We start from the raw sequence: 72,089 nt of genomic DNA on the forward strand, positions 1-72,089 counted from the left end.
CAAGCGCCTACTCATGACCCTCGGAGTGCATGGAGTGTCAATTAACTGGAATGTCAAGTATTTAAACGGCATTTGGTAACTGCTGCAGACTAGAGTGTTTCTCTAGTACAACACAGTGGGGGCCATATTTGTCAATGTTTTGTATCACCGTTGCGCCATGCAAGGAGACGCAGGATAATGCAAAACCGAGATTCAGACTTTGCCAAGCCATGCAAGGCCATCCTGTATGGCACTACGTGGCTTGGTAAATCTGGTGTAAAGCTGGGAAGCGCAAGTCACTGCCTTGCATTACACTGTCTGGCAGGGAGTTACATGGGTGTAGTATGGGTGTCCCCACACTTTCACACATATACTGAAATATTTCCCATATTTGCCAACACTGTTAGACCTGGGAATGTGTCCGAATTGTTCGCCTTCCCACCAGGGGCACCACAAGAAGAAATATTTTTTTTGTTTCTTGCAGCCAGAATGCTTTGTAATCTTCCGGCAAGAACATCTGCTTCAGCCGCATTACGGGATCTCCATTGGCTGAAGATTGAGAATCGGGTTACGTTTAAAACTTTATGCCATATACACAGGATCAATGGCAGAGCCGCGCCACACTATCTTCAGGCCTTAGTGCATCAATATAATCCTATGCGCTCCCTTCGATCCGCAAATCAGCATAATTTTCAAATTCCAAGGATTAAAAGAACCAGAATGGGGGGACGCTCCTTTTCTCATCTGGCTCCAGCACTCTGGAACTCTATGCCTTTTCTGCTGCGCATTGAGCCACAGTACCAGAAGTTCCGCAAGGACTTAAAAACCTGTCTTTTTAATAAATAGATTCTCCACTGGCAGTGAGTTAGCTGTTCTCTTTCGTTTCATCTCATCTTGCGTTCCCAGCGCCGGGAAACCTTCGGGTAGCTGTCGCGCTCTATAAAATGAATTAATAATAATAATAATTGCTATTTTCTCTTTCTAAGTGTACTGCATTTTGTAGCACAATTAGAAAGAGAAAAATGCCCGTGAGGATTGCTTTTGTGCAGGAAAATGCCTACAACGCAGGCACCCTTGAAACACATTCAAATGTGCCTTTGTTGGCTCAATGCAGCACATTGTGAGCCAGTGCAAATATTTTACAATATTTTGTTATGTATCTGCTGTGTAATTATTCTTTAGCACACACTGCTTCTCCTGCTTTATGGACTAATTTACGTCATTTGACTATTTGTTTTTTTTATTTATTTAGTGCGATTTGTTGGTTTTGCCTACAAAAGAAACATATTAAGCCAACAAGTGCTCTAGATCTATATAATTTTGAAAATGTGTGTGATTATCTTGCTTGACTTTTGTCTTTCTAGTTTATTCCAAACTAACAACATGTTTTTATTTCACTGTGAAAGTGGTGATGTTAGTTTCATTAAAATGCATGATGTTACACCACCCCCATTCTTTTTACCCAATCCTGTTCAGCCGAATTTGGAATGGGCTAAACGGAAAAAATGTTTTTGGGAACTATGCACAGATTTTATGGAACTAACCTTCATGCTGAAAGGAAACTTGCATTGTTAACTTATTGTTTAGGTGCTTCAGGGCAGGATGTTTTAGAGAACTTACCTGTGCTGGAAGATGACCAAGTGCAAGATCTTAATACATTTGAAATTGTTTTAAAGTGGTTAGATGAGTGTCATCTAGGCAGGCTAAGAACTACACTAGAAATATTTAATTTTGGTAGGACATAAAAGAAGGATACAAAAGAAAGAATATATCACAGCTTTGCACAAATTAGTAGTTGCATCTAAATTTTGAGCTTTTAGGGAAGAAATAGCAAATGACCAATTTGTTTTGCATTTTAAGTCTCACAAAATTGAGAGAAGAGTTGTTTTTGAAGGATGAACCACATATTTGTGATGTAATTGCTATGGCAAAAAGAGTAAAACATATGCTGAATTGAGTGGATGAGTTAAAAAAAGTGGCTAAACAAAAAGAAGTTGCTTGTGTTGTTAGGTGAAAGGAAGATGTAAGTCACAAATGGTACCTTCTGTTTTAATGGTTGTTGTTTTCATTGTGGCATGCATTGACATATGGCTAATTCAAAGGAATTTCCTGCGTTGAAAACTGCTTGCAACAAATGTGGTTAAAATAGCCATTATAGTAAATGTTGTAGAAGTTGTAAAAAACCTAAAGATGAAGTCAAATTTGTAAACGAAGACATAGATTCACAAGTTGGAATGCATACACCAGGAAATCCCACCATCATTATTCTAATTGAAGGTGGGCAAGTTATTGTGATATTTGATTAATGTTCATGTAAACATATAATCCCCAATGAGCCATATGAGAAATCATTTAAAGGGCAAAGAAAGTTGTAGTATGGACATTAAGCCAGGTGTTAATGGTGTTGGCCATCTCATACAGATGCTGGGTTTCTTTGAAGCGGTACAAAAGGGGGTGGTGATGGACAGAGCATCTGAACCAATCAAACACTCCCACCCAGTAAACAGATCTGGGTAATCCATCACCGTTCTTTAGCCCAGTCTGCCACCCCAGTTCAGACATGGCCATATGCAAATCAGTTTGACCCTGTGCCTCATGGGAACAGTCCAGCCTGAACTGCCAAGCCATGCCTTCCCTGTACTGGAAACAAGCTTTATAGGACCGGTTTGTGGCATTTCAGCCGTCTTCAGCCAGGCTCGCTTGAATCCAGTGGCAAAGTGCGCAAGGGACTCACGTCTGAGCATACCCTGCCAACTTATGGCGAACAAAGCGGTACAAAAGGGGGTGGTGATGGACGGAGCATCTGAACCAATCAAACACTCACACCCAGTCAACAGATCTGGGTAATCCATCACCGTTCTTTAGCCCACTCTGCCACCCCAGTTCAGACATGGACATATGCAAATCAGTCTGACCCTGTGCCTCATGGGATCAATCCAGCCCGAACTGCCAAGCCATGCCTTTCCTGGACTGGAAACAAGTTTCCCAGGACTGGTTTCTGGCATTTCAGCCGTCTTCAGCCAGGCTTGCTTGAATCCAGTGGCAAAGTGAGCAAGGGACTCACGTCTTCTACGAAGGGCAAATTAAATACAAAGGAAGGGTATCTCAAGGTAAGGTTCATTTTGGATGTGAAGGTGATAATATCTGGGGATGGCACAACTACAAGAGTTGGGACTCTATCTGACCCATGTACAAGCAACAATTTTGAGTGCACCAGGGGATGGATGGCTGTAGGGATTTTTTTAATAAATCTCCTGGTGTATTTAGTTCTGATTTGTGATGTTTGAAGGGGTACACACATCTCATTAAGGTCAAGGAGGGTGCCATGCCAGGTGTAGCCAAACTGAGGTGGATACTTTAAAATCTGCACCCTGATGTTACAAAGGAGTTAGATAGTCTGTGTAAACAACATAGCATTATCCTGTAGAGGCCATGGAGTAGTTTGCCTCGGTTGTAGTGGCACCCAATTCCAGTGGTGCGATAAGACTGTATGTTGACCTTAGGGAACTGAATAAAGTTGTAACAGCTCATACGTTTCCAATTCCCAAACTTGTTGAAATGGTTCCAGAGTTGATGGTGCCAGGTAATTTACCACATTGGATTTGGTGTCTGTCTAACATCAAGGTAAATTTGCATGAATCAACACAAGACCTCAAAGCTTTGGTTACCACAATGGATTCATATAATTTTGTTAGAATGCCATTTGTTTTAGTGTAAGCTGCTTATGTCTTCCAAAGAGTAATAGTGAACTTGCTTGGTGGTCTTGATGACACCGTTTTCAAGATGATATTTTAATCCATGGAAGCATAAATTTGAGTTGAGGGGTGCGAAAGCACACATGGCAGTTGGAATTCCTGGCAAACAAACTCAACACCACGGAAAACAAATCCTGCATCTGGAAGGGTGGAATTTCATATGACACAATGTAATAATTTTAAAAATGCCTGCATACAAAGTAGATTTATTTATCAGGCCTTGGTACCAACATGTTCACCCTGAATATCTTAGGGAGCTCTGGAGCTGGCATGATGTTCATGATAAAGAATTTGAAAATGGGGATGCCTATGATGGAGCAGTCGGAAAATCATGGAAACCAATTAGTAATGTGGCAGTAACAGAGGAGGGCAGCTCATCCTGCGCAATGCCCAAGTCAGGTCCAAGTCTGAGGACAACCAGATGAATGGGTATCTCCTACTGCTTATCTTTGCAATGCTGAGGGGGACTGTAAGTTGGTTGTTGGTGGACAGTGTGTGGACATCACTTGCTGCCTAAAAGTGCATGAGAGCTTGCAGAAAAACTGTTGCGAGGGCAGCAAGTTGAACCAAAAACATAGCAGAAGGTCACCCCAAGGAAGCAAAACTAACTAGGCAGAAACTACATAAACAGCACCACAGCCTTTTCTAATGAGAGTTTAAACAAATGATTTGAGCAATGCCTTTTTACATATTGATAACCAAACTGAAAAGGCACGCTGATAAAAAATAATCTGTGTCGGTTCTTTATCAATAGGGGCTGGATGGGAGTTGATCAAGTGCATGGGTTAGAGTCAGGGTCCCAAGCCAGAGAAGGAGGCCTTGAAAGACGGCAACATTAACCAGGGCAGAGATTCCAGCCATTCCCCTTGGGGTTATCATTTTTGCCTTTCCCCACTTGTAGTGTCTCTTGGAAAGACAACGTGAATACGAGAAGTAGCCTCTTAAAATCCCAAAGTGCCTCAGGGTACAAACAAATGGACAGAAGCCATAGCCAATGGTTAACCAACATTATTTTAATTGGTCTCGGGGTTTACTGCAGGGTGAGATTAAAAGTAAGGAGTGGAATGAATTTGACCCACCCATACCGGAAATTAGTAGGCAATTTGGCCATATGTTGCAGGTACCAATCTTAAAGCCACTTGGGAGCCAAAGAGGAGAATGGTAGCAATGGCCATTAGTGGTATGGTAGTAACAGGGCTTGTCAGACACCATCCTCATAATTGGTAAAGTTCATGACCAGATAAGAGGTCGTCCCCTACCGTGAACCTTGGTATGCCAAAGAACAGGGTCACCAGAGAAGACCAGAAAGCTCGTAAGCGGATGGCCATAGAGTGGATATGGCACCTGTGGCCCAAAAGCTCTAAGAGAGCTAGAGAAAGAACAGTTGCAAAAGTAGCAAGTTAAATCACAAACACCCTGAGGAAACAAAACTAAGTAGAAATGACATCAGTGGGATCACAGCCTTTGCTAAAGATTGCGTAAATAAATTTTTTGAGTAATAAATTTTTTGAGTAATGAATTGTTGTATGACAATACTCCACCTGTGAGTGTGCAAACTCAAATATAATAACCTGCAGCGTTTCTAACTCTGTGAGCAATGTTTTTTATGGATGGGGTGGGGGGAGTGGCTCTTGTGTTGGATTACTAGTCCCTTTCAGTTGTATACATATTTGGTTGTTTGCTTGCCTGCATTTCCACTTTTCTTTTATGCAGCTGTCTATTCATACATTGACTCATTGATCAAGAGACCCATCCATTTGTATGCTCAGTTTTTCTTCGCATGATATAAATTCAGTGGCCTCTGTGTTCTTGACGGAGAGTCTTGGTGCAGGATAATGCGCCAAGAGGACAAGACCTTGACAGACATGCTGCAATTGCTTAGCGGTAATTGCATTACTTCTAGTCCTACTCCCTCATTATAATTCAGAATGAATGAGGCTTTCCTACTTCTATTAGACACCAAACACAAGCACTCACGTCAATCAAAAACTCCTTGCTCCAATGCATCCTTGTGTATGTACACACGCTCAGTATCAAGAATCAACTCAGTTGCTCCATATTGGGAGGTCAGAAGGGACTCTGATTTAAAGCGAGGGAGTAGAATTAGGAATAATGCAATCACCAGTAAATAATTGAAGTATCCAGGTCCCTCCCTTGTTTGAATTAAAAACAAATGAGATATAGCAAGCAAGAGAACAGGACAACTGAGTTCCAAGCTCAACAAAAATCCAATTTATTCATAACTATAACACCTTCTCCCTTACGCCATAGAGGAGAGAACTTTATGACCAAGGACATTATCAATTACATCACTCTCTGCAATTATGTAATGCGTCACAAAGGTTGATGTATTAGCCCACATAGCCACCCTACAAATCTCCAGGATTGAGGCTCCCTGTAATCCAGCAATTGTAGCAGCCATTGTACATGTAGCAGTATACTGAGTATACCAGGAAGTGGAATCTCACCTAGAGCTTCATATGCCATGCAAATTAACCGCCCGATCCATCTACCTAGTGTACAGGTAGTTGTTTTTTCCCCTTTCCCTGCTGGCCCAAAGTTAATGAACAAGGACTCTCCCTTTTTAAAGGTCCTATCCTCTACAAATAAATAAGAAGATCTCTCCTTACATCCAAACAATGCAACCTACACTCTTCCTCCATTGAGGGAGAAGGTAACCTCCTGTTGACAGTGAAAAATCAAATTAATCTTAGGAGTGAAGAATGGAATTGGAATCAAGCCATCCCTATCATGATAGATCCAACAAAAGGGATGTCTACAAGATAATGCTCCTAGCTCTCCCAACCATCTAGCCGATGTAATGGCTATAAGAAAACACATTGTAAGAACTAGAATCTTAAAATCAACATTCTATCGGGGTTCAAAGCCATGCTTTATCATAGCATCCAACACTAAAAACTCAGAAACTGTTCTGATGGCTGAGGACACAGATTTATCAAGCCCTTAAAAAGTCTAGGCATTAACTTATCTTCATCCCTTAAGTTTTTCCAAGAACCCTTGGAGGTTCTCACTGCAGCCCATTGAACCTTAAGGGTCGCTATTGTCAAACCTGTTCATTCCCCATCCTGTAGAAATTCTATAACCAAAATTAAACTGAAGTAGAAGTTACCTCATTTTCTTCACACCAACATTAGAATGACCTCCAATGTCTACTGAAAAAGTGAAGGGTAGAGGGTATTTGTGATGCCTGAACCATACTAGGAAAGTTTCTCCTGCAATCCCTGCTCCCTTAACCCTCTCTGTTCAACCTCCAAGCTGTCTGCTACAACTGAGTCAATGTCCCCTGAGACAGGACAGAGAACGCAAGAGGAGAGGGTACTATGGGCAATTTCCACTTCTGACACTTCTTCATGACTTCTACCATAGGAACCCATTTGCCCCAGGCTAATGTGGTGCAATCAACACCCTGTGTTCCCCCTCCCTCCTTACCCTCACTAGGAATATTCTTATCAATGGAAAAGGAGGAAATGCATATATTAAACCCAGAGGTCAAACACACATCAGACCATCTATCACCAATATCGAAGACTCTTCCCGCTCGAACAAAATCTCAAAAACTTGGCATTACCCAGTGAGGCAAATAGATCCAACACTGGCTGCCCCCAAAAAGGAACAAGAAGATCGAACAGGGTGGGATGAAGGGAAAATTACAAGGATGAAATAATCTCCCTGCTGAGGACATCTGTTCTCATGTTGGACACCCGCTGGATGAAAACAGCTGTCAAAGATATCAGAGATGTCTGAGACCAACTGGAAATGTCCTGAGTGATGACGTTCAATGCACTGGGACCTGGTTCTCCCCTCCTGGTTCCTGGTTGATGTAGGCTTCTATTACCATATTGTCCTTTTGCACCAAAATCACCTTCCCAGAATTCAGATAATGGAATGGCAAGAGAGACAAATTAATATCATCATTATACTTTATACTTTATTCAATATAAATATCATTAAAGTACAAACATACACATATATTATGACAAATTAACCACTTTCAGTTTCCTCCAGCTGTACCTCCGCAAGAGACCAAAAGCTGTGAACCTGATAATGTTCCAGTCAAGCACCTCATCCTGAGAGACTGGAATCCATGGTCACAAACATTGGAGAAGTGGTAGCAAGAAGCACTCCATTCAAATGGCCCTGAACTTCAAAAGACTATGAGGCTTTTGGTCTTTTGGGTCTTAAAAGGCCCATAACATGAGCCTGAAGATCGCAAAGTCATCTCGCTGGTAACAAAAGAAGCCCCAGTTGTGTTTGAAATTGACACCCTATGACCACCAAATCCTGGGACGGAACCTGAGAAGACTTCTCTCTATATATGAGGAACATTTGTTCATGGAGAACTGTTTAGACCTTTTGATGTGAGCCAATACCTGAATCTTTCCTGAAAACAGAAATGCAAATAGTCAAGGTAGGGGTAAATGAAAAGTCCTATGGAATTGAGGTTTGCTACTAGACATGCTAACACCTTTGTAAAGACCCTCGTGAAGACCTTATACTGAAGAGAAGGACGCAAAATTCGAAACGCTTGCCTGCCACCACAAACTAAAGAAAGATCTGATGGGAAGGCCTGACGGGTACATGAAGATAGGTGTTTTGAAGATCCACAGATGCCCAAAAGTCTTCTAGGTGAATCATAGAAATTATCGATTGTAGTGTCACCATGCGGAATCGGGTTGACCTGATCCAAGAACTCACCCATAACAAATCTAGCACCATGTGGGAAGCACCTGATGCCTTTTGTAACAGAAACAGTATGAAATATTTACTCTTTTCCCTATTTACTCATCTGGCACTATGAATATTACCCCATTTAAGGCCAAAGACTCAACTCTTTCGAACAATGCTGTCTGTTTTGAGCCATCTGAGGGCACATGAGTTTGCATGACTCCAGTTTCTGGTGGCCATTCCACAAAATATATTGTCTAACCTTTTCCCAGTATGTTTAAGACTCAATGATCTGCAACATCTTTTGTCTAGACCTGCTGAACATGCTTGGATACTGCCCCCCCTGGAGGACAATCAAATGCTCTGCAATTGTCAAGATCTCTTTTAAAGGCTGATCCTTTCTGTTTGGTAAGATCCTTTTTTTGTTAGAACGATCTCGGTTGAAATTTTCTTCTCCTGAAAGATGGCAGTCATGCTTTGGAGATGCTTTAACTGATCTCTTCCCACATTTCTACCAATTGACTCTCCTTTGTAAGGTAGAGTTTGTTTGCAGTCCTTGAACGCCTTGGAGATAATCACATTCAGTTGGTCTCCAAAAAGCATCTGCCCCTCAAAAGGGATCTTAATTAAGTGTTGATTTCTCTAAAGCATCTGATTTCCATTGCTTTATTTCCTGGGCGCAATCAATGTCCCTGATGACATAGCATAGGCCCTGATAATATACAGAGAGATGTTAGCTATTAATCTAGCATGCTACTTCAAGGCACCCAACAAGTCCAAACATTCTAGCCCCTCCTGGATAGCAACTGCTAACTTAACAAAGTCTTGAACCATAGTGTGATATGCTGCATCAACACTTGCCTTTAAGGCCAGATTCTGAGCCGGAAAAAGCATTCATCATGACCAGGGTGTTGAAATGATTTCCAATGGTGACAAATATAGACGTTAGCCACGGTTCACATCGTTGAATCCACCTTTTTATCTGTAGAATCAGTTGGTGTGCAATTCTCAAGATTAATTGCAGTCTTTCCAATCAAAGTGGCCAGAATTGTATCAATTTTAACAGAATGGGGCAACCCCTCCCCCCTTACAGCAAATATAGTTTCTGTAGGAAGCGAGGAGCCTCAACCTCATCCATCACTGTTCCTAATCTGTCCATGAAACACCATTGAAAACATCAACTGCTTCACACGCTGCAGAAAAGGGCACCGCTTTCCCCTTCTGACTGGAATGGAAGGAAACCCAAATTATTTTATCGATGAGAAAGGGTCTCCCACATCTCCTCTCTCCTCAAATATGTGCCTGAAGAAGTTAAAGGAGCATCCAGATCTGATTCAGAGGAATTACCACTAATCCCCAATGCTGAAGGCTTTTTGCTCCTTGCACCCTGAGTAGACTGCAACCCTATAGCTTTGGAAACAATTGCCTCAATTATCTCCTGAATCTCAACCTTAAACATGAGAGGTGGGATCCCTTGTGATGAATCTCTATTCCTCTTCATATTGGGTCTTTGTCTAGAACAGAAACCTCCTCATCTGAGGAAGAAGAGGAAGGCAGAAAATGCTTCATTGTAATTGCTCTCTCGCCTTGCATCATAACAAATTACCAAATAACACATTAAAAGGTCCCTTAAATAAAGCGGACATGGTTCGGTGCACATCAATCACACCACACTACAGACCTAATTCACTGTCTGTTAGAAAACTCATTCACTTAAACAAATCAAATGTATGGAAAATAATGCAAATTATTAAAAATATGGCCAAACACAGCTACTTACCCCTTAGAATCAGCAGGACATAAAGGATGATTTTTGCACTCTGACCCCGGTACCAGCAACCCCATGCCAGGAGGGCAGTCCCAAAAGCTGAGGTACTCCGGACACCATCAGGACATACTCTGTTGCCTTCGGTTCAACTACCTCACGGCGAAAACCAGAGAGAGTGACACGGTTTCCAGGAACAGCAAAGGAGCCCCCTCCTCCCTGACCTGATTACAAAGAGAAGGAACACTGAAACATAATTACACCTTAGGTGAGATACACAGCACTGTTCCTGCCTCTCTCATGGGGATTCTGCCTGCCTCCTTAGCATGTCAGCCATTCCACATGCAGTGCCATTCGGGCAGTCCCTGGTGTTTACAGTCTGTCCACTGAAGGCAGGACCTGGTCTGAAGAAGGTAGAAATGGCAAGCAGCTGTGATGTTGAGACTTGGGCGTTGAAAGCTTGAAGGCTGGGCTTGACGAGGTTAGCAAGGACACATGCCATGTCACACTGCTGTTGCCATTTGCAGCAGCTGGCACCCATTCTCCTACTTTATGCCTATCAGCCCTTTCTGTCTTTATATCCCCTGATGCAGCTCCTGTTTTGTTTGTCCTCTGTTTCACTCTCACTTCTGCTCTCTCAGCATTCCCTTGCACCATGCACCAACAGAGTTACCTCTCGCTCTCACCCCTTCCAAACACATCCTTATTACTTTGATATGTTTCCTGCTTTATTGTCCATTCATCATTCTACTGCTTATTTTCACAGTTTTGTTCTTTCTCTAATCACATCCCTTTTTAATTAAACTTTTTTTTATTAGGATTCGTAATTTTTCACTGCGCCCTCCTTGCGACACCAATGATACGCCATATTTACAGTATGACGCATCATGGCGCAAGGAGTTACAGATAGGTCAGTATTTCTGACGTATCTGTATGGCGCAAAAGTGACGCATTGCTAGAGTGTGTCACAAAAGTGACGCAACTCCAGCAATGTGTCCTTTCACATAGGGCAAGCCACATGTGAAAGGGCATGCGTCAGTCTTACGCCTGCTGTGAGGCAGGCATAAGATATTGAGGCATTTGTGTCCTAGAAGTGGCGCAGTGAATTCTCAGAACGCCCCCCCTGCATACATTATACCTGGCGTAGGTATAATGTAGCGCAGGGGTTTACAAAGTGACGCATCTACCTAGATGCGTCACTTTGTAAATAGGCTGCAACAAGGCACATTTTTTACGCTGCTGGTGCGTCACAAAAAGTGACGTACCGGCAGCGTAAAAGTGACGCACAGCCTCATAAATGAGGCCCTAGGTATACACATTCATAGGCAATTTCCAAAGACAGCAATCATTGGAGTGTGTTTATCCTGTTACGAACAAGTTCATGTGCATCTGTACATTATCAGGAACAGTAACGGAATAGGGGTGGTAGGGAAGAACAGACCTAGGGTTCAACAGTGCCCTTCTGCCGACTGGTGCCATTACTCCCGGAAGGCTATCAGCTAATCTGGCGTCCTTTCTTTATAAACTGAAAAAGAATATATCATAAGGGATACCAAGCCATGGTTATTACATACATATTTCATATGATACACACTGATCAATGAGAACATATGATGAATGTCAAACACCATAAAAACCAATTGTGAGCATCAGCTGCAGTTCACAAATGGATCCCAGATTTTGTTTGTGTCTACAGCACCTGTTACTCTATATATGATTTTTTCACCTGAAGCCAGCCTAAAAACCCCTGTCAACCATTTATCATGACCAGGGTGTTGGAATGATTTCCAATGGTAAAGAATACAGACCTTAGCCCCTGTTCACGGTGTTGACACCCAACTGATCCAGGAGGATGGGACCACAGGTAAATAAGTAAGGTTGTGAATGAGTGCTAATTTCATTGATGGTTGAAACGAAATCGCACTATGAGTAGGTAAAATAGATTATACTTCTGCCCAGTAGGAGGTAATGGCTGGGCAGGACTCATAGTATTCGATATAGAGTACCAACCGATCGCCCACATCTCCTACACAATCTATCAGGCCCAAACCTGCTAGGACCAGGCAGGATGGGGACCAATACCACTCATGTAGTATTTGGTATGTGGTAAACTTAATTTGTACATTGTACCTCGCCAACGGATTCTTTTGGCATTTATCTTTGAGCGTGGAGCTTTGAAATACATTTCATTGGTACTAGTATTGAAACGGTTCTCCAGGTCACCACATAATCATATATGAATATCTTAGAGGGGTTTCATGTACCGGAATGGCAGTGTTTTAGTTGTTAAAAGTGCCCTCTTTGACCCCTCTTAAACCCATATTGCTGTACTAGCTCTTCATAGGTAAGTAGCATTATGTCTGCAAGCAGATGCAGAATTGTCTGTATTCCTTTGTCTCCAGGAGATGGAGTGGCCACCAAGTTTGATACATTGTTGTGCCAGATTAGTGCTTTTGCATTAAGCAATGGATGGAGTTTCAGTTGTTTATATACAGCTGATCAGGCCAGTATCAGTGACCCGGTGACCAAGTCTATGTGACATATTTCATGATTAATTGCATAAATAATGGCTACCCCTAACCGAGTTGTACACACTGCCAGTTCCAATCTGTCTCAGTACTTGGAACAATCTTCACCATCCCACAGTAATAATGCCAGGTGAGATAACTGTAGGGCCCTACCAAAATATTCTATTTCAAGCCTAGGCAGTGCTCATGCGTTGTCTGGGAGACCTGCTGCAATCACTATACGGAGTGCGATCCCCCCTGTTACTTGACTTCGATTCACTCCTGCGTCACTCTTGTTTGCTGGCTCCTCATTGGTTGGCATTCCCAATACAGCACTTCTGTGTTTCAGTCAGGAGCACTGCCCACCTACAGTTTCATTACGCTGTAAGTGTTTATATGTTTCTTTGGGACTACTTGTTCATAATTGTTGCAGTACAGCATAGCAAGGTGTATTTTCAAGTATTGTGGCCACACTTTTCTTTTGTTCTGCACGATGCGTCTCGGCCACCTCCATGTTTGTAATTACTTTCAACATACTTCAACTCTCAGCATGGCACCCGTTTTACGAGTGACACGCTTTATATTTTAGTTGCAGCTTTGGAACTGCATCTCCCTGTTCCTTTCCATCACCAGCGGCATGTAACATCAGCCTGGGAGCCCCACAGTAACCATGGTATTCCTGCTTACATTTCACATGCTTTGCGTGATCTTGCATTCCCTATCACTGTTTGCTTTTTCCAGGATGTTGTTGACTTTCAACATACTTAAACTCTTAGCGGGGTGCCTATTTTACAAGCATGTACAAAAGGGGTTGGTGATGGACGGAGCATCTAAACCAATCAAACACTCACACCCAGTCAAAAGATCTGGGTTTAATCCATCACCGTTCTTTAGCCCACTCTGCCACCCCAGTTCAGACATGGCCATATGCAAATCAGTCTGACCCTGTGCCTCATGGGAACAGTCCAGCCCGAACTGCCAAGCCATGCCTTCCCTGGATCGGAAGCAAGATTCCTAGGACCGGTTTCTGGCATTTCAGCCGTCTTCAGTCAGGCTTGCTTGAATCCAGTGGCAAAGTGAGGAAAATTGAATTTTGCCTTGTCATATGTGCCTACGTGTTCCCCATCCTATGTTATCTGTGCATGATCGATATGCATATATCCCCCTATGATCGATTAAAGACGCAATTATAGTTGTGTCCAACTCTAGTATGCCAGTTTCCAGTTCTCGTGAAAGCAACGAGTATTAGGCCTATGTTGCCAACGTTTTACATTGTGCACGTTATATTCCCCGCATTGTCCCCGTTTCTAGGCCTCAAAGGGCCCGGACACCAGATTCAAGCTCCAGTCTCCTGAACCCACTCCGAGGAGCGATGCAGCCCCCACCTGCATCCCTGACCCTTCACTTACTTCCTGCCGCGCCGCGCGGTGCCCGGCCTGGCTCTGCCTGCCTGTCTGCCAAGAATATGTTATGCCTCTAGTTATCAGTTCAGCTCTCCGTCTTCACATTCCTAAGCTAACGAACCGCATAAACAGTTTCAGCTATAGTCTAGTCTTTCTGTCTCCATGCAAGAGAATTACTGTATTAATATTCATGGAAGATTCACAGCACACGCAATACATGTAGAATATATGCATGCACCAGCCTTAGTGTCAGGTAGCCTTTGCCCTGATAACTTTTAGATTCTATCAACATGTACTCCAAACACCAGATACCAGATATGCTATAGGTACATGTCGTCCTGACACCGCAGACTTTAGTCTCCTCTTCTAGTGCAGAAGTCATAGCCCCAGCTCTCCCCGGTAACACGTCATTGTCCGTTTGCGCGCACCACTAGGTTGAAGGTTCCAGCTACCCAGGTAGCCTCCTCTATGTATCCACCCATTTATGACACTTCTGTGACGTTCTCATCACATGTCTACGTGCACGCCCTGTGCACGCCTTCTTTTCATGCCCATGTGTTCTTATCTTACGCTTGTCACTTGTTACGCCTACTGTATGTAATGTAATAGTGATGTTTTACTATATATACCTTGTACTGTTAATGAGACGTTGCAGCTGCCTTCTATGCCATTCTATTTCAGGCTGTTCCGATCCTGTCCCTTCCCTTGTGCCTGATTAAAGCCTGTTAGACTCAGATTCCCCGGATCCTGCCTCTTATTTATTGAGCTATCTGTTATTATTAATGTATTCAAAAATAGTACCGGTAATTAATTATTTATTTACCACATAATGGTGCCCGAATAGGGACTAGCCCCTTCCCCACGCGCCGGCGATGTAACGCAGGCCCCCTGACCCTTCTACAGCCGTGACGGAACCTCTACTGCGCACCGGCAGATATTTCTGCTCAAGTCTCCCTCAGGCCCACGGAGGAGACGGAGACTGCGGTCCGGCATCCAGACGAGGCGGTGAGGAATGCGGTTCGTCCCGACCAGAGCCCAAGCCGAGAGAGCAAGGTCCGAGGTATCCGGCGGGCCCACCTGTTTCTGAAGTCCGAAGTTCGTAGTCCGACGTCGTAGCAGTCCAGTCCAGTCCGAGGCCTTCAAGTTTTGCTTCCCGGTGAGTACCGTTGCTGGGGGAGTATCTAGACGGGGTCATTAGTTTGTCTCCGGTCCGATGGGTTTGGGTACGCAGATCCAGTCCGACGTGTCCATCTAGGTGGGTACGGTATGACGTGTCTCTTTAGGAGACCGGTATGTTCTGTACTGTTTTAGCAGTGCATCCAGTAATTCTAGTAAGTCCGTTCTCGAGAAATTCAAGTGTTATGTTTTCAGCGTATCAGGTAGTATTCTGTTCGAACTGTTATTAATGTATTTCTATGTCGTGGTATGAGTGATTTGTTTGCCATTTCATTACTGTGATTATTGTGTATTGTGTCTAGTTCAAGTACAACTCAGACATGCCTCTGTTTTCGAAGTTACGTCAGATAAAAACCAGAAAAGGGTTACTCGAAGAAGCAGTTCCTGTCCCTCCTAGGGACAGTCCTGGACATTTCATGTATCACAAGCACGGCTTAGATGCCATATTATATCTAGAGTTATGGGTGGATTATACGAAGGATCTTGAAGAGAAATATAGATGGCCCGTATCAGGTACATGGGATGCCGAGTGCATCATGCGAGTAGAAGAAACATTATGGAAAAAGAAAGCCAGACAGTCCCAGAAAGATGCCATCGAGTTATGGCGCAAAGAATCTCATAGAAGAACCGAAAAAGAATTCAGAAAAACAGAATTAAGTAGGGAATCCTCAGAAAAAGCCCAAGAAAGGGAATTAATCGAAGAAGGTGAACGAGTTAGAGCAGAAAAGTCAGACAGACAGAGAAATGCCCTTATTAAAGGTATGTATCCTCTTCTTGCCGAGGGCTTGCCGAAGGCAACCCCGGAAGCACCCTGTAATTTACCGCCACCATTGGTCCCGATTAAGCTACGTCATAAACCGACCGCAGCTGAAATTTTTCTTTCGTCCTACGACACAGTCCCAGCATATGCAAATCGTATTCCGCCCGCTCACCCTCAGCATCCTGTAAATAATGTAATTCCTGTTCCTCCAGCCACTGGTCCCGGGGACCAAGTTAATGTGCCAGTACCCCCGGACCAGCCCACATTAAATGTACCCGTTTTGCCAGTCACTTTACCAGCACGTACAGTATTAACTGACGATTCTAGTTCAGGAGCAGCGGGGGGAGGTGCTCCTATCACCCCGCCTCAAGTAAGACAACTGACGCCGCGAGAAGCAGCGTTACAGCGTACGCCAAAAGTGGCTACATACACAGACCTCAAGCGACTTCTTACTGACTGTATATATGATCCAGTTCCAGGCGAAGATCACATGGTATTATATTCAGTACGTTTAAGACGGGTTGCCAACTTTTTGGCCACCCTGCCCGACATGAAGGAACATCTAGACAGAATATATCATTTTGTCCGTACTGGGAGAATCCAGGAAGTATTCACGAAGCTATGGCACACAGGAAAGCCGAGATTCAAAATATGATTTTACAGTTCTTGATTAACTGTTTAATAAGAGAGCAAGATTATCCTGATAAAGACAAAGACGAGATGAAAGGCCTGACCAGGTGGAGTGACAATATAGCCGAGGGAAAACACAAGACACAAGGTTGTATAGACAGTATGTACAGGAAAATTCGTAAGGAAATTATAAGTATACACCAGAAGGAGGAAGCAAAAAGAGCAACCGAGAAAGAGAATGACTCTTCTAGTGAAGAGGTAGACAGCGAGAATCCCTCCAGAATAGCGTACGTAGGTAGAACTAGATTTTCCGACAGACATTCACGCCTAGATTACAAGAAAGTTTTCCTCCTCCAGTACCAGAACAGTGTTCTCTTGAACAAGTATTCCAGGCCACCGATCAAATTCTAAAATCACGAATAGGTTATAGCGAGCTTAGTACAATGCATGAACAAGAACTAGCCCGATCAGCAGTCCGATGGACTAGTGATTCTACCACGTTTCCAGATGAAATAGTGGCCCAAACGTTTCTGAAACTGCCCCCAGCCGAGCAGCGTCTGGTGGGTATGTATATGATCCAGCACCTCATTACACTGTATGAGGATCAGCATTCTGATCCAGGTCCTTTACATGATGTATTAAACGAGTTACTCCTAAACAGATGGAAAGGTCTAGGTACGGATTTAATTAGTGTCATATTAGAACAGCGCCACAAATACAGAACGTTCCTGAATCCACATTTTGTTCCTGTTCCACCCCCAGAAAGAAAATCATTCTACATAGACAGACAGAATCCGTTACGAGAAGTACATCCAGTTAGGGGAGAGGGGGGTGATCTAGAACGAGTATTTGTTTACACCCCTATCACGAAAATAGAACTTCTAGAAATGAAAAAGTTAATACCCTGTCACGATAAAGATCCAGCAGGGTTCCACCGTGAATTAAAGGACATGCTCTGTATGGGAGAATACACGTATCCTGATATCATTAAAATGTTAAAGGTCCTGTTGCCTGCGGGCACATATGAAAAACTCAAAGAAAAAGAATGGGAGGTGGGAGAGAATAAGATAGATTGGACCGCATTAGAGACTGAAGATAACACACGAGTTCCAGGTATCGGTCTTGGGGATAAAGCTAAAGCATTGCCCGAGTTATTAATCCAAGTTTTGCCAAGATTACTAGCTACGAAAAAGGAAGACTGGGATGCCATCTCAGCCTGTAAACAGAAACAAGACGAAGATACTAGTGATTTCTATTCTAGATTTGAGAAATGTTTCATTATTAATAGTGGTCTGAAAACAAGTAGTGAATCGTATCCACATCTTTTTGTTACCAAACAAGTTGAGAATTCTTTACCACAAGTTAAAAATCGAGTATTGAAAGTCGAAAGTACCTGGCAAGCTAATACTCCGTCACAGATGCTCCAGATGCTACAATACCACCAGAACAGAATTAGGGAGGAGCAGGAACACGAAAGGAGACGTATGAAAGACACGAAAATGAAAGTACTAGTTGCACAGTCTGTTCCGCAAGACAGTCAGAAGAGGGGTCCGAGTCAAGCCAGTCATCCTACAGCTCCCGTTAAAGGGACCTGCAATTACTGTAAACAGCCAGGTCATTATATAAACGAATGTGCAGTTCTGAAACACAACATAGCTACTGGTAAAACGAAAGAGAGACCACGTCCGCCTAGACAAGAACAAGTTTCACAGACTTCCCAGCCACCGCAGAATGCACCACAGACAGTTACAGTACCGCAGCCTATAGCTGCCACACAGCACGTTACACAGCAGATGTACCAGTACGCACAGTCAGAGTATCCAGATTATCAGCCGTATTCATGAAACAGCCTAGAGAGGGAGGTTGGTTTGCCTCTCATCGAGATTCCTGTAGATCAAGAGGGTCCCTATGTACACAGTCAAGTATTAGGGAAAGACAGAAAGTTTCTGATTGATACAGGGGCAAGTAGGACTACCATCAGTCATGACGAGGTTCCAGGGGCTCCACTCTCAGGCTCTAGAAATGTTTCCCTTGGATTTTCAGGAAAGCCTATTGTTAATGAAATATCGAAACCAGTTACTCTAGAAGTTGGTCCATTGTCCCGAACTACAGACTTGTTACTCACTAAATCATGTCCAGAAAATTTATTAGGTATTAAGACTCTGAAAGAATTAGGAGCAGTTATATGCTGTTCCCCAGAAGGAGTGAGATTGTTTTTGCGAGACTTTAAAGGTCATTATGTGTTACGTGATTTTGATCCAAGATTATTGAATGTACCACAGCATTTATGGGCGCAAGGTCCAACTGATGTAGGTTGTATGCACATCACACCCCATCGTGTCACTCTGAAGAAAGGTGTTGTATTACCACGAATCCGACAGTACAAATTGCCACCTGAGGCTGTAGCAGCCTTATCCAAAATTATTGACGAGCTCATTGCTCAAGGAGTGGTTGTAGAAACTGACTCCAATGTATGTAATTCTCCTATCATTCCGATTCTGAAACGTACTGATCCAAATGCACCTCCAGTTTATCGATTAGTGATTGACCTTCGAGAACTTAATAAATGTATCATACCACAGTACCCTGTGGTCCCAGATATTTCTTCCCTATTGACTGCCATTGATTCTGAAGCTACGTTCTTTACTGTTATTGATCTCAAGAACGCATTCTTTAGTGTCCCTATTCATCCAGACAGCCAGTTTCTTTTCGGATTCTGTTTAAATGGAAGGAGCTATAAATTCACACGAGCTCCTCAAGGTTTCACAGAAAGCCCTAGCATTTACAGTCAAGCACTTAACAGACAACTAGACAATATTCACATGCCAACTGACACTGCTCTGCTCCAGTATGTCGATGATCTATTGATCACAGCCCGTACAGAACGTGACTGCGAACGTGCGTCACTTACAGTCTTGTATTTCCTGGCTGAGATGGGGCACAAGGTGTCCCCTTCTAAATTGCAATTCTGTGTCCAGCAAGTGGTCTACCTTGGACACTTACTGTCCAAGAGGGGTAGGCAGTTGACACCAGACCGTATCCAGTTAATAGCACATCTTCCACAGCCCAAGACTCAGAAGGAGGTACGAGCTTTTATCGGCCTCACTTCTTACTGCAGACAATGGATTCCTCAGTACGCATATCTAGCCAAGCCACTGATACAGTTAACGACACAGGAGGCAGCCGTATCGACTGTCCTCCCTTGGACCCAAGAACACACACTTGTTTTCAATGAGTTAAAGAAAGCTTTATGTAATGCACCTGTATTAGCAACACCGAACTACAGTAAGCCTTTTACACTTTTTGTCACTGAACGTGATGGTACTGCATTGTCTGTTCTCACACAAGATCAAGCAGGACAATACAAGCCCTGTGCTTATTTTTCTAGCACATTAGATCCAGTGGCCCAGGCTCTGCCTGCGTGCCTCAAGTCAGTTGCAGCCACAGCTCTAGCTATCAGACAAAGTGATTCCATAGTGTTAGGACACTCCCTGACAGTACAAGTTCCACACTCCGTGGAAGTTCTTTTAAACCGAACACAGACTCAGCACTTGACAATTGCACGTTTAACAGGTTATGAACTGACACTGTTTCAGCCACACATAGAAATCAGACGCTGCAACATTTTAAATCCTGCTACACTGTTACCCTCAGTTACCTCAAATCCTGCCACACATGACTGTGACTACTGACACTGAAGTTATAGAAACACATCGTATTGACACCCTGTCTGCTCAAGCAGCAGAGCTCGTCGCTCTGACTCAAGCCTGCATACGAGCTAAGAACCTGAAAGTAAATATATACACAGATTCACGTTATGCATTCGGAGTCGTACACGACTTTGGAGTGCTCTGGCAAGAAAGAGGTTTTATGACTTCTCATGGAACCAAGATTCAGCATGTCCCCCTCATTCAAGCTCTGTTAGATGCAATACATTTACCGACAGCTATCGCTATCATGAAGGGCAAGGCACATACGAAAGTCACTGACATCATTTCCCAGGGTAACGATCTAGCAGATCGAACAGCCAAGCTTACAGCTCAGACTCCAGACATTCCAGTTAACACGACACAGACAGACATTCCAGATCAGACGACTTGTATGACAGTTAAGGACCCTACACAAGACGTACTAGATATACAGTCACATGCTACTCCCGATGAAATCAAGAAATGGTCCGAACAAGGAGGGGTCCAGACAGATCAAGGATGGTTGACGAAGGGAAAAGCCACATGGTTTCTCCCCGACTCTATGGTTCAAGTCATTATTAACACCGCACATAGTCCAGCACACTTAGGAGAAAAAGCCATGTTAGACAGTATTCAGAACCTCTGGTTTAACAAGCATTTACGAGCAGCAGCCAAGCAGAAAGTGCGTACCTGCATGATCTGTTGTCAGTTCAATCCAGGTAAAGGTGTCCCGGTGGAACAAGGTGGATTCCATCCTCCTGACCACCCTTTTGAAGTCCTCCAGATGGATTATATTCAGATGGATCGATGTCGAGGTTTCAAGTATGTCCTCGTAGTTGTATGCGCTTTGTCCAGATGGACAGAAGCATATCCAGTCCCAGATTACACTGCCGCGACCACTGCCAGGCAGTTGGTTCGTGAGTTTTTTCCCCGCTATGGTCTGCCCAGGGTCGTGTATTCAGATAACGGCCAGCCATTCTCATCCGAACTCATGAAACACGTATCCCTTCTGTTAGGGTACCAGTGGAAGTTCCATTGTGTACGACATCCTGAAGCAGCTGGTCTCGTAGAGAGACATAATCAGACTCTGAAAATCCGCATTGCCAAAGTCTGCGCAGAGAAAGGCGTAGATTGGATGGTAGCACTGCCAGTCGCCCTTTTTTATATGAGAATGGTCGCTCACTCCCGTTCAGGTCTGTCTCCTTATGAGGTAGTGTTCGGTCGTCCCCCAAACATGTGGGGTACGCCTAGACCACGTACAATTACTGATGTTGACAGTAATATGCTGACAGATTACCTGGCTTCCTTGATGTCTGCACTACTCTCTTGTCGTTCACAGGTTGCCGCTGCTTTTCCAGACAACACTCAAGTGAAACCGCATGAGGTCATACCAGGCGACCTCATTTTGATTCGTAATTTTGATCGTTCAAGTCCGCTGGAGCCCCGCTGGAAAGAACCAAGACTCGTATTGGTGACAACAAGGACGGCGATCAAGGTCGAGGGTCGCAAGGGGTGGTTGCACTCCAGTCATGTGAAGCGATTCCATGGACTTCAGCCAAAAACTTTTTTCAAAGACTGCCCCGTTCTCAAGGACTGCCCAGATACTGACTCTAAGCTTCCCCTGTTAGAGAAAACTCCGCAGCAGGAGTATAAAGAAAAACTGAGGTCTAGTAAGTCAGCCAGTTTAATTGTCTAAGTCCCTCTCGGGTGAAACGGTTAGACAGGTTCCTGACATGTATGAGATAGACCCACACAGTGAGAGAGTTAGTCAAAACTCTAAGAGAATACGTTATTGTAAGAATCTTCGAAGTCGATGCATTATTACTCTATTATTTATGATATTTCTGAGTCTTATGGTTACCTGCATAAGTTATGCCTTACATTTATGTTTTCCTATTAATTCACATGTACATTTTTCTTCTAATGTTACAGTAGAGCACACCTTTAGTGACCTGCCTCCTCACGAGTTATCCTATCGTCTTGCCATGCGCAATAATACGTTTATTCGAATGTTACACTATTCACATCAGACCAGCAATGCCACTAATTGTTGGGTGTGTGGTCGACTCCCCCCTTTCCAGACACCGAAGGGAGTCCTACCACTCTTTCCCTATCCGTTTTCACACAATGGTTCGTGTGGAGCATGGTCCACGTTAACGTCATCCTCAAATGATATGTCCCTTCTGAATAGAACATGTTTCCCAGACAAGGAAGGTCTTTCCCATAGAACAGGGTTAGATCTAGAAAATGAAGTATATGATCTAGGTAATTATTCCTCGAATTTCATGGTTTTGAATGTTCAGTCCGAGACTACTCCAGATTTGCCTGCTATTTCAGTTCTACCCGTGAAAGGCGAATTATGTGTCAGAAAGAATGGTTCCGCACATGTAGGTCATAGTGATTGTACTACTGTGGTCGAGTATAGTGACAGTGGGAAATCTATTTTCAAAGCCTCACGTCATTCTTATTTTGTATGTGGTCAGACCGCATATGTACGTCTGCCCCTAGATTGGGATGGAACATGTTACATTGCCTTCCTACTGCCACCAGTTTTCCTAGCCCCATCCGATTATCACAGAAACACACATCTAGTACACGTTAGACATACAAGGGAGACTGAGTCCCCAATTGTCGATCAGACTGAAACTGCCTTAGAACAATATCAAGACTTCAATAAAGGTTTCTTTTTCTTCATAGGTCCTGTCCAGAATAGTAAGTTAATACGTAGGCTAACCAGAACCCTTGAAGCAGTAGTGAATGAGACTACTTCCGCTTTAGGTAACTTAACTGAAGAACAATCTGCTATGAGATTTGTCGTGCTCCAAAATCGTCTCGTCCTTGACGTCATACTGGCCGATAGGGGAGGAGCTTGTAGAGTCATCGGATCTAGTTGCTGCATTTTCATTCCTAATAACACACCGTCTGTTTATTCAGCTATAACCAGACTTCATAAAATTGCCCATCAGTTACACCAGAATCCAGGCACCTGGACATGGTCCGGTTGGCTCTGGAGTATAATATCTGCCTGGGGATGGAAAGTATTGTCATTCCTGGGTATAGCGGTAATGATTATATTCAGTTGCTGTCTCTGTTTACAATGTGGCCCTGCGATTTGCGGCTTGTGCGCTACCTCTTGTATTCCTAGTCCTAAGTCCCGTTCCAAGAAAATTCGAGACGAGCAAATGATGCTATATGAACAGATAGATGGTATCATGAATATTGATGTTTCCTGATGGAAACGTAGGGCACAAGGAGGGAATGAGGAAAATTGAATTTTGCCTTGTCATATGTGCCTACATGTTCCCCATCCTATGTTATCTGTGCATGATCGATATGCATATATCCCCCTATGATCGATTAAAGACGCAATTATAGTTGTGTCCAACTCTAGTATGCCAGTTTCCAGTTCTCGTGAAAGCAACGAGTATTAGGCCTATGTTGCCAACGTTTTACATTGTGCACGTTATATTCCCCGCATTGTCCCCGTTTCTAGGCCTCAAAGGGCCTGAACACCAGATTCAAGCTCCAGTCTCCTGAACCCACTCCGAGGAGCGATGCAGCCCCCACCTGCATCCCTGACCCTTCACTTACTTCCTGCCACGCAGCGCGGTGCCCGGCCTGGCTCTGCCTGCCTGTCTGCCAAGAATATGTTATGCCTCTAGTTATCAGTTCAGCTCTCCGTCTTCACATTCCTAAGCTAACGAACCGCATAAACAGTTTCAGCTATAGTCTAGTCTTTCTGTCTCCATGCAAGAGAATTACTGTATTAATATTCATGGAAGATTCATAGCACACGCAATACATGTAGAATATATGCATGCACCAGCCTTAGTGTCAAGTAGCCTTTGCCCTGATAACTTTTAGATTCTATCAACATGTACTCCAAACACCAGATACCAGATATGCTATAGGTACATGTCGTCCTGACACCGCAGACTTTAGTCTCCTCTTCTAGTGCAGAAGTCATAGCCCCAGCTCTCCCCGGTAACACGTCATTGTCCGTTTGCACGCACCACTAGGTTAAAGGTTCCAGCTACCCAGGTAGCCTCCTCTATGTATCCACCCATTTATGACACTTCTGTGACGTTCTCATCACATGTCTACGTGCACGCCCTGTGCACGCCTTCTTTTCATGCCCATGTGTTCTTATCTTACGCTTGTCACTTGTTACGCCTACTGTATGTAATGTAATAGTGATGTTTTACTATATATACCTTGTACTGTTAATGAGACGTTGCAGCTGCCTTCTATGCCATTCTATTTCAGGCTGTTCCGATCCTGTCCCTTCCCTTGTGCCTGATTAAAGCCTGTTAGACTCAGATTCCCTGGATCCTGCCTCTTATTTATTGAGCTATCTGTTATTATTAATGTATTCAAAAATAGTACCGGTAATTAATGATTTATTTACCACAAAGGGACTCACGTCGGAGCATACCCTGCCAACGTATGTCGAACAAAGCGGTACAAAAGGGTGTGGTGATGGACGGAGCATCTGAGCCAATCAAACACTCACACCCAGTCAAAAGATCTAGGTTTAATCCATCACCGTTCTTTAGCCCACTCTGCCACCCCAGTTCAGACATGGCCATATGCAAATCAGTCTGACCCTGTGCCTCATGGGAACAGGGAAGGCATGGCTTGGCAGTTCGGACTGGAATGTCCCCATGAAGCACAGGGTCAGACTGATTTACATATGGCCATGTCTGAACTGGGGTGGCAGAGTGAGCTAAAGAACGGTGATGGATCAAACCCAGATCTGTTGACTGGGTGTGAGTGTTTGATTGGTTCAGATGCTCTGTCCATCACCACCCCCTTTTGTACGGCTCTATTTTACAAGCATAGCACTTTATATTTTAGTTGCAACTTCGGAACTGCAACTCTCTTTGCCTTTCCATTGCCAGTGGCACGTCACAGCAGCCTGCAAGCCCCTGCAGTAACCATGTTGTCCCGGCTTACATTTCACGTGCTTTACTCGATCTTGTATTCCCTATAAGTATTTTTGTTTTTTAATTCTTTTTATTAAAGAGAAAACAAGAAAAACCAATAGCAGGTGCCTTACATCACGGAACAAACAACAATTATACCATCATAGACCGGAATAGACGGATGACCCCCGAGGCAAAAACAGAGTCAAGAATTGTAGCTGGCGTGCGGTCGCATAGTATACAGGAGATATGATGTTCAGTTCAACCAGTACCAATCACAAACCCCACCACCCATAGGGACCGAAGTGTAGTGAACAGGATAATTTCAAGTGGCAGGAGAGCGTAACACAGTTAAACAGGGAATGAAACAACGACCGCAACTAGCATGCAGGAGTAATACTCAATACATTATAGAGGTCAATGTAAACAATATCACCCCCGGGACCCGTCTACCCATCGAGCAGGATTACCCCTCAGGAAGGCACCTAATAACAGGATATTAAGAGGATATTGGACATATAAACAAAACATAGACAATACAAAAAAAACCTTCCCCCCACCCTGCACCCCTGCATATGGCTTTCGTCTAACCCCAACTAGCAATGTGCCTGTCGCCCCATCTAACTAGGTACTAAAAGTAGAAAAGTAGAGGAGGATATCTTCATATAGGCTCCCAGTCTCCCCTCCCCCCGCAAGGAACAAGCAACCCCTGTAGAATAGCTAGAAAGTTTAGAAAACATCGGCACAGCAACAGGGGAAGCCGTAAACACCGCCCAACTTCCCGTAATCATAATGGTGACAAATTCCACATCTGTTGAAGCCATGATATTAAACCCAGTAAGTCAATCTCATCCTTGGCCTTTCCGATCTTTCATGCGAACCCTTTCTGGTCGAACCACCGCATTCACAAGAGAATCAAAGTGCGTTAAGAGTTAAAAAAAGTTCCGTCTGGAACGAGTCAAAAATGTTAAATCCTTGTGAACTCCATCCGCACTGAAGATCTCCCTCACCCAGTTTAATTCCCAATGTTGTTTCCTTCTTGACCGTGATAAAGCTGCCAGGGAGGGAGAAGATGGTATTGCAATCCAGGAACGAGCACCAACAGTCTCCAGGAATGGAGAACCGATAGGTCCTCCCTCGGTCGGCAGCGAAGTTAAGGGTAGCGATCTTTCCGAAGCCACGGGCTCGCTATTATTTATCGGCACACTAACCAAGGGCTTCAACATTACTATCTGCACGGGGCCCTCATCCTTTGTTAAGATGTTCACCGTGGGAGTCTTGGCTCGCTGTAGATCTCGCAACGGAGCAGAGTCCGTTCTCACACATCCTGTCACTAGTGTACAAGCGATCATTTTGTGGACTATGGTTTCCACATGTAGGCGTAGTGCCCCGATGGCGGCCAGTATGGTCCACAGCGACGGATCACACTCCGTCCGATCCATCCCCTCTCTATCAATTTAGAACATAGACACTTTCACCAGAGAGCTGGGTCTCTCCTGGGGAACAGGCAAGAGCGGAACGGACGGCCACGGAGGGTGACTTATCGATTACCACGGCAGCAATCCGTACTCCGCTACCGCGAGCGAAGATCCCAACCCATCGAACCCGGCGGTGGCAGACCGGGTCTCCGGGACAGAGGCCTCCACCCACAGCCTCAGACGTGCCTTGTCACCACTCCTGCGATGTTAAACAGACCAAGTGACCGCCATCAGAATCGGGTAAGGACAACCTCCACAGCGAGAGACTGGACCCCACCAGGGTCCCACGGCTGATGTTGTTCAACTGAAACCCGGCTGGGTCAGTACTCGAGGCCCCGGCTCACAATCTGGGTTAGGCCGCTAATTAAAACACGACGTATCTCCGTCAATCAAGCCGGTAAATTTCTCGGGATTGCACCATCAGACTCTGCACCGGTTCATACACACGAAGGCTGGGCGTAAACTCAGGATATTTGACAGGATCGTCCGGCTGGAGAAGGAGGTCGACGGAGCCGGGAGCCTACGCGGCCATCTTGTTTGCTAGCGTAGCTCCTCCCCCCAGTATTTTCTCTTTTAAGGATGTTGTTACTTTTTTCCCAGGCAGCATATTACTGGTATCTCCCTACGTCATAACCTATTTCCCATTGACTAATTCTCCAGCACCGCAAGGTCATACCAATGGCAATAGTGCTATGCAAATATGATCACTCCACTGAAAATAAAAAAGCAAAAGTAAAAAACATTGTCATTCTCAATGTCAACAGCTCTAACTTTAACAAATGTGAGACCTTTAACTTTGCAAATGCTTGTTATTTTCTGTGGTCTAAGCCCCCCTGCCAAGGCTTGTGCATTTAGCAAGGGTGACACACGTAGTCTGACTGCATTCCAAACAGTCTTATATCCCAGTCTATTTCTTGCAAAATGTGCTGGGAGACTGGAATGGGGAGCATTACCATTTTAATCATCTGTGTCCTCCCCCAAAAAGATATTTGTAGTGCTTCTAAATGCTTGCAATCTAGAGACATTTGCTCCATTAGAGGATTTAGGTTGTATAGAAACATGTTTGTCAGTCCTGTATTTAGGAAGATCCCTAGATACATCAGATTTTTAGTGACCACTGAAAGCAGTGGTGTAACAATAGCCCCAGAACCCCCACGGAGCTGGGGGCCCATGACCTCTAGGGGGCCCCCTCGGGCACTGTGGATAGAAAGCGGGCCCCTGGCCTAACAGCTTCTGCCTGGGTCTGGAGTGCAGGGGGCCCCCGCCATGTACTTTGCAGAAGGGGGCGTCATGTTTCATTACGCTACTGACTAAAAGACATATCCGGCAAGAATATGTTTGGTAGTTATGCTTGACATCGGTAATGCCTCACATTTTGCCAAATTCTTTTTGTAATCTATAAATCATAGAAAAGTCATCAATTAATGTAATAATGGCAGGAATAGATTTGTGTGTGTGTGTGTGTGGCTTTGATGGTAAGCATGATATCATCTGCATTTAGTATGGCTTTTGTTTCTTTACCGGAAGTTGTAATCCCCTGTGTCATCGAGTCTGTCTAATTGCGATAGCCAAGGGCTTACTTTAGAAATGACGATCAAAGCACACATCCTACAACAGTATAGTTAGATCCAATCTAAGATTTAGGGTGTAAGTGGAAAATTTCAGGAACATGGGGTATAGTGATCCTGACTTCTTATGGCTAGTATTAGAGAAAATCGTGCCTGATCTTGGGGAAGGGGGTGACCAACTCTATTTTGAATATGAAAGAATGTAGGTGGAAACGTCTCTATGATACAATACATCATGGGCTGAATGAGCTTGAGGAGATTAACAAAAGGGTGTCATTTTGTAGTAGTGGATACAAATTCTTTCTGTTGTTGAAGCACTCCTGAACCTGTTTTTCTTCATTCTGACATTTGCCTCAACTACCGTGTGCTCTTCAAGGTAAATCACTTTTTGACACAACTACAACTCAAATTATCTGAAGATATAACACCTACTAATATATACTACCTTTGGCTATGGCGCAACGTTATTACTTTGTTTTATGTATAATCCAGTTCGGATATTTTGATGGAAGAGCATACAATATATCTTCTCTCAGCTGGATGCAAGGCTACACACATTGTTGTTATCTCTCTAAGCTCAGTGCATTTTTTATCTGAGAAAACTGTTAGCTGAGTGAGACAAGGATGCATTTTGGGTGAGCCGGTTGGCTTTTCCATCTGACTTTTTCAATAACATGAAGCGATTTAAGCCATGGATAGGCCAAAAGAAACTCAGTACCAAGCACTTCAGCAGCAAGCTCTCACACTGCAGAGTATATGCTAACAATGTTGGGGACAGACTTGCAGACTATGATAGATGAGGCTGCATCCTCTGCTTTGTCTCAACTGGCAACTAAGAGATAAAGGCTTTTCCCAGATGTTGCGGATGATCCAGACAATGGTCATAAAGGGAGCTATGTTGAGGGGGCCCAGCTCCAGGACATGTTTAAACATGTCAGACTCATTTTGGGTTTGGAAGAAATATAGCTGCAGGAGGATCACTTTGTATCCCAATAGAAAACCTCAGCATGATCTTCGCATTTATGAAGTGGAGGAGAATATATCTCTCAAGTGGTGGTAGGACATTGACAAAGCTAATGTTCCTAGTTTTGTAGCCAAAGGCTATCCCTTGTGGTCTTTTGAGGAAAGGTTTCCAAAGATGCCAAAATTCAGTTTGATACTTACAAGTATGACATCACCTTCTTCAGTGTTTTCAAAGGAACAACTTTGTCAGATGTGCTTGATAAGAAAGTTAAAAAATCCTTAAAAAGGTCCTACTCGGGATCTAATTTCTCATTGAGAGCAGTGACATATGCAGTCTAGACAACACAAACAGTAATGTAGGATTTCCAGCTCCTGAGGCCCTAAATGAACAGAAAGATACCACAGATATTCAATCTAGTGAATATGGAACCATTGGTTCAGTTCCATGCTAATGTTTTGTTTGATTTTTATGGCCATCAGTGAAGGGAGCTTGGGCCACCATTGTAGCTCGTCATCAGCCTTGGCTGAAATTTCGGAAGATGGATCAAAGCGAGAAATCTTTCATTCACAATGTTCCATTCACAGAAGACAAGCTCTTCTTATCCCCTATGGATGAGTTGGTTAAGAAGACAGCTTAAGACAAAAGTGTGCAACCTCTTAGATTGTTTATTGCAAAAATAAAATTCTTAAAATAAATATACCCAAGCCTTAAACAATAAACAGCCCTTTCAAGGCCAGCTCAACAAATGAGAAGCAATCACTTAATATGGGAGGAAGAATAAGCTTATTTTCTCAACCTTGGCATATAATGATTTTGGACAAACGGGTCCTGGACAATGTTAATCATGGATACCAAATTGTAGTCAAGATTCCTGTACAAGTCTCACATTTTATTCAGACACCATTGCCAAAATATCCAGGAGATTTCATCCGCTTTTGGATTTGAAAAAGCTGAACAAATATGTAAAGCACATACCTCTCAAACTAATAAATCTTCAGCAGATAATCCCAGCAATAATACAAAGAGAAGAACATTTCCAGTTCAAGGTATTGCTTATCGGAATTGCATGCTCCTGTAAAGTAATTACAAACTATCTAAGTTCTGTCATCTCAGATATTGGTGTTGAACAAAAAAAAATTACATCTCCTCCCATCTTGCTAGAGGACATTCATTGGGGCATTCATTGACTCAGAACAAGCCAAAGTGTTTCACCTTCATCTCTGTCAACTTCTCCAGCAGTCATCAGCTTCAGCAAGACAATGGTTGATAACCCAATGACTGATGTTGTCCTGCACGGCAATAGTTCCATGGTCTCACCTTCATCTGAAGCTGATGATTTATCGTCTTATCTATTACTGGTCTCCAGATACTCTGAATTACAACACTACAGTCTCAGTGACTCAAACCAGAATTCAATAGTTACAGTGGTGGGTCTCTCACTACAATTTACAACAGGGAGTCCAGCTGCGTTATCCCCTTCCGTCAGTAGTAACTATAGATGTCAGTCAGTGGGGTGGGGTGCAACATTAGGCAAAAAAGCTGAGGGAAATTGGCTGGACATGGAGCTGAATCACTCCTCAAATTGGAAAGAGCTGGCAACAATCAGGATATCTATCATCACTTGTGCAAGCTGTCTATTCCAAAAGCCAGTCCTAATCAAAACCGACAATCAGGTCACAAAAGCTACAAAGACCCATGATCTTGCAGCCCTGACTAGTGAGATTCTAACATGGGTATAGCAGAATCTCATGTCTATCCAGCCGAATTACGTTCATGGACCATCCAATCTCTAGGCAGATAGCTTAAATCAAAACATTCCCTCATCAATACATTTTAATCTAAGCCCTTAGGCTTTTTAGATAATCACAAATCCCTTTGGGAATCCAGTGATGAATCTTTTGCATCCCCATCAAATGCTCTGCTTCCAATGGTGTGTACGAGGGAGATATGCCTGAAGGCTTGGGGTATAGATGCATTGTCTCTGCAGTGGCCACAATAATTGCTGTTGGTGTTCCTTTCATTTCCCCTCCTCTTCTGTCATGTGTTTTCTTTAAACAGTCGGGCCCACTTAGTTTGCTCATATTCTAGTTTGATTGCACATTTAGGCTGCTTTGCCTTGCACACATTATGCTTGACACGTTTATTTTTGTGCCACAACATTATTTCAGAAAAGCAGTCCACATGTTTATTATTGTTTCAGGCTGTCTGAACATATTGTACAAGGTCAAACAACACTGTTCTCGGTCCTGTGATCAGGTTAGCAAATGTAGCTTAACACTTCGACACAACACACATTCACATCTGCTGTTTTCAAAAAGACACCTCGTAACATATACACAGAGATGGGACATTTTTAAAACAGAGAGAAGACATTCTAGCTGAGCAATGGTCCAGAGACGAGAGGGCTTCACAGGCTGATACGTAGAACAACTATTTATGCATGACAGATATGGGGTACTCCACTCATCCCAGGATCTATAATATAACTCTGTTTTTCATAGTAAGGGTGGGCTGAGGCAAAAAAATTATTTACCATGGTAGGACTTCTTATAGATTATAGTTTACTTGTAATGCTCCTCATGCTGTTGGGATGCATATGTTGTCTAGTTGCAGCACAGATGTTTTATAATAGAGGATGTTAAGTTTCAATAAATATTGTAAACTGTTCTCATGTCATTTTCTTTATCGAAATGCATGAGTGAGAAAACGAAAGGTTGATGATCTATTTCCATGGTTCCCTGATGGGATTAGAGTGTTGTGTTATGGGGTGATAACTTACCTCTCATTCTGGGAAAATTAGGAGGAAAGGTAAAACACTATGAGCTAGTATAAGCAGAGGTACTGATGTGGTATGGTGACTCAGTCCCTATATACTGATGCTCTTTAATCCCTGGCATAGTTCTGTTTACAAACAGAACCTTGCAACACTTCAGAGGATTCAAGGGGAGAAAGTGAGGGAGATTCTTATAACCCCTTACTGGCTGGGACAGCAATTGTTTCCTCTATTATCTTGGATGGCAATAGTCCCCCATCTCTACATTAACCTTTGTCTCTGAGCCCCATTTGCTTTCCTCTCCTAACATTCATTCAAATTCATCAGTTGAGGCTGACGGCTTGGGAATTGAAAGGCCTGGGTTAGACTAGATGGGATGTTCGAAAATAAGTTGTACTTGAAATTCAGTCACGGAAGAAAGGCTCGCCCTTACAAGCATATATAAAACATTGGAAACATTTTTCCTCTTGGTGTTCACTTATGGGGTCGACCCTGTTGTAGGAAATCCATATAAAATTTCGAATTTCTTAAGGGACGGTTTTGAAAAAGGTTTGTCTCTGTTTAGTTTATAGTTCAAATGGATGGCAATAAAGTCTTGGATGGAACCCAGAGACAGCCTTTCAAATATTTCCCCTTTGGTTAAAATGTTTCTCAAACGTTTCAGATGGAACACACCTTAACTTTCAGCTCCTATTCCTTCTTGAGATCTTTCCACTGTTTAAGAGGGTTTGCAAAAGAAACCATTTTAATCTTTCGAACAGGCAGGCATTTTCTGATTGTCAGCTAAAGTTTCATTCTTGATTGCAATCACTTCTGCAAAATGACTGGGTGAATTGCCTTCCTTATCGATCACCTTTCCATATCTAAAATGTTTCCTGACAAAGTGGTATTGAGACCAGAGCCTAAGTTCAAACCAAAGGTCCAATCTACTTTTCATGCTACCCAGGAGATTGCTCTATCAGTTTTAATGCTTCTGATGAAATTCTATCTTCCTTGGATATAAGAAGAGCTCTATTTAGAAATCAAAAAAGCAATTAGATCTTGACAATCCCTGTTCATTTCCTATGGGTCAGCCACTACAACCACCATCAGTAGGTGGGCACGTCAAGCTATTTCACAGGTTCATGCTTCGGTAGGCTCAGACCGAATTCTGATGGCAAAACATTAATACTTTACCACCAATTCAAACGTGGTGGTAACCCATTCCCCATGGAACCCGTCCCCTTTGAGAATGTAAAACAAAAAAAGTTTTTTTAAGAGCAGGCAGTGGTCCCACTCTTAGAAAACAACACTTAAATGTTTCATTTTCTTTTTTGAAACACATCCAATTTTCCCTTAAGGAAAACCGTCTGCATTTAAAAAGAAAAGATAGCTTTATTACAAAGCAATCAGACATGGTGGTCTGCTAACCCCAGTCGGCCACTATCGCTGTCATTCCTAATGGGTCGCAAATTCCGTACTATATCATTAATAACCCTGAGCGGAGGAATCGGCTACGCCCACGGAGTAGGCGTAGTGTTGCCTCCTACGCATTTTGCGTAGACAGCGTAGCCGGCAACACTACGCACACTCCGTGAGCGTAGCCGAGTCGGCCGCCACCCGCCTCCCTCCCGCCCTCCCCTACATACAGTATTTTAGCAAATACCCTTAATGAAACTATTTTAAGGCACTTACCGTGTCCGGGGGCTCGTCCGGGGCTCCCTCTGGGAATAGCGTCCTTTCCTGGATACCAATGCGCATGCGTGGCCGCCTGCGCATGCGCATTGGTATCCAGGACACCGCTATTCACAGAGGGAGCCCCGGACGAGCCCCCGGACACGGTAAGTGGTTTAAAATAGATTTATTAAGGCTAGTTGCTTAAATAATGGATGTAGGGGAGAGCGGGAGGGAGGTGCGTAGTGGGGCTACGCGGAGTGCGGGAGTGGGCGTAGCTTCTCGCCCTCTCCGCGAAGCTCCGCGGAGCCCCACTACGCCCACTACGCCCAGGGTTAATCATTAATATTCATAAGGTAGGTCGATTTGTGACCCACTAGGAATCACTAATTTTAAAAAACTATAAAAACATTAGGAATAGCGAGTTCCTAATTGCAATTCAGAGATAATCGAAATTAAGAAATCACTGTTCATAATGTTAGTACATCTTGGACCAGATGTATCAAAAAAGCATTTTGCGATTCACAAATAGTGGCCCATTTTCGACAGGAAAAAGGCATTTTCTGATGCATCAAAGTCTTGGAATTTGCAAATTATGTAATCACAATTTATTGCGATTACCTAAAGTAGAAATGCATTTAGGGAATCGCGATTTGCGATTCCCTATAGGTGATGCATCAAGCCTTTCCTAAATGCAAACTATGCATTTAGGAAATGCTAATTACCATCAACTTCAATCGTAATTTGCAAATTCTTTGAACAATGCACAAAAGTAATTTCGTCAAAGTGGTGTGCTGCACATGTGCATAATTACCTTTTTTTGGGGTGCATCAGGGAGGTCTTAGGACCCCTGGCACCCTTGGAATTGCATTCACAATTTGCGATTACCAATTTCGTAATTGACATTTGCAAATGCAATTCCCATTCATTCCTATGGGCCTATGGGCCCATAGGAATGAATGGAGTGAGATTACCTAATAGCAAGTCGCAATTTGCAAATCACTATTAGGTAATGTTTAGAAATCACAATTTATTTTGTGATTCCTACATGCATGAAGAATTGCGATTCCTAAACAGCAATTCCTTAACAAGCATTTGCAATGCAATAGGTCTCGCATTTGCGAGCGTTTAAGATATTGGCATTGTAAATGACAATGCCTTTTATTTATGTTTTAAAAACCAATACATAAATAAAAGGCACTGGCATTTAAAATGCCAATAGCTCAAACTCTCACAACTGCGAGACCTATTGCATTGCAAATGCTTGTTTATTTTTAAAGCCGACATACAGGTTTCCTCGAAAGTCAGCTCAGGTCTAAAGGAGTTGGTGATGATCAGGGGGCCAGGCCTGCCCAGACTCGCAGCTGGGTTTGCCACACACAAGTGGAGGAGAAGACATCCCATGCATGCTGCAAGGACTAAGTGAACGAGGCCTTTGGATGAGACTAACAGGCCAAAGCAACGACTTATCTTGAGATTCTGGTACTGAGCAAACATCCGAAACTACAAAACAAATCATTAAAATGTGTCTGAGAATGAAAGCATAACCACTGGTACCTGGAAAAAGGCATGCATGTAAGATGACAACGTAGACAAAATGTAGAAGGCAAAGAGCACGACTGGGCATAGTGAAGAGAATAAGAAAGTGCAGAAAGGAGGTAGAGAGAGAGAAGTGAGGAAAAAGAGAGAATAAAAAAGTCAAATGAGGATAGATGAGAAGTGCAGTGCAGAAATATAGAAGTGAGAGCGCAAAGGCAGAGAGAATGTAAGTGGGATGAGAGTGTAGAGTTCAAGGGAGGGAGATGGAAGGGCAGAGAGAAGAGCGATGGGCAGAGAATAGAGGCAGAAGGTCAGGGGTTGCAAACATATGGATGGGAGATTGAAAGTAATGTCAGAGGTGAGCTGCTGAACAGAGGTGCCTGCGCAGTGAATGTTTGCCAGGAAGCCACCCGCTGGCGTTTCCTTCCACCCAGAAGGGTGTGAAGCACTTGTGTGCTTCCGAGCACAAAAACACACGAACGTTACATGAGACAAGAATTGGGAGGGTTGCAAAGGGCATAGGTCATAGGCTCCTGCATTAAACTAGAAAGAGAGTGACAAACGCGTGTGACACAGAAAGATATTTAAATTAAAGAGCATGAAGTTGTAGCTAAGACATGCATGTTAGGGGCAGAAACCCTACATGTAACAAACAGCTCTTTTTATTTTATTTTAGTTTTTTAGTTTTATATAGCGCGAGCTAGACTGGAGAGCTGGACCGGAGACGTCGGGTATCAGAGCGCTTTACATGAGCACCAGTTTCGTCACAGAAGATAAGCTTTCGAGTGATTCAGGAACTTTGAAACATCTAACACAGTGAGTGCGGTCAGTGAAGGGTATATTCAACGTCCGTGTGAACGGTAGATTAAACAATTGCGCACGTAGTGCGATACCCAAAGTTAAGTGGGTATGGAGCGCTTACCGTAAGCTTGATATGGGAGACCGAGATCATTTCCAACAATATCATCGCAAAGTGATGTTGAATAACCCGGGTAGGCGTGACAGACTGTAATAAAGTGATCATAGAAGAAAGACTACGGGTGCTTTGTGTCCAAAGAAAAACACATGCATAAAGTTACGTTAAAGTCAATCCTAAAAACTGAAAAACGGGGCTGAACATGTAAAGGTACCAGATAGAAAGTGTGCGATAAGCAAACAACTATGAAGTGTATCAAAATAAATGGAGTGTTATAGCAAGCGGAGGCCGGCCGTGAAAACAATGCAGCGCTCCTGAAACTGAAAGCACGGCCGGCTGGCCGTGAAAGCCTTTGATGCCGCAGGGGGTGGAGCGGCACCAAGCTGGGCAACAGATGGCTGACGATTTGATGCTGTGCACGCGCATTTTAGGTCAATGCGCTTGCGCATTGACCTAAAAGCGCACGGGCACAGCATCAAATCGCCAGTTAGTTAAAGTCTGGTTAAAGCCCTATATATCTCGCTCCCGCTCAATGAGCATGCACATTGAGATAGGTCGCTCGACCTAAAAATCGCTATTTAGGAATCACAATTCCTTATGTTGGAGCATGTGACCCTCTGTGATTCACACCGTTTGCAAATGCAAAATAGTTTTATACAGCTGGCCCCTGGTCCCTTAACCCCTGCTAGCAATCCCAGGCTAAGTGTTTTTCAGTGATTCAGGTGTTTGTACTCAGGTGTTTTTTAGGTCTCGCCTGACCCAGAGCATGCGCTGGTCTGGCAAGACTTTTAGTGAGGGCTCAAAAAATGCTATCATGGCCAGCCTAGAGCTACAGTGCATGTGCGCGTGCTTAGGAGCAGAGGCGCCATATGGCAAACCTCGTCATGCTCATTAAGCGCCCGCAATCACTTTCACTTTCACCCGCGATCATTTTCGCGGCGCCCCTTTGATGTTCTCGCTCAAAGAACATCAAACATCAAAGAACATGTTGTGTTAATGCTTTGCTGCTGCCCGTTTGACTTACAGCGTGCTTTCTCTTTCCACAAACTTGATGTTTGTGTTCCTTTATTTTGAGATGCTTTTAGTATTACTGCCAAACACACAACCACACACACAACCACAACCATACACACAATCACAAAACCACACACACAACCACACACACACAACCAGATACACAACCACACACAAACTCAACCACACACAAACACACACACACAACCACACATACAACCACACACACAACCACACACAACCACATACACACTCAACCACACACACAACCACACACACACACAACCACACACACACACAACCACACACACAAACAACCACACACACAGACACACAACCACACACACAAATACAACCACACATACACAACCACACACACAACCAGACACACACAACCACACACACAACCAGACACACACACAAGCACGCATACAACCACAACCACACACACAACCATACACACCACCACACACAACCACACACACACAGACCCACACAAGCACACACACACACACACACACAACCACATCCACACCACACATACACACAACCACACACAACCACACAAGCACACACACAAGCACACACACACCCGCGCACACATACAACCACACACACAACCACACACACATAACCACACACAACCACAACCACACACACACACACACATACAAACCACACACACAACAACGAGCACACACACACAACCACACACACAACCAAACACAACCACCCAACCGCACACACAACCACACACACAACCACACACACAACCACACACAACCACACACATAATCACACACACAACCACACACAACCACACACACAACCACACACACATAACCAATCACACAACCACACACACAACCACACACACAACCACACACACACTACCACAACCACACACACAACTACACACAACCACACACACAACCACAGCCAACCACACACAACCACACAATCACACACACAAACACACACAACCACAACCACACACACAACCACACACACAATCACAACCACACACACAGCCACACACACAACCACACACCCAACTACACACAACCCCACAAACAATCACACACACAACCATACATACAACCACACATACAACCACACACACACAAAAAGCCACACACAACCACACATACAAACCCAACCACACACAATCTCACAACCACACACACAACCATACAATTACAACCACACATACAACCACACACACAAACACACACACAAACACAATCACACAAACACACACACACACACAATCACACACACACACAAACACACACACACACTCACACAACCACACACACACACACAGACACACACAACCATACACACAACCACAAGCACACACACAAGCACACCACACACACAACCACACACACAAACACACAACCACACACAAACACAACACACACAACCACACACACAACCACACACACAACCACACACACAACCACACACAACCACACACACAACCACACACACACATACACACAACCACCCACACCCACAACCACACACATACAACCACACACAGAGCCACACACAACCACACACACAACCACAACAAAACCACACACAGAACAACACACACAACCACACACACACACACACAACCACACACACAACCACACACACAACCACATCCATACACACAACTACACATACACACACAACCACACACACACACCCACATACACAACCACACCTTCAGTGCACACTTTCACCAGGCACAGACACCATCAGTCGTCAGTGCATGCTTTCACCGGGCACAAACACCACCAGCCGTCAGTGCATGCTTTCACCGGGCACAAACACCACCAGCTGGCAGTGCAAGCTTCCACCAGGCACACACCACCAGACGTCAATGCACGCTTTCACCAGGCACACACACACCACCAGCCATCAGTGCACGCTTTCACCAGGCACACACACACCACCAGCCGTCAGTGCACGCTTCCACCAGGCACACACACCACCAGCCATCAGTGCACGCTTTCACCAGGCACACACCACCAGTAGTCAGTGCACGCTTCCACCAGGCAGACACACCACCAGCCATCAGTGCACAATTTCTACAGGCACACACACCACCAGGCATCAGTGCGCACATCAATTGTTAACGCATCCACAATAAACTATTGTAGCAATCGCAGTATGGCGCACTTTACTTTCAAACATATTCAGCCCAGCATGCCACCATCGTTACAAAAATAAATACACATTTTTTTGGCCTACAATTTATGGACTTTTGTTGCAATTGGTGTTGCAATATTTAGCAATGCCAATAGCTCAAACCTAATTAATGCGAGACCTATTGCATTGCAAATGCTTGTTCTTGACTGCAGCAGTCACTTCTGTGCGTGTGGTCTTGGTCATACAAATGCATTGTGTAGCTCGTGATTCAGAGTTCCCTTCAGCGCTGGTGTTTATTGTGAAATCGGTAAAGACAATGGTTTTCTTACTTTTTCCGACTACATTTAAACATCATGTGCCACTTGTTGACCTAAATATGCCTTTGTCTTATTAGACAAAATGATTTGCTCACATTTGGTCATTTCAACTTGTCACAAATAGTTCCTTTTCGTAATTATGTGAAAACACACGAATATATGATTATACCACGATTTCAGTTACCACGCATGGCTTTACCACGCGAATTTTACCTCGCAAGTGGCTTTACCACGCTGGTATTTACAACGTAGCATTTTACTACGCGTTGCAACGTCTTACCTTCACGTCTTTCTCCACGAGCCCTTACTTCCATCCTCCTTTGAAACAAGCGTCAAAACACGTATACCAAAATAAAAAAAGGACTGCTTTTTTGACGTACACGGCACGTCTTTGGGGGAGGCTCTTTCCTCTTTCTTTTAAATTTATGTTCGTTTTTTTGTTAAAGTAACCTGCTTGTTATTTTTTGGGGGGGAGACCCCCCCAGCCCCCCTCCGAGCCCCCCCCTCCCTCTGCCCCCCCATGCCCACGCAGATCGACTTGAAGGAATACCACGTCTCCCCCCTAGCCCGTGGTAAAGACGTCGTGGAAGGTACCCTGCGTGGAAGGCACCCTGCGTGGTAAGTGTCACGTGGTAAACGTGAGTAGTGGTAATGCCTTCGTGGTAAATGATGTTTCCCAAAACACACAGGATATATGCTTGTCGCATCCCTTGTATAGTGAATGTGTGCTTTAGACCCTTATCAGCCTGTGACAACACAATCCTGCAATCCATGCTGCATGTGAAACGCTTGCTGATATTTGAGGGCACACGGGCGTAATCCGTTTAGATCTGTTGATTCTAAGTTTCCTATTTGCCCTGAAGCAGCCCAGTGATTGAAGTTGTCCGACGGCTGCTCTATTGTTAATATTCCCTCCAGCTGTAACCCAGCCAAGGCCTGGAATCCATCACATAAACTTGAATTGATTTTATGCTGGCATTGGTTTTGAAAGGCAAAAACCTCCAGGTTTCCTATGTTGTTTTCTTTATTGCATTTTATTGACCGTTTTATTTAGTGCAAACCACGCCTGGAATTTGGGCATCAGACTGCTTGCTGCACGGTGTTTCCATATACCGCTCAACAATTTGCAGAACACAGTTCTAATAAAATGTCAGTGCTGGTGCGTAGTAACACATAAATAAACAATTGCCATTCACCACATATTTTACTGCGCCTAATTTGAATCGTCAAGTTTCGCACAGGGTTTGCAAAAAAGGTTCTAATCTTTGACTGAACTGCAGAAACAGGCCAGCTGTGTTGGTTGTCCACTGACACAGTGGGGATGGACAAAATCAGTTTAACCCCTCTGGGTTAAACTGATTTTGTCCAAGTCAAAGATTAGAACCTTTTTTGCAAACCCTGTGCGAAACTTGACGACGGTCTGCATCGTCTCCTTGTAGCTTTCAACACAGATAGGCAGAGGATCCCTGCTACAGACCTTTGAGATGAACTATCTTGGAGTTTCACCGCTGTCTGGTCTATAGTGGATATGGCACAGTTCTACAGTATCACGGAAATGTGTGTATGTTTTTCTGATGCGCCACTCTATAGTGACTGGCATTTACCTCATCAGCCAATAGCATATGTGGAGGGCAGGAAACAGGTATTTTCAAATGTTCAGGGTACTTCACATTAATAATCACTCAACATCTTTTATCAGAGTGCAAGGGGCCGGTTAAATTAAAGGCTCATTCCGCGGGAAGCAGGAGATTGTGGTAGCATGGTTTTGTTGCTCAGCCTTCTTACACCGTCATGTGCCAATGGCCAGGCCATTTACACACAGACGTCTCCACCCACAGTGCGGAGCTCGTAAACTCGTCACCATGCTGGGAGAGGAGATGAGCCCAGGGCCGGACTGGGAACTGAAACCAACCCTGGCAAAGAGCTCGGCCCGGTCAGAGTGGGTATATGGGTGCTCCTAATGAAAAGCTTTGTTCCTGCTTTTGTTGCTGGGGGCCGATATTGCAGCCCCAGAGGTCTAAAACCAGCCCCCACCCTGGCAGCCCATTGGGGAAATGCCAGGTACCTGCTACGGCCAGTCCGGCCCTGGACGAGCCCCAGAGCTAGAGCGGTCATGACACTACACCACCACAACACAAATATATACCTCACAATTAGTCCAAAACAGCGATGATGCATTCGGGTGGGTAAATAATTCTTCTAGGTCATTGACGCTGATGTGTGGTCAACCTCACCTCCACTGAATCCTAATGATCGGACAAAGATTGCAAAACATATGCGTGTCTAGACACATCCGGGCATTAGTGCACTCTACAAATCCTGCTAATATAACATAACATATACATGAGAGGGTGAGATGCAAGTCGGTATGCTCGAGGAGCATGAAGGTTTATTATTGAGATGCTCAGTGGCTGGTGTGGAGCCATTATCAGGAATCAGTATCCCAGCAGACTAGGGGCCAGATGTAGGTCATTTTATTTTACCACTTCTTAAATACCGAATCATACCGATTCGGTATTTAAGAAGTGGTAAAATAGAGGGGGGGGGGATGTAGGTATTTCTGAATCGGTAAATACCGAATCATTAAGATTGATTCCTATGGGCATTGAAGCCCATAGGAATCAATGGGCATTACCGAATCTGTATTTACAGATTCGGTAAATACCGATTACAGCAAGGGTGCAGGGGGTGTCACTTTGACACCCTCTAGCACCCCAAATACAGGCATGTGTGCCATGTGGCACACAGACATGCCCTAAGGGCATGTCTGTGTGTCACATGGCACAGGTGTGCATGCACAGATGTGCATGCACACCTGTATTCGGTATTTTACCACCAAATTGGATTGGGTGGTAAAATACCGAATTCTGAAGGCCTGTAGCACTGTCAACAGTGCTACCTACATCTGGGTTTTACCGAATCGGTAAAATTACCGATTCGGTATTTTACAGATTCGGTAAATTTACCGTTTCGGTAAATTTACCGAATCTGTAAAATATTTGCCCCTACATCTCGAAAACCAATTACCGATCGGTAACGGCCGAAATCGGCCGTTACCGACCGGTAATTGGCCACCTACATCTGGCCCTTAGTCACTGCCTACTCTGATTCTCATCAGTCATGACTTTTTTACTTTCCTCACCTTGCAAGGTTTTGAAGTACAACGAGTTTTGAATGATGATATGTCCGTCCGCCAGGCAGTGATCATGGCCCCATTAATGTCAATAATCACGAATGCTGAGGATCAAATTTCGACTCTTCTTTCTGATGACTTCTTGACTTGGTAAGTTATAAGTCATCTTTCTGTAAATCTGAGACCTGGGCTGATCAGCATCTGTCAGCATATTGTTTCATCTTGTTTTTGGCCAGAACTCCCCTTAGTTGAGTTCTCTGCGATATGCAGGAGTTTGAATTCCACGAATGATGTGGAATAGTCATCCAATTTTGCGCTTTAGGAGACACAGCCATGGTACTGTGAGAGGTGTCTCTGTAGTCATGTAGTTTCTACCATAAATGCTAGAAATAGATTAATGTGTGAGCTTAGCTACTTGCAAAGCTTTCTTCAAAGTCTCCATGAAACGCTTTGCCATACCACTGGCTTGAGCCCACAACAGCATGATGTTCTGATGTTAAAAGCCTAACATCCTTGCAAAATTCATGAATGTTTTGTTTGCAAAAGAAGGGCTATTGTCTGACTTTGCAATAGTCGGGATTCCACCGTAAATAATATATTGTACAGTGAAGGGGATTGCCATTACTTCAGGAAATGTCAAGCACTCATCAATGACCACCAATAGGTGCTGACCAGTGCTCAGAGGTCCAAAGAAATCCACTCCTCTCCATACATGTGCTGAGATCTTTGAATATCTGAAGCAATAAAGGGACTCCGTCCTTGCCCAATGCCTGAAACACAGACAAAGTACTCACTTTCTCTTTAACACGTTGGTCTAGATGTGGAAACCTCACGTTTTGCCTCAGAGTTCTCTGTGTGGCCAGCACCCACCTGTGTGCTTCATGTGCAAGATCAATTACTTGGCTTTGTAGTGACCAGGGAATGACCAGTGCCAATGAAAGCAGTCCCTTTGGGCAGTAAACATTTTTGAAAGCCCTGTGATCTGTCAGTATGATCTGTGGATGGACCTTGTGAGCTCTCTCAAGTTCTTACATCTTTGGGACTCACTAAGAGTCTTCAATGCACACATTGCCAATATCATCAAGTTGGAAGGGGAAATACAAGTACCTTACCTCTGGGTAGCAGAGGTAAACTACAGAGTTCGACAGTCAGTAAATAATTGGGATGTGTAGCGCAAAATATGGTAATTTGCAAGAAGGCCACATGCTATCACCCGAGAAAATATGTTCAAATAACTTGAGAGGAATTTTTCAAAGAGTCCTCTTGTCTTTTTTAAGTGTCAGATTGGCATCTTGCAGCACCTGGAAAACCTTGAAGAGGGTAGCATCATGTTCTTCCTGACTTGCTCTATACACTAATATTATTATTATTATTATTATTATTTATCGGTTTTGTATAGCGCCCGGTTACCCTGGAGCATCCCCGCGCTTTGCCAACTGGCGACATCCGCGATCGCTGAAACGGGGAAGATAAGATTAACAGAAGAGGAGGGTCTTAAGTTGTTTTCTGAAGCGCAGAAGACATTGTTCTGCGCGCAGATCTAGGGGTAGGGCGTTCCAAAGAGTGGAAACATTGACCGAGAATCTCCTACCGCCCGCTCGGGCCTTTTTTACCCTGGGGACGACTGTCAGATGTTGCTGGTCTGAGCGTAAAGTTCTGTTCGCTTTGTATGGGACCACCATTTTCTGCAGGACAGGGGGGCCTTTGCTTTGCAGGATTTTGTGTGCGAGGCATAGGGATTTAAATTTCACTCTTTCCCTTATGGGCAACCAGTGTAGTGCCCTCAATGCTGGTTTGGCAGAGCAGGACATGGGGATGTTGTAGAGCGTTCGTGCTGCCGCGTTTTGGACTTGTTGTAGTCTGTTCATAGTGCTCTCCGGGGCCCCAAGGTAGATTGCGTTGTTAAAGTCTAGCCTGGACATAATTAGACCCTGTATCAAGAGCTTTCTTGATAGAAAAGGAATGAGAGGCAGTATCTTTCGCACTGATCTGAGGAGACCAAAACAGACTCCCGCCAGTTTGGAGGCTTGGGCTCTAAGGGAGAGGTCTCGTTCCATCCAGATGCCTAGGCTCTTAATCTCCTCCTTGGGTTCAGGAAGACACCCTAAGCAACTAGGCCAGGCTAAGCTGGGAAAGGAGGGTTGTTTTGGTCCCATCACCATGATCTCCGTTTTGGACCCGTTTAGTTTAAGTGCTGAGTTCCCCATCCAGGAGTGGACCTGTGAGAGGCAGTCTTGGAGTATCTGGGAGTTCTCCGAGGATTGGGAGAGGGCGAACAACAATTGGGTGTCGTCGGCATAGCTCACGATCTTGATGTTAAATGGAGCCACCACCTCCTCCAAGGGGGCCATATACACGTTGAATAGTGTAGGGCTCAGGGAGGAGCCCTGAGGCACACCACAGTGGAGGAGGGTGGATTCCGATCGTCATCGCTACAGCTGAGATAGTTTTGAATACCACAAACAACTTTCTGTAATTCTTCCTGAAAGATTTTAGCTGCTGAAGAGATGCCAAAACTGATTTTCTTGGAGTGATACAACCTATAGTGGGTAGCAAAGTGGTTATATATCATGATTTTTCCCCTAACTCCAACTGATGGCAGCTTTTGTTCAGATAAGGGCTTGAGGAAATACAGGCATCATTCAACTGGTGTATATGTCTTGTATTTGTGGAACAAGATGTCTTTCTCTTTCAATTGTTTGGGTGGGCAGGCACATGTCTATGCACAAGCAAATACTGCCTCCTGCTTGTTTCTTTGAAATGGGGATATGGGTGAAACCAAGGGTGTTGGACCTTGAACAGGTTAAAAGATATCAAGTTTTGTGAGGCTCTCAACTCTTGTTCGTCCGGCTGCTAAATGCATTGCCTCTTATAGTGTTAAACTACTGGTTTCACTTCAGTCAAAATGTAGATGAAGCTGGTGGTCTTTCATTTTGCCTATCCCATCAAATAGTTTTGGAACTAGTTTGTCAATCGTCTTCGGCCCTAGAACCTGGAGAGGAATGTGACACAAGACCTTGAGAAAGCTAAGATTGACCACAGAACTGAAGCTCAACAACCATCCAGTGCCTGAAGCTGCTTCAACAACATACACCTCTGTCTGCAATGATTGGTCACAGTGTTTCAAGTGTGGGCTAAACGTGCCTAACATTTTGAGGAGCCATTGTGAACTGTACTATAACCATACATCAGTGTCATTCAGGGTTCGCCACAGCAGGAGTATTGCAATAGCAGTGTCTGTCATCACATTGAGGGTGACTCCGGCGTCCACAAGGAAAGGAATGAATATTCTGTCCATGTCTACAACTATCAGGACTTCTTTCCGATCTTGTTCAGCTTCTGTAACTGTATCATTTTGTATTGAGAGTACTTTTGTTTTCTGAAACCGTTCAGTTTCAGAAAATTACAAATTAGATCCTAGCAGGTTGTAACCTCCCTACCCGGAGACCAGTGTAAGCTTTGTCATTAGTACTTGAGGGAGCTTGTGGATCAAATTGATTTTCGTTTTTGCTCCAGCACACTGCCTGGAAGTGACCCCTCTTGCAACAGTTGCAGCATGTGCTCTGCATCACTAGGCACACACCTGAATGTGGTGAATGTAGTGAAAGATGTCTTTGCCATCACCTGCAGCTGAACATGCATGGCAATTCCCCAACTTCCCTCTTGACGTTATGGCATCCCATCACTTCTGCTTGATATTCAACAGTGAAGGAGGTCCTTGCCATTGAAAGAATATCTTCTAGTTTTCTCGGCTCTTGCAGCAATTTCTGTCAGAAGGCAGTAGACCCACACCTAGCAAAGATGTGTGATCTTAAAAGACTAATCCGTACAGAACATCAATTATCTGAACCAGCATTTGGAGCCCTATACACTGGGATGGATTAGAGACTCTATGAGAACTTAACCATCTCTACATCCAACATCATAGTTGTTTCATCCTAGGTATTATGCCACATCTTGCCTACAATTCTGTTAATCTTGTTTTTAACAGGTTTTTATTCCATGATTAATGTCAGCGCTGTCTATAGACCAACTCATCAGTCCTGATGTCTAAGAAAGAACTTCTGCAGTAATTTCATGAGATCCCTCCTTCCGCCGCTCCACCATCCTTTGTATTCCTGTACAGACCAGGAGCCACTCACAATCCTCTTCTTCCTCTTCCACTACAAAAAGAAGCAACATGATGCCAGTACAGTCTTGGAGGTGTTTAAATTTGTTAACGTGAAATACACTCTTGGGTTGCCTTGTGATCTTCTAAACAATGAAGTAGTGTACATTGATGCTCTTTTTCTGCCAATTTTAGCATTCAGTAGTGTTGTTGTATGTCATAATATCGACCACAAAACGACTGTGCTACCAAAATATCCTAAACAGTATATCCCCGACCAATAAGCATTGAGGGTAAGTATATATAGGTGCGTACAGATCTATACCTCTAAAGTCCACATATATGTACCTTGACAATATGTATATCACTTATCTTGACTAACGTATATAATAAATGTATGTGGCGGTGGGTATAATAAATATACACTTGCATATGTATGCCTACCTTCATTTCATTTTGATAGTCAGTATTCTGGCAGCAATTTATTTTCAATGTCAGTATTTGACTAGCTGTAGGCTGGCTTCCACATGGCAGCCTTTGCTTGTAGTTGACCATCTTAAAGCTGGGAGCTACCAGGTAGTCCACAATGTCATGCAATTGCTTTCTGTGATTGCCTACCAGCCCTCATTTCTCAAACTCAAAAAAGAAACCGAGGAGGTAAAAATCAATAAAAAACAAAGCAGAAGGATATCTAATATGATCATTAGATGCACAACTAGACCACCTATCATACCTTTCTATCTTCATGAAGCTCCCAACCAGTGCATTGGTCTGAGAGTAAAATATCAGTTGAACAGTCGTATGTTACTCTAAACACACCCACATGACTTCCATGTAAGCGAAATTAAGTGTGTTGAAAATAATATTTCTGGGATATTCCTGGGGTAGCTTGATAAAGATCCCAATCTCAGTCCTGTTACCATAGGTGCCCGTATTACCCAGATGCATCATGCTACTTTGAGGTAAGGTCTCAGTATACTTGGTGGATTCATTTATATACACCAAGTCAAAATAGTTTCCCTAGGTAGTTTCCAGATTCAAGGGTCTGAGAATTCAATCCCGCTCACAGTGTTATCTGGGGAGTCTTGACCACACCCTTAGACTTCCTATTTGTGTGATAAGTGTGACACAAGCAACAGAATTACCTTATTTTAATATTTATCAGGAGTTATAAAATATAGGTTGCTAGATTGCATGGATCTTAGTGGTACAGAGAAATTCTGCTGGAGAAATCTCGTAATCTGAATCCACTTTATAAATGCATATGAATTGTTTGTTGTTGGCTAAATTCTTATTATGTTTTCTAAAGTGTTGTATATATATTTGAGACCTTGGCCTGTGAACTGTATTGAGTTATGTTATTGAGAAATTGTAATGTTTATATGCTCCTATTCGTATAAATTGTAAGTATGAACTGTTGCTTTAGGCTATTTAAAAATAAATCTATTATTATGAATTGTGTGTATATTTCTATAAGAAAATATCTGTTGGCAAAAAGTATTTTGACTTGAACTGAATCCAATATGATTTTTCTGTAACACTGGGGTACCACTAGCCTTCTTGTGGCCACTAGTTTGAGTTGAGTCTCCGTTTACAGGACACCGTTATCCCTGTACAATTAATACCATTACCTCTTCTCTCTTCTTGGACTTTTGTGTGCCATTTTGCTTTCAAGGTTGGCACATTATGTAGTGGATAGAGAGGTGTACCGCCTGCTGACAGCAACCTAGCAAACTCTGGCAGACATTCCATGTAAAACGTGAAGTCTATGGGCTACAGTACCTGACCCATACCTATATGTTCACGTTTAGGTTGCTTCTAAATTATTAAGCAGGGTGGATTTATAGAGTATTTTAACGGTATTCTTTGCTTGATTGGAAGACATTGAAGGTTGATGAGGTAAAAGGGGAAATAATCAGGTATTCTGAGTTCATATTGGAGATCAGGGTATATCTGTACTATTTTGCATGCATTATATTGCTTGACAATACTATCACATCCACTACATCATAAGATATATATGGTAGGTGAATTAATTCGTTAATAGGTGAGGTAGACATTGTGAAGACCATGTAGAGTTAAAACTAATGATGATATACTTACCATGATGATGTATTGGTAATCTCTGTACTGGATGCAATAAAACTGACCATGTTATTATGTCATACGACTAGGAGCAGGAAGCCATGTTATGAACGTGTTGCAGGCAAGTGTAGGGCTGAGGGAACATTTCTAAAGGACCCCCACAATTGAAAAACCTATACTCAGAGGTGAAGAGGGGTAGGCAGACTGCTTGGTTCCTTCCTACTGGACAGAAACAAACTGATCTTGCTCCCGCTTTTGCAACTATCTTCATCTGCTACAGTCTACTCAGAAGCCTGTTCTAAGAGGGTTGGGTTCAGTAAGACAGCTGGGTACTCCTGATGTCATCCAGAGTTGTGACAATAAAGGCTTCAATGCCTTAGGAAGGTCAGAAAGCTAAAAAAGCATACGCCTCCGACTTATACAGTTCAAGTACCTCCATAGGGTATATTTTACCAGACAACGTTTATGGAGGGCGGGCCTGATAGCGTCCCCGGACTGTCTACGATGTGGGCTGGAAGTTGGGACGCTCCTACATACAGTATGGAGCTGTCCTGGACTGGCTAGATTTTGGAAAGGGGTGTGGGACTGTTTGTCTGAAGTGCTTGGGTGGGAACTCCCCCGTACACCACAGTTGGGTCTCCTGCAGGTTTTAGAAGGGGTGGGAGGGAACGTTTACAAGAGACATTTGCTTTTGTTGGGCCTTACCCTAGCCAAGAGGGATGTGGCCAGAGCTTGGAAAGACACGCGAGCCCCTACGGTTGTAGCATGGAAGAGGGGGCTTGATTTCTGCATGGGGCTGGAGAGGCCGATTTTTGTTGCTAGGGGCTGCCCACAGAAACACTTCAACATTTGGAAGAGGTGGGCCAATTTTAGGGGCCTATGGCTTGAGCCTCCGGCGGATCAAGACCCTTTGGTAGATGTGGGATGAGATGTTAATGACGAGTGCATACATTGGGTTCAGATATTATGTACTGAAGTGTAGACAAAGAATGATGACTGTGCGACGGGAGGGGGGTCGGGGGGGAAGGGGCTAGGGGAGGGGGGAGATTGGGTAGTGGGAAGGTTGGGGGGGCAATGTTCACCCTTGCTTCTGTATTTGTTAAATGATTATTGAAGTAGAAAATTGGATTGTGCTCTATTTTTTTTAAGCCTAAATGTCCTGCAGCAATCTCTTGGGGACAGAGACCTGCATATTGTGTACAATCTTCAATAAAAAATGTTTTAAAAAAAAGAAAGCTAAAAAAGCTGTGGCACCAATGTCTTCTCGGTAGAAAGGCATCTCAGTGTTAATGTGCATACACTATAAGAGAATCAGGGGAAAAAAGCCACCCAAGCAAATCCTACTATCAATAACCTATACACATACTAGATGTTTGGGTATTTTTTATATTAAAGGGCAGCATTACTTCCCTGAGTACTATAGACCTTCTTACTTATTGGCTCAAAAGTTGATTTTTGAGGGGTTGCCTCACCGACAACGTTTCATCATCAACGATTCCTTTATTTAGGGGTACCCTTGCTATAAGATAAAAACACAATATACACTGTTAGTCAGTGAAATTAATGTTTCACATAATCTCTCAGGTGCTAACATATTTCAATCGATTTAAATGCCAAAAAATTGTCAACAGTCTTCTTCAGCGCTGCAGAACTCCCTATATAGTGTGTAAAGGTAAGGCATGCCGAAAAATAAGGCATAAGATTCTAATACTTCTTTGGTATTAGTTAGCAATAAGCCCTATAGAATTCATTGGGTATGTAAATAAAACCAGTAACTTTTGCAAAGAAATGTTAAAAAATTGATCTATTAACAATAGTGTATTCTCCGATACCAGTAAATGGAGAGGTGTGGCTCACTGGTTAGAGGCGGCAGACCTGTAAGCAGAGAACGGCCCGGGACCAGGGTCAACGGACTCGATAATTCTCGCCTCAGTGCCTACTCTAACCAGGGAACACACTTGGTAACTCTGGGCATTAAGCTTGCCTCATCTCTACAACGGCCCCCCACAGACGCCGGGGATGCCTGGTTTCACCCTGGAGATACCCAGAAAGGGACCATCTTACAGGGAAAACCAGGACGGGTTCCCCAGTTGACTACAGCGCCAGGACACTCGGGTAGAGTAACAGTGCGCTTTACAAGTTTTCCACATTTATACACTCTCAGCATACTCACGCCGCTCATGGGCAATGCAAAACTCTATAACAAAATGTGAGTGAACCATGTATTTTTGGCTAGAATAGTCAATGATCAGTTACCCTATTGAGGGGTGCGTCTGAGCTTTATGGTTCAGAGTGGGGGGTTTCTCCCTGTAGTCACACACTAAATATGTTGTAGGAGCCGATAGGTGAGTAATCTAACCAACCGAATAGCGACTGTTCAGTAAAAAAATATTAGGCAATATGAAGAACAGTCAGACAAATAATAATCAAACCACTAGACCAGAGGTGGTAAAAGCATAAAGCCTTCAAATACCCAAGACTATAAACAGCAATCTGAAAATCCTGGACTGGTCCAGATTTCACAATAAAGGTGAAAATAAAACCCTGACTGAAAATTGAGAATGGACTGATGTAGTTAACGTTAGGAGAGCATCTGATTGCAAAAAATAATGTGTCAGGGTAATTACTGTTGAGGAAATGAACAATTTTTCTCTCATAGCCCAACTGGATCCAACATAAAAACTTACATACAGAACATATACTCAGGTAGAGATTTCACCACTATGGTGCCCTTTTTGGTGCCAAGGGACAACAAGATGATCAACATATAAGTATATACGACAAACATATATCTTTGATAATTCTGCATTGCTAACTGGTTGCTGTGACTCCTTCAAGAGATCTAGAGGAAGTAAACCAGCAGGGATTTGCAAACCCGCAATAGTTAAAGTGTAGATTTATCAAAAACCACTTACTTCGTCAAGAGGTAGATGCGGTGGTTATTACCTATCTTGCCCCCACACTGTTGTATAACGTATGCAATAACCATGTGGCTCAGAAAATTATCAAGCTTTTCGTGTTGTGATGTGTATGCGCATTACAGAGACGTAGTGTAACGTCACAGAGATTCATGGGAGTTGGAGTCTTTTGTACCGGAGGAAAACGACACATCTAGGAACTAAATATCTTTTGCTTGCATAATGAGTCAAAGCTACCTATAACTTGATAAAATAATACGCCCCAAGACTGTATATTATATCTGAGTGTTAACACATTTTGGACCAATTTAGCTTTGATGACAACAAGCAAGATGGGGTGAGAGTATATTTGTGGGGGGGGGGGGGTAAGCAAATTCATTTCTCGCCAGAACAAGTAGAGTAGCTTGTTTAAGGCAGGTAGTGATACACACCATGGCCAAAGACTAACTCAAATTATGAACAAAATGGGCACCACAGTGCAGGAGATCTTCCGCAGGTGGGCAGGGTGACATGGGTCAATCAGAGACCCATGCTCAGTTGCAGTTCAAGAAAGGACAAACTCCTCTTCAGAAAGGGGAGAGAATCTCTTCAAAAGGAGAGTAGAATGAAAAGAAGGAATGGTAAAGGAAATGTCAGAAGAAGTGCTGCAGCAGAAGGTAGTGAACTGTGACTAGCTTTAATCTTAGAGTGAAAGGAAAGGAATGTTCATCACAGGGAATTGATAAGTGGATACAGTAAACTAGGAGCATATGGGTTTACTTAACTCCTGTTCCTTTTTTAAGATAAATCAAGGTAATTTTCGAAGTGTTGGAGTCAGAAGATAAATGTTGCCTGTAGTGGATATAGCTTTCTTCTAAATGACTACTTCTGTGTGATACTTGCTTTTTGGTGTAGGGCTGTATTGTTTTCTCATGAGGCATTATTTCTTTTCTTAGAGCATTTTTTTCCTTTCTATATCAGTGGTTAACCAAGGGGATAACAACAGAGATCTTTTAAAGTGGGTACTATCTAACGGAAATTGCCCTGCTTGGCAGGAGGAAGTTGGTCACTGAAGCTGTTTAGTCCTTATGAGGTGGAATCCCAGCCTTTTAAATTGGTGGAATTAGAGTGATTCCCCTACCCTGTGTCTGATGCCAGTCATGGGCTTCTATGTCTGTGCTGGTGAGCTCACCAACGTTTCAGCAGGTTTTGCAGCTGGGCTAAGTGAGAGAACACAGTATTAATGTACTGTTAATTATGTTCTAATGGTGGTGTCCTCCACTGCACAATCCAGTTTGGATGACTCATAATCAGGAATAGTGGCTGCCGTGGTCAGTGGCAGTGATGTGGTAGACCCTCTGCCTAAAAATGAATGAAAGTTTGTTCCCTGGCAAATTGTTACTCCTAATGGTACATTTGGATGCTGGGAGGGTATTGGAGTTCCTGAAAAAAGCTTCCATTAGCTGAGCGGTCTGACATCTAATTTCTGTCAACTCATAGCACTCCTGCTGAATTATTGTCAGAATCTACCACATGATGTTTTGGCAGTCAAAAGCAGAACCTGGATCGGGGTCTTTGAAGGGACCACTGTCTCTGGCAGAAGTCAGAATAATAGCAAAACTCCAGATGGAGCTCTCTTCTCAATAAAAAGTTGCTCCCAGTGAATCTGCTTAACAGGAACATAGTCTCCTGAGTGTAGCAGAAGAAAAAGAAAAATCAAGATAACTGCATGCTAATGGCTCCATATGTGGGTTCCACATTAAAACCAGGACAGTTTTCAAGTTAACTTGCAAAGTTAGCGCCTGCAGTGCCTGAGTGTGCTCTGTTCATGGGTGCTTGCAGCAACTGAATCTTAGTTTAGGTGAGTCAGCCACCTGTGGCCCAGGCAGCTGCACTCAGCGGGTGCAGAGACTCTTACTCACGGTAGCAATCCCGAAGTGTCCGGAGACTCTGAGGCTCACCCTGTGGGATAAGTGTCCAGTTCCTCTCCTGGTGGGCGTGTTTGCGATGATCCTGTCATGGGTCCCTTGCTGGAGAGATGGAATGCAGGTGCTTCCATGTCATCCTCACTTCTCTGTCGGAGATGGCAGAGAAGGTCGCTGGACTTGATGCGCCCAGTGACCACCTCTAATGTACAATCAGGTCATAGGTTCCTGGGAGATTATCTCACGGGGATTTAGGGCGGAAACTGTCATATCTGAGAACATTGTTCCGATTTGTGGGTTCATAGAATGCTGCACACTTCGACGTTTTTGATGTTGATATTATTTTCAGGTTTAAGAAAGAAATCTCCTTTATATTCATACACATGGTGCACTTCAAAAATTCATTCATTTGTTAATCCAGTTAACAAAATTCCTTGTTTGTTCCTTTGTTCCCTTCTCCAAATTACAAGTATGTCATCAATGTACCATTTCTACATGGATTTGTTTTCAGCAAAAGAATGTATGTATGTCAAAATATGTTTCCTTTCAAATTCATGTACGGTGAGACAGGCTACACTTGGTGCAAAGGTGCTGCCCATTGAGGTCTATGCTTGCACATAAATGTTAGGGTATATAAAACATTGGTCTTGGGTATTCAATTATCCAACATGTTTCAACAAGTTGGCGATTCCGCATCTCTCCCAAAAGAAGCACGCCTTTTGATATAACAAATCTGAAAGGGGCAAAATGAACAGTGGCCCTTGTGATTCAATCATCTAATATGGTTCAATAAGATGGTGTTTCCCCGCGCATCTATTGGAAATACGGTACATGCACTTCTCAATTTAACTGAATAAGAACCATAAACGACACCACACTGCATATTTTTGAATACACAAATAATTTCGGTTTATGTTGTGTGTATGACCTGGTTCCCAGCGATTAACTGGTCTATGTCATTCTGCATGCTTTGTTTCAATTGGAGTAAAAGCTGATAGAGCTGGCTGGTAACACTCCACCGTGGTGGCATTTTGGCAACTGAGCTATGATAGCATTATGTGTCTCGCGTACGTTAGACTTCTTGCTTCATGTAAAGGCTGTTCATATTCTCAATAAAAATGAGTACACAAGTCATAAGAAATAAGGCAACTGCAAAACTCCAAAATGAGATTCATTCAGTTAAAATATAAAGATATAAGTACACATTTTTGTTTGTATAAAGTTTTGTATCTAGGATGTATGATGTGGAGTAAGCATGGGCGTAAAATCCGTTCCGCTCGCGGATTTTTGGCAAATTCGCAATCCGCGAACTCTCGCGAACTTACCGAAAATTCGTAAATCCGCGCAAAGCGGATTTTTTGCTTGGTCGCACTTGCCAACTAGAATACTATACAATTTCGCGGGAGTAAACACTTGCGAACACGTAGATGCGGCGAGCAGCGACAATCTCGCAATTGCGAGATTGCAAAATTTGCAATTTCGCACAAGAAATCCACCAGCAGGCAGCATAAACCTTGAAAATTATGATTTTTATCAGAGTAACTCCTCAGGTTGACATTTGCCTGCACTTTTTTTTTGCAAGGAGTCCATTTTGGGGGGGGGGGGGGGGGTGGGAGGAAGGAGGAGCCCCACAGTCTCCAACTTCCTGTTCCTGTCCAGCAGGCTCCTCCCAGTGCTTTCTTCATGTGCTGGTCACTTCGATTTGGATCTTGACCTGGAAGGATTACTTTTTGTGGATGCTGCTGGATATTTGGATTTTTGCAAAACTGAAAGCACTCAGCAGGTGCAAAAGTTAAATCTTATCATTAGTAACCATTCCCTGTAGTGCCTGGAAGGATTTTCTTTTTGTGGATGCCGCTGGATATTTGGATTTTTGCAAAACTGAAAGCACTCAGCAGGTGAAAAAGTTCAATCTTATCATTAGTAACCATTCCCTGTAGTGCTTCCTGAGGGGCCCCTTCAGAGTTCAGTTGCCTACTTGCAACTATTCTATGACCCTGCTCTGACCCTCACAGCAGGCTCAGAGAATAGCTACAAGTATACAACAAAGGTCCTGTTAAAAAAATTACACTGCAACAGAAAGCAATTACAGATAAGGAAGCAGGTGCCAGCCTGGAAGTTCAAATTCAGTGACACATTAATCAGCCCCTAATTCATTTATGTCAGTTGAGGCAGGGCAAGTGTGCTTTTCCCCCCATAATCTACAGTGATGAACTAGAGGGTGGCATGGTTGAGCCAGAGGGTGGCATGGGTGAGCCAGAGGGTGGTAGGGTGAAACAGAGGGTGGCAGTGGTGAAACAGAGGGTGCTGTGATGAACCAGACGTAGAAACAACATGGTCATGACCGTTGCTACCCGACAAGTAAGTTCGCGTTTGCGAACTGGTAAAAAACCCTTGCGGAATGGCAGAAACACTTGCGAACACAAAAAAAAAGGAATCCGCAAAATCCGCCCATGCTTAATGTGGAGTATGTCATAGTAAATATGTGGAATGTAATAAGTGTTTGTAAATAACGTTGTATATTGTTGTAAATATTGTATTGATTGTATGTCTTTTCCTTTTCACACACAAATATGATAAAGAGAGATATAAAAAACCTGAAATCAAAAGGTATAAATGAAATCCCGGTGCAAACCAAAAGAATTTGTGTTTGACCTGAAAGCTGACAATTTGAAATTATAAATGGTATAGGCATTTTCTGTGTTTACTAAGAAATATCAATTGGGCACCAGGGTGCAAATGCTCTGAGGAACTCATATTTTGGGCGTATTTTGATTATGTTACAGATCAGACCTAATTTGCCAAGGATATTGGTTGTAAGTCATACCTAAGCACAGAGAAACATTTCAAACTCAACATGCAGACAGACTCGGGGAGTCATAAATGTAGGACTTTTGCACTTTTATAAATGAAAATACAACTTCTCAGTGCAGAAATTATTCCACAAAGCATGACAAAGATTATGTGTTGGGTTGCATCACTTTTTGATGCAGCCCGACAAAAAATCTTTTTTGTTATTTACAAAGCCAAGCAAATTTAATTTTGTGTGGCTTTGGAGGAAAAAGTAATATGATACAGCGCATTGTGCTACCTTGTATTTCTTTGCGGCTAGTTGGTGTTCCATGGACATTCCTGTGCATCCACCCATGGATTATGATGCAGACCCATATTTACAAAGAGATGTAGACATGGGCTTGCATCAAAATGGTGTGCCTGCCAGAGGCTGGGGTTACAAGGAGAAATGTCTTTATTTCTACGCACCATTTCCTCTTTCCATGTGTGCTACATTATGCAGTACTCATACAAAGAGGAAATTGCCTCAAAGGATATATGTTGTGTAAGAAGGTATCTTTCCTGCAAAAAAACTATCCTGGTTACAATGCATACAGCCTTAGGTCAGCCAATGATGGAAGTTTCCATGCGGTTGAAATGCCTTTGTCGCATTTTGTGGCCGTAATTCATAAAGGACACATTATTTTGTCTATGTTGTTCCTTTCTGTAATGATAATGTCTGTCTGTTAGCCACTAGTTTGGCATGTGAATTGTATGTTTTTGTTTTGCCAACTCTTTTTTGAGCGTTATTGTCCTTTTTGAACTTGTTTATGAAAAATATAATAAATTATAATCGTCTTTGAAAATTTGTTAATGTGCATATAGAGGCTTCTTCTTCTTCCTCTTCATTCAGCGTTTAATCCTAATGTTTAGTGTTTAAATGTTAATTGTGATCCTCTTTTCACCTGAACCTTTTGTTAGGTGCAATAAAGTCAATGAGGGAAGACAGCAGTCTCTCCCTTGTCACAGAGGGGATGGAGTCAATGAGACTTGCTGACCCCCACCCTACTCTGTGACTAGGTCTCAGTGATTGACACTCGGACCTTGGCACTTCAGAGCTTAAAACTGAAGTACCCAGGTCTGAAGCAGTCAGTGCCACTCCCCTTCATCATGAGGGGTAGGGCCTCAAGGGGCTTTGGCAGGTTGAAGAGGTCACGCCCACAAGAGCTGTGACATCTTCAGCTGACAAAGTAGAGCTTAGGCAGCCAGGAGCCTGCATGTTTAGCGCTTGCCATGCTCCTGTCTGCCTGACCTGAAAATAAAGAGCGTTTGTCAGTCTGACTTTGGCTCAGACACTCTTCTTGATGAGCAAAAGGTGAGAGAGCATGGCCCCTCAGCGGCTATGGATGGGCAGCGGCCGGTTGCGAGTGTGCCTGCATTGGCGCTAGGCAGCCAAAAGTGTGACGGCTCATGGAGGGAGCAGAACTGCTCCATTTGTTTGAAGCTATGGTGCAGTTCTGCTCCTTCCAGGTGACACAAAGCAGCTCAGCAAATTTGCTTGCTGTGCTGCATTGCTCCACTGTTTTGTAAATGTGCCCTCAAGTGTTGGATTGATAACTGTTGGAAGCCAAGAATGTTTGTCATATTATTCCAACACTTCTAAATTGAAACAACACCTAAGTGAGCTAGGTGTAAGTAATATGGGGCAGATTTACAAGCCCCTTGCGCCTCCTGGCACTTCCATTGCGTCACTTTTTTTGATGCAACGGTGGGGCAAACAATGAGGCCAATTTACAAAGTGATGCATCTAGGCAGATGCATCATGTTGTAAAGGCCTGCGTAACATTATACCTGCGCCAGGTATAATGTATCCAGGCTAGGCGTTCCTATGCAAAAGGCCATGTAGAACTGATGCAGTGAAATTTGAAACATTTCTTTGCATCACTCTACGCCTTCACTGCGTCAAAATGCCTGTGCCGGCTAAGACCAGGTGAAAGGAATGATGCAGGGCTTTTTGTATGGGACTCACCTATCTGTTGTGGCACATTGCTGGAGTTGCGTCACTTTCATGAGCAACTCCAGCGATGCGTCACTTTTGTACCAACAGATGCGTCAGTATTACTGACGCATCTGTTGATCCTTGTGCTATGGAGCACTGTATTGTAAATACAGCGCATTCATGGTGGCACAAGGACATATGCCACTGGCGCAACGAAACTGACGCATCTATGCAGATGCGCCATTTCCTTGTAAATCTGCCCCTATATTTGGAAATGCACAAAATGCTGAAGGTTACGTGAGGGAAAGGGTGGTGAAACACTTGACAACATCCATTTACAAAATGCCACTGATAACATAGGTTAGGTTGTGAGTGAAGTTTTGGAAATAATTATTTTCAAGCATTTGAACTTTCCCCACAGTAGAGAATCATTGCATGTTGGCGTACAAGGCACACCAATAAGCCAGCTTCATGTGCTTCTAGCTCACTTTTCTGTGAATTGCAGACTGGCCGATAAACTGCCAGTTTAGCAGAGACACCATCGTTGCCACATGTGATGGCTTGTGGTTTATAAATTGGAGGTTCCCTCATAGCATCACCTTTGCCCGAATGACATCCCCCCCCCCCCCATAGCTCCACCCAAATAACACTGACATGAAATTGGACCTCCCTTGACTTTGGTCCTATTGTCCAGCCATCTCTCGACTCTCCCCCAAAACACTGCCCCTCTTCCATCTGTCCTCTCGCGACCACATGGATCCCGGAAGACTAGAATAAAACTATATCTGATGTGCTCGTAATTTTCTGCCAGTATGTAGAGATATTTTGTCAGATTTCTGTACAAGATATCCATGGTCTCCATGGCAGTTTCGCACAGAATAAACTGAGAACAAAAGCATGTGATGTTCTACCCTGATTTGGACGATTCACCTAATTCTGTCCGGCTGATGCCAGGTGCACAATGTGTGTACCTCATGGCAGAGCCGATGATGTCTTTGCCATGTGGATTACTGCTTTTCACCACCCTCAGAAAAGGCTGACAGTACTCAGAGGGTGGTAGATGATAAATGTAACTTTTTCGGTGGTTGTCTCATTATCATTCCCATATCCATGATTCTCCACAATGTATAGTGATATTTATTGCTACAGATCTGAAGAATTGGGGATACTCTCTAGATGTTGTAATGGGAGTCTAAAATGCCCTGATACTTTTTCAAAGCTTTAGACAGAATTAGTTCACTCCATTTTAACAAAATGAAGAAAATGATACAGTTTTCATTAGTGCAAATGTGACAAATATTCCTTGCCCCAAAAAAAGGTAGGTGTGGATATCACTGTGCTGCTTTCCATGTTTTTGCAGTCGTTACACAGGTACAGCACATGGACCGACTTCTAGGAGAAACAAATGCAGACTACAATCGAGTTGTACCAGACAGACACTAATTGACATGCAGTTTCATTGACATGTGCCCAACCTTCTTCCGTTCCTGGGGCGATTTAGAGACTCTGCAATTGCGCTCATTGATATCATAAGACAGAAAATATCGTCATATAAACATCGTTAAAAGCCAGGCCTCGTTAAAATAGTTTTGAAAAACATTTATGAGACAGTACAGTATGTGCCGTCCAAACCTAGCAGAGCACAGCATGAAATATGTCTCAGTGCCGCAATTCCTAGTCTGGTGATGCTTGGAAGGATGCAATATAAAGTTCATCTACCAGGTGTAGACAGAGGCGGGATGAATGTGTGACCTTTTGAGGTAAAGTGAAAGGAATGTGCAAGGTCTGATGCTCACCTTAGGAAGGAGCACTTGAGCTAACTGCAAACATCCAAGAGGAAGTGAAAACTATCACATGAAAAGAATGCAAGGCCCAACTGGTCAAACAGACAAGTCTCCGTGAACTAGAAAGAATATCCATGTCACTGCTGCTGTGATGTGTCAAAATTTCACTCCTCAGTTTCAAATGTCCAGCTTTCAGCTGTACTATTAGACATTTTATTCAAAGACATCTTCAGGCATTCTAATGTATTCATTTGATGGATGCACCTGAATACTGAGTAAAAATTCAGATGTGCATAGGTATAACTTAATCATATAGAACTCCTGGATGACTCCCAGACTCCTGGAGAAATCAGAACTACTCCTGGCATACTCTCGAAATTCAGTAGTAAGTCAGGAGTGCAGCACAGTGAGCTATAGCAGAATCTTTGTGAATCGGGCCACATGGGTTTTTAAAGTTGTGTGGTTCTTTTTTCAGCGTTTGTCATGAGGTATACAAAACAATGTCAGCATCAACACATTTGTAAAGATTTTGCCTTGGAACTATCAGGTGAAAAATCCGACATTTGTGACAATTTACTCCACATGTCATTATTCAACATGGCAAATGCGGATCAGCCTTTCTGAAATTCATTGCTTTATTATATTTCGTAGTCACTGTGAGAAGTTGGCCTGGTATATGATGTTCACTATTCTAGTGAGCACCTTGCACCAGTCCAAACAACCCTTATAGTGATGGTTGTAAAGTCAACCTTATAGACCAACTATCCTAGAGGTAGCGTGGACAGAACAGTCTTAGGCTAAAAGCATCTTGAGGGCGTGTAAAGCCAGCTTTTTTACCATATGTAACCCCTTGTATACCACGTGAAAGGACACCACACAGGGTATATATAAAATATATATGTATTTATTTACTAACACACTCCTCTGAACTCTTTATGAGATCAGAGGCAAAAGCACATAACAAGTTACACTTATAAATACTTTAAATAGCACAATTTACAGTTGGGCCCTATGGGCGCGTAAAACCATATACTAAGTAAGTGGTATAAGAACCACGACTTGGGAAAAGGTAAGGCCTATGGCCTAAAGGATCGCTGGGGCTACACTATCTGACCCTTAGGTTAGGAGTAGGAGGCCCACAGGCGGCGCGTGCAGAGTCAGTACTCTCACATGAGAGTCAATAGAAAGTCAATAGAAAGAAAGAAGGAGGAGGTGTGTGGGATCACTGAGTTGACAGCTTTATATTTGCCCTTCAGGTGTCTGGGCCTCTGTGTTGTGACTAGGTAGGGTGCCTACGGGGGTTTGAAGGAGATCAGGTGTTTGTCAAGGGCGCTCCACATGTCTCCTCTTACTGAGTGGTACGGTGAGTAGTTTGCCGTTATGTTGTCTGCCCCCCTGAGGAAGGTGACCCAGTTAAGCCAACCTTTAAAGGTGGCCTTCCTGGTGTCCTTCCAGTTTGTGAGGATTGTTTTCACTGCCGCGGTGAGCAGGAGATCAATCAGGTCTCTATCCTCCATTGATTGGGGTTCTGGGGCTATGAATGTTGTGATCAGCCCTATGAAGTTATCCTGAATGGGGTGGCCTACTGTGCTACTTACAAATTCTCTTACTTTGAAAGCCCTGACTTTGGAGCATTTGAGGATCAGGTGTTCGAGGTCCCCCTTCACTTTGTGGCAGTTCCAGCATGTGTCATTCTCCCGGAACCCGGCTGCGGCTAAGCGAGCCGGAGTCCAGAAAGCTTTGTGTAGGAGCCAGTATTTTGTTTGTGCCAATTGGGGTGTTACTTTATTTTTGGCTGCTGAGTACCATAAGGATGCACTTCCAGTCTAACTAGGATTACACAACTAGCAAAACTGGACACTAGGATAGTCAATCCCTACAGGAGCACCGAAGTACTCGCGTTACCTCACCCACGGGCTGCGGGTGCATAGGTGTCAAAGTGTGTCGGGTTTTCTCGTCGTTTCCTATGGAGCCTCAGAAGAATATGCTGCAGGCGACCAGGAGGAAGATGTCAGGGTGGATCGGAGTTGAAGAAGACCTGAAAGCAGAGGGGACAGAGTCTAGGTCACTAGCCAGTGACCGGGTGGAACCAGGAAGGAACCAGATGTCGTCGAGGAGCAATCAGGTGCAGATGTGAAGCTTGTCGTTGCAGCCACACGGACCAGGAGGCGTCGAGGATGACCAGGTGCTGGAGAGGAGCTGTCCCACAAAGCTTCTCACAGATGGAGGGGTCGACTTCAGGATTGGAGCCAACAAGCCTAAGCAAAGGCAACCCACGCAGGATACACAAAAGGCTTCTGGTGCAGACCAGGAGAGTCTGAGGTACTTCACCTTTTCAGGGAAGCGAGGGCCAGTCTGGAGCAACCAGACCAGCAGTGGATTTTCTCAAGGATCGTCGTCAGAGGGCTACTAGCCAATGGGCCAGCAACCGGACAATGCGCCGAGCAGAACACAAGCAGAAGGGCCCCACGCAGATCTCGTGGAGTGTGGAGGGCTGATCTTCAGTGCAGGTGGAGCTCAGTGTTGGGGTGTCTCAGTCCCCAGGGCTCAGCTTCGAGGATGCCTCAGGAGCTGCGCTGTTAGCAAGTTGAAGACTTTCCAAGTCGCCTGCTTCCACGGATTCCGACGCCTTCCACGGAGCTCAGCTGTGCTGGAGTCATGCAGTGGGGTCAGAGGAGTCCGGGGGTAGAGGTCTTGTCAGGCTCTGTGTTCCAGCGGGAACAGGCACAAAGCAAGCCGTCGAGTTGCTGGATGGTGCTTGGTTGCTCAGGGTGGTCACTCCTTGGCCACAAGGGAGATTCTTCAGTCTTCAGCTTCAGTTGAACATCGAAGGGTCCAGAGTTTCGTCTTCAGTTCGATTCCAGGATTAATCTAAAGTCTCCTGGGTCAGCTCCTATCTTTATACTACTAAAGGGGGCTGGTTTCCTCACTAGGTCCCTCCTATGGGTGGGACCAGGAAGGGGGTGGTTACACCCCCGTTCCTTTGTCCAGTTTCACGGCAGAGCTGGGGCTGGAGTGCCCTAGCACCGGTATGAACTGGCCTATGCACGGGGCACCTTGTGTGCCCCAGGCAGTGTCTCGTTTCATTCAGCCCTCCCTGCCCCAATCCACTATCTCCTGTCTGGGGTGGTGCTAGCACCTCCCTGTGACAGGAAACCTATTGTCCAGGCCTCCCCTGCCGGAGTTTCGTCCAGCAGCAGGAGGCCAGACTTGTGTCTGTGGCAGCAGCATCCATTTTGTGATGCTGAGGCTCTGGTTAACTTTAACCGGGATTAATGGAAGTAACATGTCTTCTCCCTCTAGAAGGGTGGAATGCTACCCCCGTCGCCAGAATTGGTGAGGGGGTAGTATTCCAAAGCATATGACACCTTATACAACATGTTTAGATAAAGACAAACCAAAGTTAGCATTCAACCGCGAAGATTATAATGCACTTAAGAGTATATGGTATGGCAATATCATAGATCAGCCATAAGGACATGGTTCCGAAAGCTGCAGACAGGCTCAGCTCATGCTAGAGCACCATCTCACACATAACCAAGCGCTCTGCCTCCAGGATTGTTAAGGCCTGCCATAGGAGTGACTTATAGGTTACTGTGTGTGTATATTTAAGGGTAGATATAGGAATACTATACCTAAGCAAGGGGTGATTACACGACCTTGCCCCAGCTGAGTGATCACCCAGTTGTGTCAGTTTGAGTGGCCAGCCAGGGGTGGCATAATACATGCTGCAGCCCCCTGGTAAGCCTTGGTTGCACCTATGCCCTGAGTACCAAGGGAACACTTCTACAGGGGCTGATAAGGTGAGCCAATTCCTAATTGTGGATGTACCTAGAGTACATGGTGTGAATTTAGAGAGAGTGCATCTGGGCTGTGGGTCTGATTAGCAGGCCAGTAAAGCAAAAGCAAAAAGTGGGGGTGACCATAGGAAGCAGACCCTACACTCCTACACAACCCCCACCCCCCTAACTTAGGGACATTAAACTAACCTTGACCAGTTGAGTCTTCATGTTCTAAGTGGAAATATCTGGAAAGTCCATCTGCATTTGCATGGTCAGTCCCAGGTCTATGTTCCACTGTAAAGTCCATCCCCTGTAGGGAAATGGACCACCTAAGAAGTTTGGGATTTTTACCCTTCATCTGATTTAACCATAGGAGGGGCTTGTGGTCAGTCTGAATCTCGAAGTGAGTGCCAAACAAGTATGGCCTCAGCTTCTTCAGGGACCAAACCACAGCAAAGGCCTCCCTCTCCATAGCTGACCAACGTTTCTCTCTGGGGGTTAGCCTTCTGCTTATGAAAGCAATGGGCTGGTCTTGACCATCTATATTCAGTTGTGAAAGTACAGCTCCCACACCCAACTCAGAAGCATCTGTTTGGACTATGAACTCTTTGGAGTAATCTGGACTATTCAGAATAGGTGCAGTACACATGGCCTGCTTCAGGTCATCAAATGCCTTTTGACAGCTAACTGTCCACTGAACTTTCTTTGGCATCTTTTTGGAAGTGAGGTCATTCAGTGGAGTCACAATGGACCCATAGTTTGTCACAAACTTCCTGTAGTACCCAGACAGGCCCCTAGAAAGCTCTGACCTGTGTCTGGGTGATTGGAGGAGTCCAGTCTCTGATGGTCTGGATCTTGCTCTCCAGTGGTTGAACCTGACCCCCACCTACCAGGTGGCCCAGGTACACAACCTTGCTCTGCCCTATCTGGCACTTTGTAGCCTTGATAGTGAGGCCTGCCTTTTGCAGAGCCTCTAAAATATTCCTCAGGTGGACTAGGTGATCCTCCCAGGTGGAGCTAAAGACAGCAATATCATCAAGATAAGCTGCACAATAGTCATCCAGACCTGTGAGGACTTGATTCACCAACCTTTGGAAAGTGGTAGGTGCATTCTTCAAACCAAAGGGCATTACCACAAATTGATAATGTCCTCCTGGGGTCGAAAATGCTGTCTTGGCTTTGCATCCTCAGCTAACCTGATTTGCCAGTAGCCTGCTGTCAGGTCAAATGTGCTCAAGAACTTGGCACAAGCCAATCTATCAATGAGCTCATCTGCCCTGGGGATGGGGTGGGCATCTGTCCTAGTGACAGCATTGAGACCTCGGTAGTCCACACAAAACCTCATCTCTCTCTTACCATCTTGGGTGTGAGATTTTGGCACCAGGACTACTGGACTGGCCCAAGGGCTCTCTGAGGGCTCAACAACTCCCAGCTCCAACATCTTTTGGACCTCTGTCCTAATGCAGTCCCTAACATGGTCAGGTTGCCTGTAGATTTTACTCTTGACAGGCAGACTGTCACCAGTGTCCACCTCATGGGCGCACCAGCTTGCCTGACTTGGGGTCAGGGAAACCAGATGTCTGAAGGACTGAAGAACTTGTCTGCAGTCCTGTTGCTGATGTTCAGAGAGGCTGTCAGCAAAGACAACACCATCTACCGACCCATCATCAGGGTTCTGCGTAAGAAGGTCTGGGAGAGGGTCACTCTCTTCCTCCTGCCCCTCATCTGTAGCCATGAGCAAGCCCATGTCTGCCCTGTCGACAAATGCTTTTGATCTGTTGACATGAAGCTCCCTGTGGGGGCTTCTGGGAGTCCCAAGGTCCACCAAGTAGGTGACATCTCCCTTTTGTTCAACTATTGTATGGGGTCCAGACCATTTGTCTTGAAGTGCTGCTGGGGCCACTGGCTCAAACACCCATACTTTCTGTCCTGGCTGGTACACAGTCAGCACAGCCTTTTGGTCATGCCAAGCTTTTTGAAGTTCTTGGCTGGCCTCAAGGTTTTTGGAAGCCTTCTCCATATACTCAGCCATCCTGGAGCGGAGACCAAGAACATAGTCCACTATGTCAAGTTTAGGCTTTTTGAGAGGTAACTCCCATCCTTCCTTCACAAGACATAGGGGTCCTCCTACAGGATGCCCAAACAAAAGCTCAAAAGGGCTGTAGCCAACCCCTTTTGTGGGACCTCTCTGTAAGCAAACAGAAGGCAGGGTAAAAGGATGTCCCATCTTCGCCTCAGCTTTTCAGGTAACCCTTTTATCATCCCTTTGAGGGTCTTGTTGAATCTTTCCACAAGCCCATTACACTGTGGGTGATAGGGGGTGGTGAACTTATAGTTGACACTACACTCCTTCCACATTGCAGTTAGATATCCTGACATGAAGTTTGCACCTCTGTCAGAGACAACCTCCTTTGGAAAGCCCACTCTGGAGAAAACTCCAAGTAGGGCTCTTGCCACAACAGGAGCTGTTGTGGTCCTCAGGGGAATAGCTTCTGGATACCTGGTGGCATGATCCACTACCACCAGTATAAATCTGTGCCCAGATGCTGTTTGGAGGTCCATTGGTCCTACAATCTCTATCCCCACTCTTTCAAAGGGTACCCCCACCACAGGTAGTGGTATGAGGGGGTCCTTTGTGGTGCCACCTGATTTGCCACTGGCTTGGTAGGTGACACAGGAGCGACAAAACTCCTTGGTATCTTCAAACATATGGGGCCAGTGAAAGTGAGGGACAAGTCTGTCCCAAGTCTTGTTCTAGCCCAAGTGTCCTGCTAGGGGAATATCATCGGCCAAGGTAAGAAGGAAGCCTCTAAATTGCAGAGGAATAACCAACCTCCTGGAAGCACCAGCACTTCTTCCCCGGGTGGAGAAACTCCACACCTCCAAGCTTTCTCCGTGGTCACTACTGATCTGTTTCTGTCTACCCTCCGATCCGTGAAAAGTGGGGCCCCATCGGATCCTGCTCCGCTGAGCAAACTAAAACTGGTCGCCGACATTATCTCGCCGCCCTTTACCCAACTGATCAACAACTCTCTGGCATCAGGCTTTGTTCCAGAGAACTGGAAAAAAGCGACAGTTAGGGCCCTGCTGAAAAAACCTCACCTGGACCCTAAAGATTTATCCAGCTTTAGACCCATCTCTCTCCTCCCGGCCATGGGAAAAATCGCCGAACGAATTGTTAATTCCCAACTGTCTCTCTTTTTAGAGACCAACAATCTCCTGCGTCAATCCCAGACAGGGTTTAGACCTGGACAGGGCACCGATACCGCACTTCTTGCCGTGGTCGAAGAGGCACGAACCATCATAGACGCAGGAGGATCAGTGGCAGTGATCCTCCTCGACTTAAGTGCCGCCTTCGACACGGTGGATCACTCCATTCTTCTTCACCGGCTCAGCTCGGCAGGAGTGTCTGGTATCGGCCTGTCCTGGATCAAATCCTTCCTGGAAGGCAGAACCTTTCAGGTGTCCGACGGACCTGTGTTGTCCAAGGCTTTCCCCCTACAGTGTGGGGTTCCTCAGGGCTCCTCCCTGAGCCCCACGCTTTTTAATGTCTACATGTCCCCCCTAGAGGACGTCATTACCCCATTTGGTATAAAAACAGTCATGTATGCCGATGACACCCAATTGGTGGTATCTTTAAACCACTCAAGTAAAAGTCTGGACAACTTGGCGGATTGCCTAAATAACATCCATCGCTGGATGTGTGAATCTCGCCTCAAATTAAATGGAGAGAAATCCGAGATTCTTCTGCTAGGCAACCCACGCAAACTCCCCACGTCCCTTTCTTGGCCACCATGCATGGGTTTACCCCCTACCCCGAAAGCAGAAGTCAAGAGCCTGGGGATCTGGCTGGACCAGGAACTCAATTTTAAAACCCAGGCCAGGAAAACCTCTGGCATTTGCTTCGGTCTCATTCAACAAGCACGAAAGATCCTTCATCTACTCCCCTTCCAATCTAGGAAAATGCTTATCCAGGGTCTGGTGATCTCCAGACTGGATTACGGAAACGCCTTGTATCTAGGAGCTCCTGCCTCAGTCATAAAAAAACTGCAACACGCCCAAAATGCAGACTCCTCACAGGAACCAAGTCCAGATGCTCGGCCAAACCGGCTCTTAAAAGTCTCCACTGGCTCCCGATCAAAGAAAGGGTCACTTTCAAGACCTTATGCATTACGCATAAGTTAATGCAAGGCAAAGGCCAGCCAATCCTGAAATCCCTCATCAAACCCTACCATCCTAACAGACAACTTAGGTCTGATTCTCTCTCCCTTGCCTGCATCCCAAGAATAAACAGAGCCCGATCGGGGGGAAGATTGTTTTCCTACAACGCCCCTAAATTATGGAATTCTCTTCCGCTTTCCATTCGAAGAGAACACAACCTACTCACGTTCCGCAGGCAACTAAAAACCTGGCTCTTTCCATAATGCCTATCTCTCCCCCTCCCCTCTAGAATAATAGGTTGTATGTCAGCGCTGGGACGCCTCAGGGTAGCTACGCGCTTTAGAAATCTAAAAATAAAATAAATAAAAATTGGGGTCTCTAGCCTCTGAATAAAGGAGCCCATCATCCCAATACACTTTATGGGTACCTTGAGCATTCCCAGCAGCCTCAGCAGCAGCCTGCTGCCTGAGGGGTTCAAGAGAGGAACAATCTAATTGAGCCTGCCTCAGATCTGCCCTTGAGGGTCCCCCTGTCCCAAGAAACTCAACCTGATCAGGTTCAAGTTCTTCCAGGTCAGTTCCCTCTTGGATCTCAGAATCATCCTCCTGGGAGGGCTGATCCTCAACCTGAGGCAGGGGGGAAGGCACTGCCTTAACCCTCTTGCTCTTTCTCTTGGGTATTGTCTGGTCTATTGTTTCAAGATCCAGCACTGGTTCAGGTAAGCACTTTTTGGCCTGTGACCTGGTCACAGCAAGGACATGTGCTGATATTCCCAACATTTCTGCATGGGTCCTATACTCCACCTCAGACCAAACTGAGGTTTCAAGATCATTACCTAACAGACACTCTACTGGAAGGTCTGAACTCACAACAACTCTTTTGAGGCCATTTACCCCTCCCCAGGAGAAGTTAACAACTGCCATACTATGGGAGGTAGTGGCATTGCTAGCGTTGGTCACTAGGTAGGTTTCACCTAGTATGATCTGATCAGGGTTCACAAAGTTAGGTGTCACCATAGTGACACTGGCACATGTGTCCCTGTAGGCCTGCACCATCTTGTCATTAATAAAAGGTGTCTTCAGGACAGAGTAGTTGTTAACATCCCCATCACTAACTGTGAGGAGCTTATCTCTACCTTTTTCAGAAAAGGAGAGCCATAAGATTGCTGCCCACTGACTTTGGGGTACCTGCTGCACTTTGTAGGCCCTCTCCAAAGCAGTAATCCATTTGTGGATGTCATCCCCTTCTTTATAGGGGGGCACAATCTGGCTTAGGTGTCTATTGTCATAGGACCTATCTTTATCCTTATGGATAGTGCTGCCACCAGTGGGTTCTAACCCACTCTCTCTATGCTCTCTATCACGAGCAAGCCTCTCTTTGGCCAGGGCAACCTCAAGCTCCTGTTTTTCAATCCTAAGAGCAGCTTCTCTCATCTTTACCTCATGTTCCCTTCTCTGAGGGGAAGTCATCCCTCTCTGAGGAAGGCCATGAGAGCTTTTTGAAGCATGAGATCTGAGAGAGTCCCTAGAGTGGGATCTTCCCCTACTCTGCCTCTGGTTAAGCCCACTTCGGGGTCTGTATGAGGGCTGCCCATACTGACTCCCATGTATGCTTAAGTTAGCCTGACTAAGCCTTCTGACTATGGTCTGACTGTTTGTCTCAGGGTCAGAATCATCTTCCTCTACCTTTTCTACCTCATCTGGTACTGAAGTATCAGTGGTATCCTCTGTGGAGGGCAGGACTTCATCTGAGCTACTTGAAGCACCTGAGTCGGGTGTCTTTTGAGCATCATACTCTTCTAATAGCTCAACTAAGAACTTTAGGGTATGGTTTGAACCCTGTTTTAGCCTTCTAGAAGTACATAATTGTCTCAATTCTTGGAAGGCTAAGGCTTCATATCTTGAAGCAGTCCCCAAGGGATCTACTTCTGCAGGCAGAGAACCACTGGGGTTCACTGTCTGAGACATGGTTTCTAGTGAGGTGTGGGTGATACACCTACCTACACTATGTGTTTTCCTACAGAACCTGTCTAGGGGTTGTAGTCAGGGTGTGCTAGGCCCAGGCTCTACAACAGCTAAGTTCAGTAGAACTTAAGCATACTAAGACTTGTTTTTATATGTACCTACAGGTACCTGTGTGATCTTTCAAATGATATCTCAAGATTACAAGTGGTAAAACAACAGCACGCTCTAATCCCAACCGCTGCACACCAATGTGAGAAGTTGGCCTGGTATATGATGTTCACTATTCTAGTGAGCACCTTGCACCAGTCCAAACAACCCTTATGGTGATGGTTGTAAAGTCAACCTTATAGACCAGCTATCCTAGAGGTAGCGTGGACAGAAGAGTTTTAGGCTAAAAGACTCTTGAGGGCGTGTAAAGCCAGCTGTTTTACCATATGTAACCCCTTGTATACCAAGTGAAAGGGCACCACACAGGATATATATCAAATATATATGTATTTATTTACTAACACACTCCTCTGAACTTTTCATGAGATCAGAGGCAAAAGCACATAACAAGTTACACTTAGAAATACATTAAATAGCAGAATTTACAGTTAGGCCCTAGGGGCGCGTAAAACCATATACTAAGTAAGTGGTATAAGAACCACGACTCGGGAAAAGGTAAGGCCTAGGGCCTAGAGGATCGCTGGGGCTACACTATCCGAACCTTAGGTTAGGAGTAGGAGGCCCACAGGCGGCGCGTGCAGAGTTAGTACTCTCACGCGAGAGTCAGTAGAAAGTCAATAGGAACGTAAAAAGGTAAATAATGAAGTTTTAGGATACTTCCGGTCTAACTAGGATTACACAACTAGCAAAACTGGACACTAGGATAGTCAATCCCTACAGGAGCATCGAAGTACTTGCGTTACCTCACCCACGGGCTGCGGGTGCATAGGTGTCAAAGTGTGTCGGGTTTTCTCGTCGTTTCGTATGGAGCCTCGGAAGAATATGCTGAAGGCGACCAGGTGGAAGATGTCCGGGTGGATCCAAGGGTGGATCAGAGTTGAAGAAGACCTGAAAACAGAGGGGACAGAGTCTAGGTCACTAGCCAGTGACCGGGTGGAACCAGGAAGGAACCAGATGTCATCGAGGAGCAATCAGGTGCAGATGTGAAGCTTGTCGTTGCAGCCACGCGGACCAGGAGGCGTCGAGGACAACCAGGTGCTGGAAAAGAGCTGTCCCACGAAGGCTCTCACAGATGGAGGGGTCGACTTCAGGAATGGAGCCAACAAGCCTAAGCAAAGGCAACCCACGCAGGATACACAAAAGGCTTCTGGTGCAGACCAGGAGGGTCTGAGGTACTTCACCTTTTCAGAGAAGAGAGGGCCAGTCTGGAGCAACCAGACCAGCGATGTATTTTCTCAAGGATCGTCGTCAGAGGGCTACTAGCCAACGGGCCAGCAACCGGACAACGCATTGAGCAGAACACAAGCAGAAGGTCCCCACGCAGATCTCGTGGAGTGTGGAGGGCTGGTCTTCGGTCCAGGTGGAGCTCGGTGTTGGATTGTCTCAGTCCCCAGGGCTCAGCTTCGAGGATTCCTCAGGAACTGCCCTGTTAGCAAGTTGAAGACTTACCAAGTTGCCTGCTTCCATGGATTCCGACGCCTTCCACGGAGCTCAACTGTGCTGGAGTCGTGCAGTGGGGTCAGAGGAGTCCAGGGGTCAAGGTCTTGTCAGGCTCTGTGCTCGAGTTTCGGTGGGAACAGGGACAAAGCAAGCCGTCGAGTTGCTGATTGGTGCCTGGTTGCCCAGGGTGGTCACTCCTTGGCCACAAGGGAGATTTTTCAGTCTT

Source organism: Lissotriton helveticus, chromosome 4_1 (assembly GCF_964261635.1).
Source record: "Lissotriton helveticus chromosome 4_1, aLisHel1.1, whole genome shotgun sequence".
In the NCBI taxonomy this organism is placed as follows: domain Eukaryota; kingdom Metazoa; phylum Chordata; class Amphibia; order Caudata; family Salamandridae; genus Lissotriton; species Lissotriton helveticus.